The 72,089-nt window shown below is 40.5% G+C and overlaps 1 long non-coding RNA gene across 2 annotated transcripts; it reads right to left on the bottom strand.

Moving 5' to 3' along the window:
* Nucleotides 1-42,904: 42,904 nt before the first annotated feature.
* Nucleotides 42,905-56,035, bottom strand: LOC137475280 (uncharacterized). 2 transcript variants are annotated; one of them, XR_010999814.1, is made up of 4 exons: nucleotides 55,882-56,035; nucleotides 46,786-46,836; nucleotides 45,352-45,523; nucleotides 42,905-43,555 (listed from the first exon to the last, which is right to left on the bottom strand). It is a non-coding gene; the product is annotated as an uncharacterized lncRNA (long non-coding RNA). The 2 variants fall into 2 exon arrangements; XR_010999802.1 differs by lacking the exon at nucleotides 42,905-43,555 and having other exon boundaries at nucleotides 45,128-45,523; nucleotides 55,882-56,028.
* Nucleotides 56,036-72,089: the final 16,054 nt, after the last annotated feature.

Genomic DNA, 72,089 nt, shown 5'->3' with positions numbered 1-72,089 from the left:
ATCTGTTCTGGGACAGCACTGGATGATGGGAGGGATGCCTTAGCTCTTGGCAGGGAACAAATTTGTCTATAAATCCAGGTCTTAGTCTCCAAGGTTTTCTGGTTCTTATTCATTCAGAAATTACCTACCATTTATTTACAACTTCCTATTTGAAGACAGAGGCCAGAGCATATTTCTCATGGAATGATCCCATGTAGTTTAATTGGTTTAAAACAAGGAATTTTGCTGCTTTGGAAGAATATTTTTGTTCAGATAATTCTTGAAATTTATTTAGTAGACAAAAAGACTTTTCAGACTACCTACTGCCTTGAGTGTTGCTGGAATCATCTTCACCTGAAAATCTCTGATATGCAGGTGGAGCAGACTGTTTCTATTCTTGTTTCACTAGACCAAGCTTTCTTTGCAGTCAGGCATGAAGTCACTGGTAGCATTAAGAAAACATGTCTTACCTGGTTCCTAGTCCTGAGATTTGTCTTTCCTTTTCCTCTTCATACTCATATTCTCTAGGCCTTTATAACTCTCAAATGCAGGTTGTATTAAATTCATTGTGCTACTAGGTGAAAGAAATCTAGAATGTAAAAAAAAATTTACAAGGTTTCACAACTATGATAAAACAAGGCAATCAATTATGTCCTTCAAAACAGCTCTTCCCACGTTCAGATATGGATTGTTGATATATATCAGGAACTGTGTGGCACCATGAAGGAATGCTGTGGTTCGTGTCCTACGCCTGCACCTAGGATTGATTCAAATGGCTATTATTATCTTTCAGAATGTGGTGGCAGTAAACACAAGGAAGATGTGCTGTGTCTAAGAGCCTCCCTTGTCAAAATACACAACAACTTTGATTGAGATGTACTGACTCATGGCCATACAAGAAACATGTGAGATTTGTCAACCAGGATTACAGCGGTAAAATTATTTACCCTCCCAAAATGTTCAGAGTGGTAGAGTGTTTATGTGAAGTATCATGTTAATGGAGCTACTAGAAAATCAATACCAGGATTTGGAGCAGATGTTATTTAATTTTTTTTTCTGGTTATACATCATAGTACATTGTTTTTCATTCTGCATACTCACTGAAGTCCATTTTGTGTCAAGTTCATTGCAATAATTACAATTGTGCTGGTGACTACAGACAGCATCATGCATTCACTTCTATTGTTTGATATGCCCTTATATTCACTTATTCTTTGATATGCCCTCATCTCTGGTATTTTGTTCATCTTCAGCATATTTTAATCTACCAGACCAAATTTTGCTAATCTCCTTTTTACAGAAATCAGAACTGGAAAGTAGTTAAGGTAGTGACTGAAGTGGGCTGAATTTCTTGTCCTACCTCAGAAACCTTGGGTTTTTTACCATTTGCTAAAAGAGATAAGTAATGATTTCTGTTGTGATCTGTATATTTCCATTGAAGTGTTTCATATCTCAACTGCTATGCAGTCTTACACTCTTTTGTCTCTGGCAGCCCAAGTCTGCGTGGGGTTGGGAGCTTTAAGATATTTGTACATAATAAACAGACACTGTAGGATTCGGTCCACGGTTAAAACACTATGTCAACCACTTGTGCAAATACATTCCACTACCATATCTTTTCATGTCCATGGTAGGAGGATTTGTCCACTAACCTCTATATTCACCAAGGCTGGAGTCCTTTTGTTTGGCTGGCAAATCTGATTGATTATTAAGTTCCTACACAAAAGCAATAGTCCTCTATAAATCAGCCTGAATAATATTAATAACAACAATTACAGTAATGATTGATACATGAGCATTTATTTGTGCTCCTCTCAGTCACATTAATGGAATTTTGATGCATAAATTTCTTCTCATTGTAACAAGATTACATGGTTTAGAATGCAAAAATGCTTTTCATTTAATCTAAAGAAGAAAAAGTCTTCTTTACATAGAACTGTGTAATGATATTGATCATGTTAGACTAGAGATCTTATGGAAATTCTCAGCATTGATCTGATAAAAATGCTATGGGGATTATAGATAAATACTATTATGCATACAAACATTCCCTTGGGAACTGCTGTGATACTGCCTACAAAACCAAGATCATGTGTTCATGAAGAAGCTGCACAAAGTAAACAGTGTGGGTTTCTATTCTTCACACAGAGCAAAACACAGATAGCATATAATCAGGGAGAAAAGCTGGGAAAATTTTGCACGTTAATTTAAATGGCAGAAACTAGCAAATCAGCAATTTAAATACAGTCTATGCTTAATGCTGTTGTCACAGATGACTTATTTTTGTTTTGTGTCTGTAGGGCAATGAGCTGCCTATGTTTCTATGGTAGTAGTGAAACATGGGTAAGGTGTAAACCATAGTAGTGAAGGTGCTGATCCAGCAAACAGTTAAATCCCATGCCTGTCTACTGAATTCAAAGATAATAATCATGTAAGTGTGCATGCAAACATGTTTGTGTTGGTAAGTTCTTGATTCAAGTGACTGCTGCTTAAGTTTTCACTGGAAGCCAGGAAAAACAAACACAGGTTGCCTGGTATTTAGTCCAGCGCTTCAGAGGTGAACTCTCTCATCCCAGGCTGGATTTGTAAATCTACCATTTTATATCTAGGTCATTCATACCAGAGTCTTTTTCCTTCAGTTTCTAACAGTTCTACATTTTGAAGCTGCTTTAAAGCAGCTAAAAAAATAAACAGAAGCATCAAATTTAAATGAAATCTGTATCTGTACTGAAGCACTTTTCAAGTCCAGTAATATACACTTATACTATGAGATTATCATGAAACTCATAAGAAAGAATTAGTGATGAGATATTAGACTCAGCAGATGAGCTCTGAATTCCACATAAGTTTCTGGCTGCAACAAGCTTATATTTGACCACAGGTGTATACAGACTCTTTCCAGATGATGTATGTGGCTTTTGGAAGGAAAACATGAGGCTGCAATGGAGTGTTAACTTTCTATTTCACTCTTCACCCATTGGGACACTTAGTGCACAATCTCTACTTGCCAAATTAACTCCCAACATATCTGTATTCTACATCCTGCTAAACTGTTACTCAGAAAGCTGCTCATGCATACCCACACACACACTTATTCGGGAAGTCTTAAACCACACTCTAAGGGCAATCTTCAAAGCAATTGCTCTTGAAATCCTGACTGTTCCCAAAGCTAGGTTAAAGACATTAGAAATTTAATCACCTTTTTAATTTCCATTTTCAATTAGTGACATGCTTTATGGTGTAAGGAACACAGAATAAAAAAAAAAGAGGGTTTTTTCACTGTATTGTTTTTACTGAAGGATGTGTCACTACTAGAAAAAAAATCAACTAAACTATGAAACAGTCTTTTTTAATATCCCCTATAAATAAAAACATCCTTTTCCCTGGTCCAAACATTTTCTGTGTTCCACAAATGGCCCTGTTGTGGGCAGGGATGCATGGTACACAGTGAGCAGAGGTAAGCTAGTTTTGCCTGTGCTCTAAGTAGAGCAACGAAAAGCTGGATACACACAATTATAGCAGTGCTGGACCTAAGCTGATTTGTTCTCCTGAAAAGTGGAGTGCATTGAGTAAGGCCCAGAGCTGGGATAACCAGGTTTGAATGGCTTCTGGTTGGCTCAGAATGTATGCATACCTTTTGTGTGTCTCTTGAGTAATACACAATACAGACATATCCACATATGACATGTTGCATCATTTTTAATCATCAAGTACCATGAATCTATAAAAGTACTTCTAGGGAAGAAATGAATATTAAATATTTCGTTCTGGACACTATTTTCAAGCTCTCTTTCACTGTGACCTGGTTGCACACTATGATCCTCTCTTGTAGCTGGAGGTTGACTCAGTAGGTTGAGAAGAAGGGAAAACAGACAATAGAAACTGCTCAGAAAAAGCTTCCTGCTTTCAAGTTTCTATTCTAAGGTAGGCTGAAGTATTACCTTTGCCTCCCTGGATAACAGCATTGCATGAAATGTCTTTACTCATGTGCCTGTGTACAATGCACACATATGATGCATATGTACCCTTAGTGAACTGGCCCTGATCACAGAAGACACGAGTGCAAATCTGGGCAGTCTGAGCATCTTTGCAGTCTCTTGCTTACAAGACAGTCCTTTGTGCCTTTCCAGACTGCTCATTGCAAGAGGTATGAAAGAGGAATCCTGTCTGCACAAGATTTATGACTGGGAGAAATCACACTCTGTCTCTTCCTGTCCACCCAAGTCTTTTGGGAAGCACCCACATAGAGTAAGTGGGGCTCTTTTCCAGTCATCTATTTAGATTGGAAGGCCTCATGATTTTCTTGGAAAGCAATCACTTATCAAGTCCCCCTGCAGAATGTTGTTGAGACCTGTGCTGTGGAAATTATTGATATAATCATATACAACCAATTTGTAAAGGCCTAGTGGGGGAAGGCATAAAGAGCCTTAGTCTGACATTTAGAATTAATGCCAGGAAAGATATCTCTCCTCCAGAGATATATGAGAAGCCAATGTTACACACTTGCAGCCATAGTAAATGTACAGGACCTGAACAGCTAAAAGAATTGTCTAATCAAAAGCTCATTGAATGCTGTGGGAAACTTCCTACTGGTTTCAGAGTTAAAATATTGAATTTATTTCTCATCCAAAACAATGGAAGGAATTAATGACTAGAGAAGGTTTTGTAGCCTCTGCACAGAAATGTAATGGAGTCTGCCTCCCCATGTCTTTTGATACTCAATTTATACATTTTTATTCAGGAGATCAATCCTCAGAGTGTCTATGCAACTTAATTTTTCAAGAGACTTAAAAAAAAAGCATTTTCAATAAATCTGCCACTTTATGACATTGGACTAATGACCACCAACTTCCATCCCAGCCATATTTCCCTTTCCTGTTCATTATTGAACATGCACTGATAAACTCAGGAAGGCCCAGAGAATTCCTGAAGCTTGGCATGGTTTGGCCTCTGCCCATTTTTATATGGTCCATCCTGTGGTGACCAGTAGCAGAATAAGAACTGCAGGCTACTGTTAAATAAAGCAGGTCAAGTTGTGTTCTCTGGCCCTAAGGGCAAGCAGAACAGCATTCACATGGCTAAACCCTTCTTCCCACCATCCCCAGGTAATGCAGCAACTATTAATCTGCATGAACCACACTGTGCAGTATTTAAGTCCATGGTATGGATGTGCTTGGGTTACTAACGTAGCCAGAGCTGCAGATAAGTGGAGGAACACCAGGACTGCCATTTCCACTAGAACTGGATTTGCAATGTGATCTTAGTCCATGAACATGCCCACCACAGGGAACTGACAGCACAGTGACAGTGTGTTTGTTTAGAATGATCTTAATTGATGCTGAAGCTATACATTGCTTCCTGTTTATACAACCTCCAATAACGTTGAAAGATCAAATGCAAAAAATTAGCCTGGCAATTTTCAAAAGCTGCCAGAGAATATAACAGAAATGACTTAGATGAATGTGCTTTCAGCTTCCATGAAAAATAAATGTATATGTAACACATCACTCTACCATGTATGGAAAGCTGTCCATGGATGCCTTTAGTTCTATGGGAATGTGACCTCCTCTTAAATTGTCATGAAGCCTGGCAACCTCAAACAATTATCAAAATATAAATCAAAGTATTTGAGTTTCTTTCTTTCTCCGTGGCATCTTTTATTTGGACTTAGAGTTTAGGATGTCTTCTCTTGATGTCTGTGGTAGGGGTCTGAAAATTAGTTGACCTACTTCAGTGTCATAAAAGGTGCTTAAGAAATGTATGTCCTATAAAGTCTTATACATTTAGTTAATAGTGAATTTAATAGGATTACTATAAATTAACAGAGGTTTACCCCAGGATTATATTACAATTATTATGTGTTTATTTGTGTTTTGGTAGTTCTTGGTGACTTAGTGCCTGTGTACTGGATCATGTGCATTGTGTGGTTTTTAATCTTGGGAACTGGCCTTGTTTTTCCAGAGTAGATGAGTTCAGCCCATGGACTCAGCAAAAAACTTTTAGATACCTTTATAGGTGCTGTAGTTTAGGAATGGTGTGCTCCAATTTAGAGTTGTCCCTGAAACCACTCCAAACCATGCACCACTTGCTCACTCCCTCTTCCCCATCTCCTGTGGTGGGATGGAGAACAGAATTGTAGTCACAAAAGTTAAAGATCACAGGTTGTGATAAGAACAATTTACTGGAAACAATGAGATAAGAAAACAAACAGATTTCTGTTAGCAACAATATTAATCTGACAGCAACAATATTAATAACAAATGTGTGCAAGAGAGGTACGGGATTCATATGCTCACCATTCTGCCAAAAGAAGCCAAATAATACCTGACTACCTCCCTTGACCTGGAAGGGACCCCTTCCCCACTCCTGGAAAATGAGGTGAGGTGGAGTAGAATAACCTCCAGGTCCTGGCCATGCCCTTCCTGACTACTGCAAACATCAACACTGTCCTGAAACAAGATAACATGTAAACACAAGGTATGTTAGTGCATGTTGGAAAGGGCAAGAAACTGCCTGTGGAGATGTAACTGCTGCCTCTGCATCAGCTCTATAAACTTTAAAGACCAGAAAATTGGTGTTGTTTTTGCAAAAAGTTACTACAACTTGTAACTGGCTATTTTAACAACAATCCTTGGGGGAAAAGAGAAGGGTTTGGCCTTTCAATCAGACATCAATGTACCTGCTCAGTATGGGTGAGGTGGGGACTGCTAATGCTTTTCCCCCTACTTCATTGCAAAGTCATGGAGCTTCTCTAGCCCATGAACAGCTGGTGTCCATTCATCTTCTAGCAATCAAAGTATTTGTGACACATAATAGTTTTATTTGTCAACAGTGATAGTTTTCCAGCAAAGCATAATTTCATTCTCAGGTTTGGTGTTGGAATATGAGTGATTATAATCAACAAATTATACCATGTTGTCTGGCTGTAGACTTTTTCCACAAGGCTGTATGTCACTGTACAGGTGCTGAACCAAGATTCATATACCTCTTTTTCAGTGGTTCTGTCTTCTCCAGATAACTTTTCTTTTTCATAGTCCTGTGCTTTACGTTCTCTTCTTGGAAAATGATGATTATAAGGTTGTAACACATTCTGAGATTTAAATATGAAAAGAAGGACAGTTTAGCAGTGACTTCTGCTGAAGAATTTAGATCTACTAGGAGTGATGGGTAGTTTTCTTACAGGCAAAAAAAACATGTTAAAGCAAGGGCCATATATTGGGATTACTTACCTCTTCATATGGCAATTCATTATTTTGCCTTTCATTTGAATTCACTTTAAATGGTCACAATGCAGGATAAAGAAAAGGCTTTTCTGCCATCTGTGAGCATGATAAAAATTATCCTGAGAAAATGTTCAAGCACATTAAAGAGAAAAACATTTGGATCTCCAGACTCAAATACCTTTTGATTTTCAGGGGCCCTTGCCTAAATCAAGTGACTACAAAGAGAGTCATGAGAGGTGATGATCAGGCCAGAGTTCTGCAAAAACTAAAGTCAGCATGGAATCAGTCCTATTGTTGGAGACACTCTGCAGCTTTCTGTTTGCATATTGTGGATCTCTGACTTTTAGAAGAGATTATTATATTTGGATAACCTATGGATCCTCAAATCAAACATTTTGTAGTCTTGGGGGAGATATTAAAAACTTTCAAGTGATTTTGTGCTCAGACATTGTAAAATAGATTTGTGCATATGTATTTGTGATAATGTAGGTTATTTTCAGCTGCCTAACATATCCCCAGTATTATGTCTTGAGAGGGACTGAAATTTTATTTTGATTTCTGTGTCCCCAGTTGAATGCAAACTGTAATGCTGCCATATATGTCTCAGATCTACCACTGCCAGACACTTCCATGCATGTTGATGTTTTTGGCTTAGAAAAAGGAAATGGGGAGTACCTTCTAGATGTAAAGGAATCAGAGCTTCTCATTCCAGAGGGGAGAAAACCTGAAATATTTATAGTGTTCACACTGCACCTAGCTAACAAGGACTGGTGGGAGATGCTTGATATCATCTTCCTCAGCATCTGAGGCTGAATTATAATAATATACCCTCTTTTCCTCTAATTTACCCTTAAAAAAACCCAAAAAAAAAACAATAATAAAGGAAGCACTTTTCATGTAATCCGTGTGAGGTAAGTTATAGTGTATCTTCTTAAAAGCCAGGGAACAAAAATAGCAGATGGGCCAAACATAATCTGTTGTTATCCCTTTGCAGTGCTGGATACTAATACACCTTTGCAAAATTACAATTTTGAAAAACAACTGGAAGCTGACAAATTGCTCATGTTTTCCTCCCTCCTTTCTCCCCTCCTCATGCATTCAGTGCTTCTACTTTTGATGGATGCCCAGGTTTCTAATTTTGTCCCTTCATTTCTTCTCCTTACAGGATTTTCTCTGTGTTTCTTCACATTCTTGTATTAACTCCAAAAATTGCCATGCTTCACCTTTAACTCCTGCCCCTTATCCCTTTTCCTAATGCTTCCCATTGATTCTACTTCTCATTTGCCTCTTTTCTGACTTGGCCAAGCACTTTTAAGTCAGCTGCTTTTTCCACATCCCAAAGCCTGAGCACGGGAGACTGACTTCAGCCAGCCTGACTGAAACCCTCAGTGAGCTCTAGGCACACACAGTTGCAGCCCCTTTCAAAATGAGCAGCAGGTTTTGAGTTGATGACAGTCATTGGTTCTCCATTGTCTTGGGGAGTCTGACACTAATTTACACCATTTGAAGATCTGTTGCACATCCTGCATTATTCATTGGAAAAAAATTACAGTGAAACCCTCAACATTCAAATGACTTAGAATACAGATTGACTCACTGAAGTCTCACCTTTGGATGTGTTTTACTGCTGTCTTCTACTTTCTGTTTGTGCCCTTCTCTTGTAATCTAGACTTTGTTATTTGAACATCTGGTCCAGGTGTCCTTGATTTTTTTCTTCTCATCTGAGTTATTTTGGCTAATATTGTTGTTGGTTGATTTCAGACCATTTTAGAAGTGACACTGAGGAGGAAGGACCTTGAATATAGTTTTCAGACACCTCTGCAGTACCATGGGCTTACTAAGATCACCAGGAACATATACCTTCAGTAAGAAGGAAAAGGAGGAACAGAAGTTCAGAGAATGAGAAAACAATTTGACTTTAAATGAGAGAGGGAGAGGGAGAAAGCCTGCACATTACCATGGCTTGTAGATGCTGGTGCTATCCAGGAGGAAGGAGGGTAGTAGAGGGTGAAGACAGTCAATTGCACCTCTACCTTTCATTTCTGAAATATGTGTATGAACGAAACAATTATCTGGGTTGGTGAAGAGTACAAGACTAGGTTACCTGGTTCTCATACTCGTATCCAACAACAGCCCTGTTTCACTTGATAGGGTGAAAATTGGCATTACATCAGGGTGGAACACTGGGCTTCCCCCATGTTGACTGTTTCCCCACTGAAGGCATTTCTGCCTGTTTACAAACCACTACTTTATCTCTTAGTGTTGAATTCCTCTTGGGAAAGGGATGGGTCCAGGGTGGCTGGATTTCAAGTACTTGCTCTGGCTTATGTTTTGAGCCTTCCTGGACAACCACAGCATGTTGTTCTCAATGATACTAACTACAAATGAGGTAATGAGTGCTTTCATGCAAAACAGCTGTTTCCAGCTCCCTATCTGCACAGCAAATAAGCCTTCACTTTTACATTTTAAATTGTCACTTCTGATGCTAACCTGTGTTTAGACCAGCTGTATCCCTTTACACTAATAAAAATAATGTTTCAATGGCTTGGAAATTCACAGGGCAAAAAAGTACAAAAGAACAGTTGAAGTTGTCATTTGGTGAGTATTAGTTCCACAAGCAGGACTTTCCCAAACTCCTAGAGGTCTTTCAGGCCTCTGTGGGCCTATTATGAGCTCAGTGTATTTCTGCTTTCCTGTCAAAAAAAAGGTTGTAGAGCTACACCTACACATACATCTGGACACAGGCATCTCTGAGAAATATTCCTGTTACTTTTAGGGAGAAGAGTCATCAGTTAGTCAAGTCTTGAGAGGAAAAGTTTTAAAAATAAAAAGTAATGATAAAGTAAAAAAAAATAGTAAGAAATATCTCTTTGAAATAAAAAAATAAAGCACTTCATTCTGAAAATTTGACAGAAGCCTTTAACTATTTTCACTGTTTTTTAATTTTCTTTTTTGGCTGAAAATATTTCAATGTAAATTTATAATTTTTTTGCAGCTGCTGCATTTCTACTTCTTGGATGGAATGAGGCTCTAAATAACAAGATATTAAAACGTGGCTTCTGGAAGGAACAAAACTGTCATAAGCATGTTTGCATCTGACTTTCAGAGAAGATTTCTGGCATTTGGCAGATGGAAGTTGTCAAGGTGCAGTAGGGGCTGAGCCCTCCTTGGGGTCTGTGGCACCTGCAGGGTTCTGGCAGCACAGGGGTCTCCCAGCCATGGCCCTTGGCCAGGGAGCAGGGCAGGCAAGGGGGCATCCCCAGGCACTGGGCATGTCCAAGGGGTTGGAGACAGGCTGAGCTCACAGCAGAGCATCGGCCTGGTGCTGGGGTCAGAATCAGGCCCATTGAGGGGAGCCAGGCTCAGACACACCCCAGGGTGGCTGAGCAGGTCCATGAGGAGTGAATTAACAGGAGATCAAATACCAGTGTTTGTACTGTGAAAAAAGGTCGCTAATACTCCATCTCATGAAACAGGAATGTTGCTCTAGTCCTGGTCTAATAAATCATTGACATATTTAAATGTTCTTGAAAGACTCAGATTTAGTTGTTGACCTAAATGGGATTATATCACTATGCAGCAAGCTTTAATTTCAGTGTTGCCTATAGGCAGAAGAGAGTCCATGAGATTTAAACAAAGGCTGACCACAATTAGAGGCAGTGTTAAACAGAAGAATGTACAAGCTCACCTGAGATTCAGAGGTAAAACTCAGGCAGATAAACTACTACATGACTCTGCTTCTAATTAGTATGAAAAAGATGTGTTCTTGGCAATTTCTCCTTTATGCTGATGTGAGAAAGAAGAGTTAATTTAACTACAGTTAATTTCATGCCCTCTATAATGTACCCAATTATATCATCCTAATTATTTCAAGCCCTCATATGCTTTGGTTGAGTGCCTTTTTTGGAAGAGGATATTAAATAACGATTATCCTCCTCATTAATACAATGCACGATAAAGAGAAAACAAACAAGACATGGATGAAAGGCATAAATATAATTTATATTTTTTATTCATTTTCCCCCTGATCTTTCCACAACAGCAGTAACATTAGTCATGGAGATATGAGGAGGCTTGGAAATTTTTTGTCTTGACTTGTCATTTCACTTTTGTCTTTACACTTGGTTAATGTTTAAGGGTGGGGGTATTTTAGAAGCTTTAAGGGCTTTTCTGAGAGCTCAGCTATTATTAACCTATAGCACTAGGCTGGAGCTGCAGAAGTTGAGACTTCAATTCGTTCTAATTCATGCTTGTTTTATTAATTTGGACAATGAAGGATAAAAAGGTGTAAGTCATAGTAAAGAATAAGGTAGGAGAGTAATATCCATTTCTTCTGCATGAAGACTAAAATGAGGCAAAGCTAGTGTTGTCTCATAGTTATGAAGATAGACAGTACTTGGAGACAGTGTATGAGGCAGTCTTCCCACACTTTTCACCAAGTTAAGATGTCAACCTTCAACGATTGTGATTAAGTAACATGCCATGGTCTTCTTCATTATGTGAGAGGTGGGAGTGAGGGTGACAAGCACTGTGATCAGAAGAGACACTTTAGTCTGGACTCTGCTGCACCAATGGTAGAACAGTCCCCCCAGTGAGATCAGATAAAGGATAATTATAAAGAATAACAATCATAGAAACTATGAATCAAAAAAGAGGTTTGTATTGGAAGAGATCTTTAAAGATCATCTGGTTCTATTCTCTTGCCATGGACAGTGACACCTTCTGCTATACTATGTCGCCCAAAGGCCCATCCAACTTTCCTGGGATAGGGCATCCACTGCTTCTTTGGGCAACTTTTTCTGGTGCCTGACCACCCTCATTGTAAAAAATTTCTTCCTTATATAAAATCTAAATCTACTCTCTCAGTTTAAAACTGTTGCCCCTTGTCCTGTAGGCCCCACTAAAAAGTCTGCCCCCATCTTTCTTATAAGTTGCCTTTATGTGCTGGAAGGCGCTCTGAGGTTTCCCCAGAACCTTCACTTCTCCGGACTGAACCTCAACCTTCTCAGCCTGTCCTCATAGGAGAGGTGCTCCAGCTCTTTGATGATCTTCATGGTCCTCCTCTGCACTTGCTCCAGCAGGTCCATGTCCTTCTTATGTTGGGGGCCCAGAGCTGGATGTGACACTGCAGGTGGAGTCTCATCACAGCAGAGCAGAGGAGCAGAATCACTTCCCTCCGTCTACTGCCCACACTGCTGAAGAAGCAGCCCAGGATAGGGTTGTCTTTCTGGGCTGCCAGTGCATGTTGCTGGCTCATGTCCAATTTTTCATCCACCAATATCCCTGAGTTCTTCTCTTCAGGGCTGAATTTATATAATGTAAAGGTCTAGCTAGGATAAAGTACAGTGTCAGTTCATATCATGTTTATTTATGCAAACTTTGTGAAGTGCAGGAGTGCATGTGCTGTACATGAAGCAATCACTGACATAATTTCTTAATTTTGTTGTATTAAGACAAGAAGAAATGTAAAAAAAAAATATCCACTGCCTATGTTTAATTCTCAAATTTCAAGCAAATGGATAACAGTGTTCTGTATGGAATAGAAATGTGTAGCTGGCCTTTAGTAGCCTCCTTCTTCCCACCTGTTCTCTATATTCTTTAACTGGGAAGATGAATAATGATTCAGCTGTTTCATGCTCTTTCAGATTCTTACTCATCAGGGAGTGAAACTGCAAGTCTCATCTAGCATGGGGTTATAAAGATGTGCAGACAGAAATACCCTGAGTCTGTATAAGCTGAGGTTGCTTCTGCCATTTGGCCCATGTAAAGATTCTTTAAATCCTCTTACAGTAAAGGGCTGTAGGGCTGATCAAAATGTGCCTGTCTGTTTTATAACAAGCAGCAAAGAAGCGTTGCTGAGTCACCTTCAGTGTGAGTTCACTCTTTTTTTAATTCCTCAGAGCAGGTGTCACATGCCTTTTCTGATGCAACTGTTGGTAACTGCTCTGCTGTCAGCCATTGTGTCACTTGGCATCATGGGCAGAGTCAGCTGATGATGTGAAGGAGAGAGGGTCATCATCTGATACTAAAGTGCAAACAAATTCAGATAAACATTACCTCATTGAGGAGTAAGGGGGGATGGGCATAGCCCAAATAAAAAGTGGAGAGCATACAGAAAACAAAGAGAGACAGGGAAATGTCTGCTGCAGGAACATTACTTTACCCTGGGCAGAGTTTTCAGCAGGTTTTGCATCAGCCAAGCACATTCTGTACAGCTAAGCAAAGGCAGAGACAAAAATAGAGTACCCTACCAGGTGTATATTTGTACAAGCCCTTCTTGGATGAAATGCACCTGAAAAGCATCCTGGAGCTGGGCTCAGACCCAAATTAGGCTATGATTCCATGTGCAGATATTCAGCATGATTCACAAGCTCCAGCCACTTTTCAGCAGATCAATGCATTTCTCCTCTGCTGGCTCAAACTTCTGGCAATCAATATAGTCTGGATAAGCCTGGTGGATCAGTATCCACATAAATGCATCTATCCCAGCCTTTTCAGGTGTATGTTCATTCAAACCATTTGGAAAATATGTAGATTACCCCCTCTTTTATTTTTTCTGTCCTTGGTTAAATGTAGTCTAGATGCTCATGGAGAGCATGTTCTTTTCTAGTTCACTGGCTTCAGTGGGAGAATTGCCCTGGTCATGAATAGTAAATGACTGGCAAAGCACCAAAAAATTTGGGCCAAAGTGAACACTATGTGATTTTGTGAGTTTCTTCTTTCTGCAGTTATTCAATCAGGGACCACATCTTTTATTAGGTCAGCATTTGTTGGGAATGCTCCCTTTTACCTAGAGGCATTTGCTGAAGAAGAGTTAAAATAAAAAGCCTTTGTCTCATATAAAGATGACTGCGTGTGCACATGTAGACACCAGTGGTTCAAACTCTGGACCTCTGTGGGACCCACCCCAATTTGCTTTGTCATCAGAGACCACTTTCAGTAGCCTGGTAAGGTCCAGTGACCACCTTGTCTGTGCAGTGTTGTACCATAAGGCGAACACTGCAGTTCAGGACGCAGCTTACAGGGAGATTATGTGCTTAGGGTGGGGTTCAAAGCAGGTTGTAGGCTAAGCAGGCAACTACAGTGTGTAGCTAAGAGAGAGCAAGGAGAGAGAGAACTGCAGGGCCTGGGTGGGCAGGGGCAAGATGCATGTCTCCAGGGTCCTCACTCCCAATCTGAAGCTGGGACACCACCCCAAAGGTAAATACTTGCATTCATTTTTTTGAGACCCTAACAAGTCCTGGGAGTTTCCTCTGAAATGGTGGCCAATTTCTTATTGTTACTCCACAACCTTCTTTCCTCAGCCACACTTTGCAAAATAGTCAGTGGCTGAAACACTCACCCAGGATGTCAGTGGTCCAGGTTCAAAGTCCCTCCTCTGACTGTGGAAATGCTGTTAAGTATCCCCAATTATCAAGCTGGGTTTAGGCTATCCTCCAGAGCTCCTACTGAAGCTGTGCAGCTGTAGCATAGGACTCAAGAGTTTCTGGGACAAAAGAGAACACCAGCAAGACTGACTATAATCTCCTTGGAAGGGGGAGATTTGGTTATTTGTCACTGTCAGTTTAATAGATTTTCCTTGACACAGTCACTGGATATAGCACACATACTCTGCTGATGGGGCCAGATAGTAGCTTAGGTAGAGTCTGACTTCTCTGGCTGTCCTTGGAGAAAAAACATAGCAGACAGTGAACGCTTGCTAGGCTGCACACTTATTCATATGGTTATTTGCATTATATTATATAACCTTAATTTTCTGTTGTGAAAATTAGCTTGCTGAGTCTGAAGAGGAGAAAACTCTTCAACCTCTTCTACAGGGTGTCTCAAACCAGAAGTTCTTCATGTAAATATTTTTTGCACATGCCTAACTTGCAAAGTACTTCATAACTATTTTTTCTTAGATAAGAGATTTTGAAGACCAAAAAGGGTTGTGGGATTCTTATGCCTGACCTACACAAATGGATTCTCTATCTTCTCCAAAAAATCAGGTGTTCTATCACTGCCAAACACCAGAATGTTTATGATCTACCAGTTTTATGCTTCCCTATCAGTTTTTTGCTTCTTCTTGAACTGGCTGTTTGCCTTGAATCCAGCACACCAAGTCAGGCCAGAACCATAAGACAGTGCAGATTGCCATGTTATCTGCTGTCCATCCTTCATACAGCTCAAGGGATGTTTATCTCCTTCTTCTGCCTGTGTTCATCTTTGCAGGGGTACCAACTCCATTAATCTGCTCCTGAAAGATGGTTTAAAATGCCAGCAGTTGTCAAAAAATGCGGGAAAATAATATAAACGCTTTGTGAAGATACGGCTGGTTTACTGTTACCTGGAGAGATTCCCTGCCTGTATTACTGTACTTTGAATTATTCTGAATATCACTGCAGAACTTCTTTTAGCAGCTCTCCTGTTATTCTTGCTCACATCTGTTCACTGTAGTAATGGATATTTTTTGGCTGTAAGCAGTTATGCAGCATGACACTTGGCGAATGGATGTCTCTGTGTGCAATAGCTACTGTTTTTTGAAGACTCATTTGGCTCTTGTCCCCTCTGGGTGAAACAAACATAAAAATATATTGCTATAAACCTCTCCCCAGACTTCCATTGCAACTACTACCTTTTTGACTGACATTTTTTATGCTTGAGCTCTCCTCTGAACTGAACTCTTTTGGGGAAATCTAAAGGATTTGATTTTAAGCTCCAAATTTATTGTGTGTATGTTTGCTCAGTGACAAGCTGTGCTTCTGCTACCTAGTCAATGGCATATCTGTTCTTTGTAAGAAACATGCTGTTTATGTGATATAATTATTTCCACTAACTGCTCAGAACCCAACTGATCACTCTCACAGCCATAAATGAATCTGTTTGACAACCTGTTCTCTACACAGTAGGTTGTCTTCCACCTGCCAGCCAATTTATCATTGCATCTGCCAGGCTCTGCCAAGGAATATGTTCTAGTGCATTTATTCTTGTCTCTAAAAGCTCGTGACTGGTCACTGTCTTGGGAGGAGACATTCATAGAACAAAAAGTTTATGGTGTATATTTCTGTCTTTGTGAAACTCTTGTTTGCAGTGACTCAAAGAGATCTCCTCCTTTAGTTGTTTTCATTCTCTTTTACAGTTGATACTTCCCAATGATTGCAGAGACCCCCAGCAGCCTGGCTGGTTGGCCCAGGCTGGATGAGAATGTTTCTCAGTGTTGGTGAGAAGTGCTTAATTGATGTTAACATGGATGGAAATTATCTGTTCTGCCATAGGACAGACGTCATTTGGTACACTCTCCTTCCCTCTAATGCTATAGTGCTCATGCAACCTGAAAGGACCATCTGTAGATCTTTGAGATTAGCACAGGCCTGTTTATTATTTGGCTTTTCTGTTCAAACTATTTGGCCCTATCTGTCTGGATCTGCTGAGCTAATTGCCTTGATATATGAATGTCCATGTTGCCTAGGTATCCCAGCAATCAGCAGATTTTTTTCATCTCACATTTATTCCTAATTCAAAGTAAGTGTAAGAACCTGCTGAACTGAGAAGCCACCAAAATGGGAAAACCTTCATCAAGCCTGATCAAGCCTGAATCAAGCTCTTCTGCCATGCTGCTAAACAGCATTTTCATCGTGTAAACTCTTCATTACAGTTTGCATTTTTTTTCTCAGGGTTCAGTTTCAACACCTTCTCCATGTCTCCCTCTACCAATTAAAGCCAAAGTTCTGCCTTTGAATTACACAGAGGCAGCAAAGTTCACAGATGCTGGGAAAAGGTCAAAATAGTAGGTGGGACCTGCAAGTTGAGGCTATCTTTTTGATCCCCCGTAAAATATGTGTCTTTATTCTTCAGTAGAAGAATCTCCTGTGTTTTAGCCTTGCCTTTTCACATGCAGAGGAGGATTAACACTACCAGAAGGAAAATTGAAGATGTCTCAGAAGAATGGACAGGGCAGTAACTTATCGATAAGAGTATCATCCTTTCACCTAACTGACTCCAACACAGAGACATGTCTTGTTTCTATTAATATTTCATAGAACCAGCTGGTACTACTAGATCCAGCCAGTCCCAATGAACTTCATTTTAGCTGTTTTATTAGCTTATAAATGTGATAGGGTTGATGCATACCATTTAATGGAACACTTTACACCCTGCTCCTCCCTCCCTTCCCACCCTGAAAAATCTGACATTCATAAATGGAGGAGGTCAGTAATTTGCATCCAGCTGAGTGGCTGTCTGGCTTTAATGAGATGATTTGTAATCATAAGCACTGCACTGCAGTGGTGTCTGGTACAGGGGAAGAGGAACACGTATGCATACTCCAGCTGAGATGAGGGAGAGGTGATGGGAGGGAGGGAAAGCACACGGATCAGAAAAAGGAAGCAAGGCTGGAATGACATAAGGAGCTCCATTAAATGTAATACAATAATGCTGGCCTGGTTAGCATAAGAAGAGCCAGAGGCTGGCTGATGCAAGCCAGTGAAACTCCTGTTACTTAAGGCAGGCAGGCAGCTTGCAGGATTGCACTTATCCAGAGCTCTTTAAAGTAGCTGAAAATAATGGGTTTGTTTTTGCCAGCTGTAAGCCCTCAGTGCCCTTAATGCACAGCTCTGTCCTTCCTCTCCCACTCCTTATATAACAAAAAAATCTTCCAGACCAGGAAGAAAATTCAGGAGCTAAGAGGTGATATGTTGTGGAGATGGCATGCTCTACATCAGCTGTATTTTCAGCATGTTTTCCTAAACAAGTGGATCACGTTCTGTCTTTGTGTGTATTCTTCCTCAATCTGATACATTTTTAACCCACTTACTCTTTTCATTTCAGTCTACTACTCAAAACAGTAGCAAATTCCTGCAAGTCTCAGGCAGGCAGGTAGGAGAGAAATGGAGACTATGAATCCAGTCACTGGGGAAAGACTCAGAAAAGAATCCTCTGGGAGAAAGAAATTTTTAATTCCCTGTCTTTGATAAAAGCTTCGCTTGGCATCTGTTTCAGATCAGACAGCCACGAATCCACTACAGGCAAATCCATAGGAAGCCAGGCTGAGCTGGCTCTCCTGCGCACACAGCTACTTTCTCTGGCTGACTGTGAGAATTTTACACCTCTCAAAAACTATCTTTCCCTTGTCTCCAGGGTTTCTCTTCTCTGTAGTAGCAATTCTCTGAGATCGTCACACAATACTTTTTCGTTAGGCAACTCAGCTGTGGAGGACTAGATTCCTTTAACCATGTCTCCAGCTGTCTGGAGTTATTCTGCAGCAGGCCAGCTGGACCAGTGTAGTTTTTCTTACAGCTGCAATGGAGTAGCTTGGATCAGCTTTAAGACTGTTATTTTAAAATTCATTAACTACTTTATGTTATTTTAAAAAAAGGCCAAAAAAAAAAAAAAAAGGCAGCAATTGTGCGAACGGATTAGTTTGTCTACAATCTGCATCCAAGGAGAAGACACCGACTTGAGGCAGGAGGGCTGCTGGTTTGACCTTGGTCACAGTGTCTCCCAGTGCAGGGTAATGATGTTCAGCTCACAGCCCTTTTTGAGGGGTGGAATCTCCAGGACAGTCTGCAGTCACATATCAGGAGACTTTCAGCCCTTATTCGTCTCATCTTTCTCAGTCACCACCTTTCATCCCCTTCCTCACATGCCCTGGAGCATGAAGATCCATCCTTCCAGGCAACAAAGAGCTTTTCTTTCCCCCTCTCCTGTACTCCTTCTGTAAAACATACATGCTTCATGTGCTTCCTTCTCTGCAGAAGTTTGTAACTCTGCAACATAGTCCTTCCCCCCTCTTCCCTGGGGAGATGTTTACCCCTATGCTAAGTACAGAGGTTTAAGTTACAGGGATGTGTGGGTGGCCTTCAGAAATCGTGCCATTAAGACATATCTCAACCAGATTTTCAGTTCTGATAGAAAAAGAAGAAGCAACACAACTCTACCCAGCATGCAGAAAACAATAGTTGACCTTCCTTTGAGACAGAAGGTGTCTTCAGTGACCTCAGGGAAAAAAATTTCCTCTAGGGAAGATGGACCCCAGTAGATGATTCCTTTTGAGAAGAGCCCCTCTCCTGGAAGCAGGTCTCCCAACTTCTCTGCACTTTCCAAGCTATCTGACTCCATCAGCAGGTCTGTGAGCTGGCAGTATCTCCCACAGCTTTTTCACAGGCACACCAACTGCTTTGCCAGGTCCTTACAAAGTACCAGTCTACTGTGCTATGTAAGCAATGCATCATCTGTCAGAAAGGAATTAGTTGTGTATAGTCTTAATGTTAAGAACATAAATAAACTGTAGATTGGAAAAAGGGGTCGTGAGGAGGGAAATTCATTTTTACTGTCCCTCTAATACACCATGTCTCCTCTTTGTCTAGGGAGTATCCCACAGATGATCACCTCTCAGCCAGCAGTGCACTTTAGTGCCATCGTTCAAGCTAAGAAAAACCTTGAAACATTCACTGGGGCTGTTTTATTATTTTCCCAATCATGTTTCCTTGACTTGACTTGTCCTGTCCCTTTGATCAATAGCAGACATCACCCAGCATGAGACATGTTTTGGATTGATTTAGAGTGCTTGTTAGTACCAACTCCTAAATCACTTTGCTGAGCTTCCTCTCTTTGATGTTGTTGGCAATGGATAAGGTCTTAGGCTGTGATTTTCAAAGGACACAACAACTAAAGAATCCAGAATACTTAAAGGTCTCCAGCCCCTGTAGAAAACCACAGGTAAAGAGTGCAAGAAATTTACTTGCTTTCAATGATAAGATTTTCAAGCACTTTAAGGTGCACATAACTGCTTTATGGAGTTTTCAGAGGTGCCTTTCAGAAATTGTGTGCTTAGGCATATTTGGAAATCCTATTAGAAGCCATTCAGCATCTTTATTTGCCTAAATTCCTTTAAAGCCTGACTCAGCATACTGTGATACTCTTCTGTGTGTGTGAGAGCAAAAGCATAAAGAGAAGGCTCTCAGTAAATGACTGATACTGTATAAATGTGTGGAATACAAGCCAAATCCCAAATGCAAGGGCTCATATGTTACAGTCATATAACCCAGCCACTTGTTTCTTCAGCAGTTGTCACAGCAAAGCTGTCATTTCCTAGTTCAAGAGTGTTTTATCACATCCTTGTCCTTGATACACACTCCAGGAGGAGGAAGTATTCATGAAGCAAGTGGAAGTGTGATTCAGAAACTTCATCAAACTGAGCAATGAAAATGCTCCCAGCAGTGGCCTCTGTCTGTTTGGGTTTGTGGAATGTATAGCTGGAGTTCCTCACATAATTTAGGTTACATCACCATTTTTCAAGAAAAATCCACAGTCTGGATTCAGTTTGGATAAATAGGAGCTTCAAAACCAAAGCCTAAAACATCTCATTCCATTCTTACCAGCTTCCAGCTGAAGGATATTTCTGATCATGAATTGTAATGGTGGAAAGTATTGACTGATTCAATGGGAGCAAGAGTGAGACACAGACAGACACATAGACCATTTCCGAGGAGATAGATCCTGTTTCCTATGAGCTTTCTTATTAAAATTATCCCAGTATATACATTCTCTACTCAAGCATGAAGTGCTCATTACAAGTCTCTACATGAATAATGTACACTTAAAATGATTCCCTGTGCCATAAATATTGACTTTGGTTAATAAATTGACTATGGGTTTCTCTCTCTGGTCCTCTGAGCACTACCGACTGAGGGTCTGGACCCTTCCAATGCTGTTTCTTTCCTTTTACTCCTGTAATTTTCCAAAAAGATACTATACTGATAATATCAGTATAATGATGACACAAGTTTGGACTGGAGTATACAGCAACTCCTCTTCCCATCCTAGTTCCAGCTTAGTGTCCCCTGTGATTCAATTGGAAAGTGTGGAAAAAAATATTCCCTTTTTAATTTAATCTACAATTTCTCTGCTGGTGCTTGCTATGGTCATTGTCCATTTTTGCTTTAACATATAGTTAACATTTTTACAGTAAAATACATCTATCAGTCACTTTGTGAGACTGGTTCATGAAAAGAGCTTCAAAAACTAGTATATGGACCAAATTTGCTGTTCAAACTGCAGCAGATCCAAGACATTCCTTGTATTTAAAGCTTCCGAGCCTTGTGCTTGATAAATGTGTACTGCCTGTACTGAGCATTTGGAAGAATCTACAGATTCGTGGAGGAAGAAAAGCTGAATGATTGTAAAATGTTGCCTGACAGAGTTTAGGTTTATAATGTCAACTTCAGCCAAGACTCCAGAGCTGTGTCTCTGCAGGCCCTCATTCTGCAGCTTTTAGGCTGGGCATGCAGGAAAAATTACTCTTAACTTATACACCACCATACTTTATACATCTAGAATGAGTTTTCCATAGAGCTTTGCCTGGGCTTCATACATTAAATGAAAATTGCAAGCAAAGATAAAATGTGCTGAATATCCTTGTCTGTACTATTCAGGTACCAGAGAGAAATTAGGAAAGGCTTTGACAGCAACACTATGAAAAGATTTCATCAGAGTGTTTTATCCTCTAAGATCTGACAGAATTTTTCTCTTTTGGACATTCTGCAAATATGTGTTACTAAAAATGCTGTGGTTGTTCCTATAGTTCCCAGCTTTTCCCCTGGTGACAGAGTTATAGCCACTCCATGTGGAGTTGAGAAAACTTGTCTCTTCTTTCACTCTCAACCTTTGCAATTCTTAGCCCAATGGCTCCTTGTCTTGAGAGAGAGAGATATGGAGGATGCTGTCCAACAAGCAATATCTATTTATGGAGACAGTGAATACACAATGAGTTAGGAGACGGTGACCAAAATGTGCAGCATTGTTTGTGGGTCCTTGAGGACCAATAAAAATAATAGAACTGCAACTGTAAATAGGTTATTGCAAACATCCAATTTCTATGCTTGGAAATCAGGACTCTGTCCAGACCATAAAATTAATCCTCATTGCCTGCTGAACCTTGGAAGCTGGGCTCCTCTGCCAAAGGTCACTCAGTTCTCAGTGGTGGCATCAGCGCTGATTTGTTTCGGCTGTGTGCATAAACATTTGCTCTTCTCGGTTACAGGCTGGAATTGCATGAAGATCATTGGAAAACTGGGTGAAGTCCCAAGCCCCTTCATAGCTAAGGATTTCACCTCAAGGGAAGGCACGTCAAAGGACCTAGGTACTAAAATTGACATATTCTGTTATAGGTAATAAAAGGAAAATGCCAAAAAGGTTTTGCCTTGGACTAATACTTGAGATTATTGGTGAAGGAATGATGAGAATTCGTAATCATAATTAATGTTAGATGTGGAAAATATACTTTATGTTCAATGCTGGTTTTAATTTTTACTATGCCAAAAATGACAATGTTTGTAATGCATTTCCAAGTATTTAAGATTTTCAATTATTATGTATTAATTGAGAATATTTAGAAATGCCTAAAGGGGCCAAGCTGTGTTGCAGGTTTCTTTGCATAGATTTGCACTGAAGTAACATGCACGGATAAAAATTCAGTTTTTAAATCATCATTTTAATTTTATTTTCAAGTGTGTTCCTTCCTCTGTAGAATGAATCATACAGCCTATAAACTGCTTTAATATTTCTGGGGGTGGTACCCTGATCCACAAGAGAAATGAACCAGTAACCCCCTCTTACCCCTCTCTTATAGATCATTATGTAATTGTATTCACAAACTTTTAATTTAAAGTTGTACTGGAAGCAGTGTTTAGCATAGTTTTGTGGACCTTTTCTGGATCTTTCACATTAGAATACAACATAGTCCCTAAGGAGGGAATAAAAGGGATGTGGATACACCCTCCTGAATTAAAGACTTGTGTCACTACCACTGCAGTTTATTGATAAGACATTTTGCTCCCCATCATGGTCTTGTCTAAGGAATCAAAAAAAAAAAAAAAAACAAAAAACAACAAAAAAAAAAAAACCACAAAAAAGAGTTGCAGAATCTCAGGGCTGAGCTACAATGCTCTGCTGTTATAGCAAAGATGATGATTCTCATCCTATACCCCCATCCTCTCCCTTAAAGCACAAAACCAGCCAAAGACTCACTCAAAATTCAGTGGTGGCCACGAGGTCTTCAGAGATGATACTGAAGGTATGGACATGCCTCCTGGCCTGTGAGTGGGATGCTCTAATACAAGTCCTCTCCCCAAATGGCACTTATCTCCAGGTTTCTGGGACATTTCACATCTGCCTGTGTCCAAATAGGCTGGTATTGGTAAAATTGTCACTGGTCAAAAAAGGTAGAAATCCACACAGGACTGTTGTGCTGCCTGAGTGTTAGCAGGCTGCCTCAGGGCTGGTGACTACCAGTAAGAGTTTGGCAGGGACACAGAAGGTACATGGAAGTCTTCATGTTCCACTTAACCTACACCATCAACACCACCACATGGGACATAGGTGAAAAACTCAAAGATGTTCTCATTAGTTAATTATATGAACTGCAGTTTTGCACCAGAAATCAGTGGCCCCTGTTGCCTGACAGACACTTGGTAGTATTTCCAGCTGTCCCTGTACAAGGGGCCAGGTGCAGCCCATCCTGGTTGGTAAAATCCCAGCCACACTGTAAGTGACCTCTTCTGACACCCCTAGGCTCCAAGCCAGCAAACAGGGCTGCCCATTAAGGCCTCCTTTTGTAACTGGAACCTGAAACATCCATCTGAGCTGCAGTTGGTACTTGTGGGAAGTACTTCCCACTCTGCTGGGATGTGAGTGAGAAGGCAGAGCTGGGCTTTGCTCCTGCCAAGCTGGGCATGGAGACAAGTCCCTGTCCCTCATCCTCACCCTTCTCCCTCCTTCTCTCGTGGTCTGTGAGCAGAGGAAAGCCTATCTCATCCTGCTTGTACGTGCAGTGCCCTGCAAAAGATGGTCTTGATCGCATCTGTGGTTTACAGGCTTTATTCTAGGACATAGAAACAATGGGAGTTTTATTACCCTGAATGTATCATTTCTGTTTGAATGCTCCCTCAGCGTGGTGTTCTGACTCCAGGCTTGCCAAAAGAGGCTCGCATAGTAATTGAAAGATTGCTAATATTGCTAATGCTGTTCAGAGCATAATTCCACATCAAAACTCTGCTTGGCTTTTGGGGCCTTTTAAACATCCAAGTTTTATCCCACTTCAATTCAGCTTCTGAGCCTCCTCTCCACAGTGGATCAAACCAAAGGCCTGAATCCAGCTATACTCTGAATGAAGCTCCAGATTGTATAGCTTCGAGTCATCTTCCTATGTATGAAATTGCATGCTCTACTGCTTTGTAGAGCAGAAGTCCTTGGTCAAGTGCTTTTGTGCTCTATTATGTAGAACTGCAATAAAACCAACTTTTCCAGTTGGTTTAAAATCCATGTTTATTACAGCCCCAAAAATTCACACCCTGGAGATAAAGCTGGTAAGTCTCACTTCCCAAAAGAAGTTTATCCCAAGCAGAGCTAACTAAACCAACTAAAATATGGTGGTCACCAGAGAATTCCATCCCAGTCTACAGTGAGGGTACCACTTCGCTTTTTTCCTTCTTTCAGAGAGTGGAAATACAGCCTGCAGGTCTCAAAGTCAAGTTAAAATCAATCTGCCCACCTCTTGCAGATTAAAAAAAAACAAAACAAAACAAAACAAAAAAACAACCCTGCTAATTATCACAGTGTGGAACTGATTTTCATAAAAGCTCAGTTCCTATTTTGGCACAGAGCTAATTGGTTAGAAGTCCTAAGAACTGTGCACATTAATTACTGGTCTCTTTCAAAATATGTCACAGTGGGAGCTGCTAGTTTGTGAACAATTGTGAAAATCTCCCCTCACATTAACAATATTAGCAAAAGGTTTTGCATCTGGTGCTTAACTCTGGTGAGGGTCAGAATATGGCCATTTATTGTCAAAATCAGAGGTTTCTCAGTGGAAAACTGTGGCTGAACTCTGTGGTTTGACTCAGATGTTGCAGTCTTTGAAGGTTGTAGTGGGCTGACCCTGTCTAGATACCAGGCAGCCACCAAAGCATCTCTATCACTCCCCTCTGCAACTGGACAGGGGTGAGAAAATATAACAGAGTTCAAGGGTTAAGATGAGAGATCACTAACTAAACACCATCACAGGCAAACCAGGCTCAAACTGGAGATATTAATTGAAATTATTACTAACAAAATCAAAGCAGGAAAATGAGAAGTAAAATAAGGCTTTAAAAACACCTTTCCCCCTTCCCTCCTTCCTTCCCACCCTGACCTCCTGCTCCAGCAGCAGAGGGAGATGGGAATGGAATTTACAGTCACTTCATCACAGGTTGTTCCTGCTGATGCTTAGGGAGAAGAGTCCTTCCCCTGCTCCAGCGTGAGGCTCCTCCCATGTGAGACAGTTCTCCACACATTTCTGCAATGTGGGTCACTCTTCCATTGGTTGCAGTCCTGCAGGAATAGGCTGCTCCACTCGGGGCCCCCACAAGGTCACAAGTCCTACCAGGAAACCTGCTCCAGCATGGGCTCCTCTCTCCATTTGTCTGCAGGTCCCTGCCATGGACATCCCATGGTATCACAGCCTCCTCTCAGGCATTCACCTGCTCTGGTGTGGGTCTCCTCCATGGGCTGCAGGTGGATCTCTGCATCCCCATGGATCTCCATGGTCTCAGGGGCACAGCTGCCTTACCATGGTCTTCACCATGGGCTGCAGGAGAATCTCAACTTTGCTTTCTGGAGCACCTCCTGCCCCTCCCTCTCCACTTACCTGGGTGTCTGCAGGGCTGTTCTTGTCACATGTTCTCACCCCAGTGCTCTCTGGCTGCAATTACATTTGCACAATGCCTTTTTTCTTATGTGTGTGTGACAGAGGTGTTTTCATAATTTCTAACTGGCCCAGTCTTGACCAGCAGCACATCTGTCTTGGAGCTGCCAGGGATTGGCCAGACATGGGGGAAGTTTCTGGCCACTTCTCACAAAAGCCACCCCTGTAGCCCTTCACTACCAGAACCTGGCCACACAAACCCAATTTGCCATTTCACATCACTGCTCTGACAGTAGGATACTGTCTATTTCTTTCTTCTCTGTTCTCTCAACCCATTTTCTTTTTAACATGGGAAAAATTTCCTTGGCACTCCATCTACTCATGATCAGCTAGGAAGTGTTGACTCTGTTACACTTTCACTGCATTAAATCTGTCAGCCTAATATGAGAACTCAAATTTGCTGGTAAACACACCTAGGGCTCACAGAAAGCAGTTTTACCAAGCTACAAGCATATAATTTCTAATGAGTCTTTTGACTATGCATACTGTGTGTGTCCTCTCCATCTCATAAACCAAGAATAAGAGCTGCCTTTTCCACTAGGAAACTGGCATTTCATTTGTGGGAGCAAGAGTCTGTTTCCAAAGAGTGTTAAAAAAGCAGTTTATCTGAGCTGTGGTCAATGTGTCATCCATCTCTCATTTTTTGAGCCATTTTTTTGAGAATGATGAATTGTAGTCATCACTGCATTCAATTAATTTTTCCTCAGCTGGTTCTTCTAGTGTGTTTGTACTAAGTGTCCTCTAACAGCTGATAAATCATCCCAGAGTGGCTGCAGATGCAGCAGCAGTGACATACACTGGACTGACGACAGGAATGTGCCACACCATGTCTCTTGTCCCCTTTTCCCGGAAAGAATTTTGTGACCTTTGTTGGCATTTGCAAGAAGCCATTTTATACTGATGTTCCATGGCTCTATTGATCTCTGTGTAATATTAATCTTAAACAAACAGGCCATATAATTTATGTAAACTCCATAGGTAATTAAATTCCTTCCAGCAAAGGTCAGGGCAGAATATTTAAGATTTCATTTGAATAGAAATTACAGTTAGAAATGAAGGGGGAAAAAAGAAGAGGGAAAGGGAGAAATTTGGAGCTTGTCATATCAATTATTACAGTATAACTAAGAGGTATCAAGTTACTTCTCAAAGGCTCATCTGCACACACAGTTTGGAAATGTTTGCCTAGAAAGACATAAATATCTGTGAGAAGTGTTCAAATAGTTCTAATGGATGATGAATGAAAACATCACTTTTTTTTTTTCAAAGAGAACTGAGACTCTCCTTAAATGAACAAAGCACATCTTTGTAACTGACCATGACTGTAGTATCCATTCTTCCTTCACCACGATCTCAAGGCCATGGAGAGTATTATTTTTCTGTTTACCTTCCAATTTCAAACATTTTGAAGCTTTCCTTCTACCAGAATAATATGTGTTCATTGGGCAAGTCCAGATGCTCACATTGAATGCATAGCTTCTGAGAAAAGACATTGAACAAAAACTACTTCATGACAAAATTTCATACTTTGAATATTGTCTTTTTTTGCTTCATATGTCCCAAACTATCAGAATGTTGTACCATGTTTGGGAAAGGCTTACATAATTTCTACTGCTTAGCTGATGAAATATTTTCTCTCTGGACTCAACAGAGGTCTGTCACAAGGCTGAGAGAGGACCTAAGCTGGCATGGAGACATTCAGCTGGTGAAAACCTGGGAGAAATCCAATCCATGGAGAAAATTTCAGCAATTGTCACAGTCCCTTTTTCCCATCTGAGAAGAGTCTACATTCACAGAGAAGGCTAGGGTATAAAATACTCTCAGATACAGAACAGCATGAGAGGTAGAGGTAGGATTTTTCAGAGTAACTCTTTATTGTATTTTTTGCCCCACTGAATGGCCTGTAAATTCTGCTGTGAAGTGGGGGAGCAGCTGATCATCACTGAGAAATGTAATCCTGGTCTCAGTGCCATGCATTGCCATGCCCCAATAATTTGCAGAAATTATTGTGAAAAAGTAAAAGCATGTGTCCCTATTCAGCAAGTGGTGACCGCTAGGAATTCAGAAGCAAAGAGCACCTGCAGCTGCATCTTAAATGCTGGCTGCCCACTGCTCTGAGGCAGCTGCAACATCTGCTGCAGGTCTTGCTGCTGCAGGCCTTGCTGCTGCAGTTCTTGCTGCAGTCCTACTCCCATCACAGTAGCATCTGTCTCATCAGCTTTGCAGCAGCATCTTCTATCTTGCACCTGGCTGCCTTTGCTCGGTCAGAGGCCCATCTGCCTCCACACTGCCTGTCTCTGTTACCGATATGATTGAAATCACATCTGCTCCTCCACTGACTGCTGCTCTCACTATGGCTGTAATGTCATACACTCTTGTGCTTTCTGCTGCGGTTACTGCCATAATGTCCAGGCATCTGACTCGAGTTTTGACACAGTTACTTAGAACCTCTTCTCTTGTGCTAACTTGAGGACACAAGTGTAGCTGGGCTGATGTGAACTAAAGATTCATCTAATCCCATGTTTCTCTCCACTGGCCATTTCTACTCACTAAGGGGAAAGATGTAGGCTCTCTACAATAAATAGATGTGGGAAGATTGATGCTGATCTTTCCTTGCTCCTGCAGTTGGTGCAGCAGCTATAGAATTAGCTGGGGTTTGGGAGAACTAGGTTCAGATTCTGCTTCAGAACCAATTTGTTCTATATTACTTAGGCATAAATTTATTGTGGAGTTTTACACTTCATGTCACCAGCCTCCATTTTCCAGTGGCTGGTTTTCACTATGAAAGGAAACCTAAGTGTCTTTGTCTTAAAGTTCCCCATGCAATGGATGAGGAAAGTTACAAGAACCTCAGGAATTTTCTCAAAAGTTGCAGCACTGAGAAAAGACTTCCTCACAGGAAATGGAAATTACATGGACACTTTCTTTCATGCAAGGTAAAACCATCCCCTGGAGGGATGTGCCTGTTTCTTTTCAAAATGAAAGAGGACTCAGTCCTTCTTTCTCAAAAAACAGCTGACATGCAAGTCCTCACTTTCCCCTCTGGATGAAATGGCAACTCTGAAAAAAAGTAACAGAAGGATGAAATTTCAGTGAGTTTTAAGGCTGCCAGTTTGAAATAATGCCTTCCCATCCTCCCTCCACCAGAAGATTGCCTCAAAATTAATAAAGAGGTAGGTGTATGTACATCTACAAGCTCTGCATACAGTGCTTAAAAATTCAGCAGGTGACAGGGGAAAGGGATGAACCACCCTTAGGGAGTGAAGAAGAAATCTGAGCTGTGATGATGATCTGAGCCATCTGCTATGGCTCCCACAAGTAGCAATGGTGATAGTTATGTAAAACACCTTCAGGTTAAAGAATAAAGAAAAGAGAGAGAGAAAGGAAAGAACTAGCCTTGTAGCTCTGCTCTGAAGGACCATTGTTACAGGACAGGGAAGAGCATTAGCTGGTGAAGTCCCATTGCTGGTTATTCAATGGTTTCCCCAGTAAATCTCTGTCATGCAGTAAAACTCACCTTGTTACTCACAGAAATACAGAAACAAATTGAACTTTCTCATTTTCTTGTAAATAATCATGCTTCCTGGCAAAAAGCTTGGCTCCTCACACATGCCCCCCTCAGGCCTATCTTCACTGATGTATGCCGGCACACCCAGTATTCTTTATTGCAAGCTTCAACCCAAAAGACATATAGTCATGTTGGCATGCTCTGCTAGAGTAAAAAGGCACCCCGTTTGAGCCAATAAGTCCTGAGAAGAGGCTGGACTTCTCAGCTCAAATACAGCCCTTGCAAATATATTGATTTATGTTTAGGCTTATGGGTTTGTGACTCCTAATGTGTCATTCAGCTTATACAAATCTATACAGGTCTGTCCTAGAATATTTGTAAGACTTCTCTGGCTCATTAGTAGTATACCTCAGCATTTCATAGTATGTCTCCTCTCCTCTCCTCTCCTCTCCTCTCCTCTCCTCTCCTCTCCTCTCCTCTCCTCTCCTCTCCTCTCCTCTCCTCTCCTCTCCTCTCCTCTCCTCTCCTCTCCTCTCCTCTCCTCTCCTCTCCTCTCCTCTCCTCTCCTCTCCTCTCCTCTCCTCTCCTCTCCTCTCCTCTCCTCTCCTCTTTATAGTTCTAGTCCCAACTCCCTGTAGATGTTTTATTATGGAGCACTTCTATTACGGTGCACTCTGTCACACCCAGTGCAGTGGGTGCTGTGGGAAGTTGTGAGGGTGCAGTCTGACAATGATGAATCAGGCAGCCCCATGCTTGCTGAGCTCAAGACACTCCAATATCCTCCTAGAAGGCAGCAGGCTCTGTCTGGGTGCTTACAATGCAATAACTGTGTAACATTTGCAGAATCAGGAGTCCAATCTGCCATCAAAATGATCACACAAGCTGCTGGTCTCATGCCTGTCTGGTTAAACTAGACCAAACCTCTAAACCCAAGGTTCGCCCATCACTAATAATTAACGTTTGACTTTGATAAAGCTGACATTTGGTTTGTAAAGGCAGACTAATAAGCTCCAAGAAGGCTCAGAAATCCTATCAAGTAATGTGTTGCATTACAAATCTTAAAAATTACTCTAAAAATTAACATAATCTACTTCTGGGCACGTCAGTATATTAATGTGATTGGAAGCGTGACCTCCTTCTGCTAACTTTCCAGGTGACCCCAGTAAATCTGTGACATTTCTACTTATGTTAGAGATAACTATTTTTACAGACCTGTAAAAATATAAGATACAGAGAATGTAGGTACAAAAAATACTGTATTTTCAGGGCTTTAAAAATTTCTGTCACAGGCTTTTGTCTTACATGAATACTTTTTTGTATTTGATGAGTAGCCAAAAGTTTACATGTTTTATGCAACTGGTTTTGTCTGGGCTTTTTTCTTTGGCTTTCCATTTCTGAGGCTGATGTTATCTTTATGGTTAAAGAGGTTTGGGCCTCCCTCTGTGACATTTAAAGGGATCCAAAGCTTACTAATTTTAATTTCGGTGGCTGCAGCTAGCAAGTAGTGGGAGTTACTGACCTTGAGATAACATGTGTGGAAGGACAAAGCGTAATGGGGACTTTGTCACATCTCTCTTGTCTTTGTTGGACAGTAGCTGTAATGTGCATCTATGTCGCTTAGATGTGTCATTTCCCACCCCTGCCTTGTGAATGGACATCATCTGTATGACATGGATGATGCAGTAGAGGACAACATACTTAGTCACTTACACAAGGGGAAGAAAACAAGGAAGAGGAAGTAAATAAGATGAAATGAAAAGTAGGAAGAGATGTGTTTTCTGATATCTTCATGTTCCTTCAGCCTGACTCAGAGTAAAGGTTTTGCTTGCAATTCTTAATCTATTGGGAGCACAGAGCTAAAGCCAGATACAATATTCATGATAAACATCAGCCCTCACAAATTGCTATATCTTTTTCCGGCTTTTGGTGTTCCCTCTTTAATGCAGTGTTGTTTCTTCCTGTTCCATATCTACTCCTTGCCTTCTGTGAGCATGGGAGCCCATCTTTCTTTGAATTATGGGTCTTCATCAGCATATGGTGATTGTTGCCCTCTTCACCAGATATCCTGGGTGTCTCAGTATGCCTTAAATATATCAAAGCAAATTTTCCTCATTCTCCATCTTCTGAAATGGCTGTTGAGTACTGTACAGTTTGTTCCAGCTCCTTCTGATCCAACAACAATTAACATACCAAGAAACATGGCACACAGACCCTAGAGAATCTGTGTGAAATCTGAAAAAAAATATGGACTAAGGGGTAGAGCAAGTAAAGGGAGTAATGAAGAATGATAAATTTGCAATAGAATGGAGTAATTAAGCTTCTTGTGAATATAAATTGAATTCACTAGGTGATATTGGGTGCAAATAATTGGGGAGAATTTTTAAAATGTTTACAGTCTCATCACACACACAGACACAGACACACAGACACACACACAGACATTTTGGCAGGAGAAAGTCTGTTCAGCCTTAACTGCATTTTTCCCAATGCACTTTTCCCCCAGATGAGCTACTGGGGAAAAAAGATAAATTTCTTCCTGCAGGTCTAGGCTACTCGAGCTGCAGGGAGTTGTAGGTGTGCATCTCCTTTTTAACATCTTGGATGTTCCCCAGATGTGCCAGGCTGACTTAGTGGCCATCTGTCTGAATTGACTGTGTTGTCCCTGGCTCAAATGACCACCCAGCCTGAGCTCTGCAAGGGGGGCTGCCTGCCTGTGGTTGGTTTCTTCCACAAATAGCTCTGAAGTGTGGCTTGGTGTGTGCTTTAAGTAAAATTATGCTACTGTTCAGTTCTCCTCTTGATTAAAATGTATCTTTCAGCATTTAAGGGTGGGCAGTGGCTTCCTGGGATTAGAAAGGGAAGTGAACTGGCTGGAAAGCAGCAAGGAAAGAAGTTGTTTACGAGTAGTGTGAGGGCAGAGTAGCATGTGTTGCTGAAATCTGGGGCTTGGCTGCATTACTCAACTCCAGTTACAAATCTGCTAAATGCGTTCCGAGTCCCGTTTTCTTTCTTAATAGTACACACAAGGACACTTTTACCAGAAGAGTGATTCATCTGCTGTGGTATCCCAGATAAATTTCAGGAGAGCGGGCTCCCTTGGGCTGACAGTGTATCATTTGCCTCAGGACAAATGCCCTCGCAGCCTGTCTAGTTGGCTGAACACAGGCTTCTGAAGAATTGGACTTTTTCAACATGTAAGATTTCACTCAGCATAACAATTTTTATTCCCATAATAAATGTTTTGAACAGCTTTGGAAATCCTTTCATGGCTGTTGCAGGAGAGGCACCACCATCCACAGGAACTACAAGTATTATAAACTCACAAGTACAATAACTCCTTAACAGGTGTGTGTGAAACATGAGTGAGCCCACTGAGGTGCCTCTTCACTAATTTATAGAAACTGAAAACTTGGTTGTTTTGAAGGCATGAATGTTGCAGTGACTGTCAACTTAATGAACAAGAATTGTTCTCATCTCTGTTTCTGTTTCAAAAAGAAAGAAGTTGATAAAAGAAACCTATTGTAAGTATTTTAATGACCAATTTTTAAAGCAGTCAAAACATTGGCTTCCTGAGGAAGACAATAGCCAATTTTAAAAGTTGGTGGGTTTTTTGTTTGTTTATTTTGGGTTTGTTTGTTTGTTTATTTGTTTGTTTTGTTTTTAATAGATATATGTGCATGCTTAGAATATGAAAATAAAGTATTTTCAACCTCCAGAGTCATTGGAGTGGACTGTGACATTCCCTTACAAGTAGAGGCCAAGATTTCGAAGGTTTGGCCCAGGATTTGATACCGACTTCTTTTCTACCATTAATTTCTGCCTATTAATATCATTCTCTTTTCTCTGTCAGATGAGTTGGATAACATTCTCAGTTGCACTGGAATCTAGTCAATTTTTCTAAACATGTAAAGATCCTTGGCATGGGAAACAGTATCTGATTCAGATACTGAATCTATAGTCTTTCTGCCTCAATATATTTGAATCTTAGCAGAAATAAAAGCAAGAACATCAAAAGAACATCAAAAAGGAAAGGCGAAGGCGAAGGCGAAGGCGAAGGCGAAGGCGAAAGGAAAGGGAAAGGGAAGGGAAAAGGAAAAGGAAAGGAAAAGGAAAAGGAAAAGGAAAAGGAAAAGGAAAAGGGGAAGGGAAGGGAAGGGAAGGAAGGGAAGGGAAGGGAAGGGAAGGGAAGGGAAGGAAGGGAAGGGAAGGGAGAAGGGAAGGGAAGGGAAGGGAAGGGGAAGGGAAGGGAAGGGAAGGGAAGGGAAGGGAAGGGAAGGGAAGGGAAGGGAAGGGAAGGGATAGGGAAGGGAAGGGAAGGGAAGGAAGGGAAGGGAAGGAAGGGAAGGGAAGGGAAGGGAAGGGAAGGGAAGGGAAGGGAAGGGAAGGGAAGGGAAGGAAAGGAAAGGAAAGGAAAGGAAAGGAAAGGAAAGGAAAGGAAAGGAAGGAAAAGGAAAGGAAAGGAAAAGGAAAGGAAAGGAAAGGAAAAGGAAAGGAAAGGAAAGGAAAGGAAAGGAAAGGAAAGGAAAGGAAAGGAAAGGAAAGGAAAGGAAAGGGAAGGGAAGGGAGAAAGGGAAAGGGAAGGGAAAGGAAAGGAAAAGGAAAGAAAAAAGAAAATATTGAGTTTGAGCTTGAACTAGCTTTCCTTCTGTCTTATTTGATCCTCACTAGTGCTGTGCCACACCTTCTGGCTTTTCTCCTTTTTTTTCCCCCTGGATATTAAGAAAATGCCCAGTTTATTTTAATGGTTATAGAATGAGAAAATGAAATATCACTTTTTTGATGTAAATTAGTTATTTTCTTATGCTGAAGAAGCAGCTTTTTTGATGGCCGTGGCTTCTGTTGTATTTATGTTCCTCGACTGATCTCATCAGGGTGCCAGATGAGCCATCCTTACAGGGCCTGAACCAGCTGGGTCCAATATTAATGAGGAAAGGGACCTGTTAATTGTAGCAAGTAGTTCAGAGACCAGTGCTTCAAAGCCAATTCAACCAGACCAGACTGAACCTCCCTATGCACTTTTTTTCACATGATCTTTTATAATCTTTTGAAGAAAAATTCTATATAGAGACACAGAATTTTCAATGAAGAAGTTATTTTTGGCATTAAGGACGAGCACTGTGAGCTGCCATCTTCCTCTTGTGAGAGAAGACTGAATGATTTGAATGATTAACCAGAGTTATCCTATCAAATGATTTATTTTCCAGCAATAAGGTGAATTGAATCTAGACCAGAGCATGGGGGATTTTCAATTATTTGCTGTGAGCCAGTCTCCTTCAGCTTGGACTTGTTGGTTTTTACCTCTCTAAGGGAAATATCTCTCTGCTAAAAGTCTATTTTGCTGTAAGTTGCAGGGCTTAAACTGACATTCTGGTGGATATTGCCGGAACTTCTTGGTCTCTTGGGCTTGCTTTTTGGTACTTCCCATTTTGCTTCTTTTATTCTGAGAAATATATGATGGTCATGTGAACTTTTAAACTTTTGCTCAGGCACAGTGTAGAAACTCATGGTTCTCAGATGTGCAAGCCATTTCTCCTCTCTAATGTCTGGTAGAGCACTCACTAGCTACTGGTTTTGAGGGAAAGATCTTTGGCACTAGGTAGGTCCTAGGAAAGAATTTTGGCATAAAGTCTTTTTGTTGTAAGCTAGAAAGTAACTCACTAGAAACTGTTATCAGCAATGCCTGTTGCAGCCCACCAAAGGGAGGTTTCTGTGAAGAAGGTCTCTGTCATCCTGGACCTCTCCTTTAACAGTTCCAGCTATGAAGACAGCAGGACACACTGCTATGAAGACAGCAGGGTGCTACACACTGTGGGGGTATGAAAAAGGGAATATCTTCTGAGCAATTTCCAGTCTTTGTTCAAAAGTTGACCAAGTATTTTCTTCTCAGACATTATTTCACAGAGAAGAAAGTAATGGATCAAATATTTCTAAAAGTAGGATGCAAGCGCACTTAAAATCTTTTTGAATCTTTTTCAAGTTAATCAGTAATTTGGTTTACTCTCTGGGGCTTATAAAACATAAGATAGGAAAGGAAACAATAACTTCAAAAGGTGCTTATTTTGTATGTGTTTTATTTAAGCATGTAAATTTGGTTATCCTTTTCACAAATGAAAACATTATGTGAAGGATGTTGTGATCTCAGAAGAGATTGTAAGATACCATTAGAAGTTATTTGGACAGTTACATTTTCTGAGGTTTCTTAAAATCCACAACTATGATTAACCTCAGTAACAGTCCTTTCCTTTCCATCTGTAGTAGTGCTCACTTTATAGCTTATGTTTACTGATTGTGTCAATTCACTGGCAGTTTTCTTTGTGTAGAGTGCACATTAAATATTAGCTAAGAATAAAAAACTTTAATGATTTTATAGTTTTTGTTAGAAACTCATGGTTGTGAGCTAATAATATCCTAGTTCACAACTGTCATTTCTGTCTCTGTCATCACTTGCCCTCTGGAGTTTATATCTGTGTTTTATAAGTCAGTGTTCAGGATCTTTATTTTTATGTAGCCTTTTGCCCATTCTAGCCAGGATTTTTTTTGTATAAAAATAAAGATTGTTTGACATTATGTACCCACTTCCACTCATCTTTGGACAGGAACACTTAGAACATTATCAATATTACATTTCACATCTAATCATCAGCTAGTTGAAACTGGCAGATGAAAATGTTTGGTTCCATTATGTCATCCCATTCTTGCTTCATTGGTCAACATGTCATTTATAGCTGTGGTAAAATTAGTTCAAAGCATGAAGAACTTCAACAACCCATGTTCAGTGGTTATCAAGTATTGATAAAGGAATCAAAATGGACACAGCTTTCAGCTGAAAATCTGTCACATGATGGAAGCTTGTATAGGTTTCCTGAGGTTTTCAACTTTGTGATTCCTGTTGTAGGCAGGAGCTGGGACTTACCAAAGAATTTGTGGACACAGCAACTGCATCAAAGATTCTGCAATATTTGCATCAGGGTGGCATGCTTTTTCTTCACATCTATGATGAAATTTCCGTGAAAGACATTGTGATTAATGACTACAAATCTGAAAGAGATCCTGAATTACACCAACGTCCGAGGTTTGGTGTAATTCAGATTCATGGACAAGGTGACATGAGACAGAAGTATTAAAATAAATGGAATCTTTCCTGTGTGGTGGCTTCCCAGTTGTTTCACAGCTTTTGGCATCAACCACATTACACCTCCCATAGCAGATTTGCATCTGCAAAAGATCACTTTCTGTCAAGTGACTGTGCTCTTATACAAAGTGGCCATTTCAAACTTGTTCCTTCAGTTTGTCTGCTCTGTGATCAATATCACAGTCTAGACCTGGATGACTGCAGAATCTGATTGCAGCTTAATTTCCCACAAGAGTAGCTAGACCTGCTGAAACAGCTTGAATATGCAGCACTGAATAAGCAGGCTGAGTGACAAATGTCCTCACACCATATTGGGAAGCCCAATTAGCAGAGTGCATCTTGCTGTGTTATTTTTCCCCCCTATTGCATTTTGGAAGGATTAAGCTTTGGGACAGTCATTGTTAAGTAAAGGAAAATAACATTGGAATCCAATAGTGAATAAATAAAAATCCACTACTGAATAAAGGAAATGGTAAAAGTGCATGTGGTTTTTAAAAAATTCTTCAGTTTATATAAGCGTATATAAGATTTGCCTTAAATACTTGAGGATAAACAGGCAGTATGTTAAACTTTTAGCATCCACTAAGGACTTTTACCCAATTCTTTGCTAGGTTTAAGTGGGGCAGTGGAAAAAATTACTTTCCCTACCAATCCTTTTCACAGTCACTATCAGATGACACTGTCCCCACAGTGTGGTTGGAGGTGCATCTGATCTACGAAGTTTAGAGCCTGCAGGCAAAAGCACTGATGAGAACAGCAAGCTCATTATTAGGTTTGACTGCATGCACTGGCTAATGAGGATGGGTAACTTCATTTCGGGTGGCATCTGCTTTTCCTAATGCCAGCAGGGTCCCTGTCTGCTCTGCCTGTGAACTGTCTCCTGCAAGGCTTCACTTTGAGGCTCATCTTAGGTCAAGCCTCAGTCAACACCAGTTGACATTAAAATGCTGGGCTATAATTTGCAGTGCTTTAAAGATGCTTCATTGTTATGTCTGTCCTTGCTGCACAAGTGCTGACTCTGGTAGAGAGTCAGAAGGGAAAACCTGGGGCCAGTGATTGCATACCCTGTCAAAACTTAAGCCACTGGCATATGTGAGTCAGTGAGAGAGCTCTTCTACTGGTTTGCCAGATGAAGTGATCTTGTCCATCCAGAGAGGTTTTGATGGATGAAGGGGAAGGTAACAGAAGCTTCTTTTCCCTGGACAGGCAGCCAGGAAGGAAAGGGGAGAACAGAAGTGTGCCAGGGGACATGCTCAAATGACTCACCTCAGTTAGGTAATGCCTTAGCTCCCTTCAGCAGCAAATACAGGCCAAAGTAACCTCAGGGTACATTTACGCAGAAGATTGGGCTGCACAGCTTATTCCACTATGGGCACTCTTGGCTGAACTAATTTCTAGGACTCAGCTTTCAGTTCTTGTGCCAGCTACCACTGTTGAAGGTAACAAAGAACCTCCGTGTTACTTTACTTTTTATGCTGAGACCTAACTAATTCAGTTGTGGAGGCGTCAGTGAAAACAAGAGCAAATAAAGAAAATGGATGTGGGGAAGGAAGGGAAGTATCAAAGACAAAGGGCTTAGGTACCTCCCAGTTGGGGATCACTCATACAATGGGCCATTAAAATTTAGCTGAGTCGAGTATATTGTTTTTAATTTGTATTCCCATAACATACTCTGTTATGGAGGGTGTATGCAGCAAATGCATATTAATGATGCTACACATTTGCATATTATAGATCCGTAATACCAAGGGTGTAGTAAAAATCTTTATTAAAAGTGGTGACTATGCAGCAGTCAATTTTCTCTGTATCTCAACCATTTTAATGCTTTTTTTTTGCACACCACACACACACACACACACACACACAGAGCCACCCTACAACTGATAGCTATACTACATTAAGGGACTAATGACCTGCAAAATTCCATTTATAAAAGATGGAGAAATGTTAGATTTATATAGGGAATCATCAAATTATCTCTTCTTTTGGAAGATTTCCAGTTCTTTGTTCCTTTGTTCTAAAATGTTTAAACCAATAACCTGACAAATGCAATGTTGTTAAAATATATTTTTTTAAATCCACTACAAATTTAGTGTCAGGGGAAGATTATCCTGAATATAGTTTTCAGGATAGTTTGTATGGCTGGGATACATATTTCTGCAACTCAACATTCTAACATGAAAAGTAGCTTCATCTGGGCTAGCTGTGGATTTAGCTAGCAGTCCTTAACTAAGGAAAGCTTTAGTGGTTACTTCAGCATGTCTGAACAGACATATCCTTTTCTGGATTACACTTTGAACAAAATATGGCAAGTTTGCCTACCATCACTGCTGTTTGTGGATATTGCTACTGATTCAAGAGAACTTAGAAATGTGGTAAAAAAGGGAACATCCTGGTCAGTTATACTACAATATGAGCAAAAATCTTGGTTGCCACATATCAGTCTTGATGAAGGAAGGTTTTTTTATGTAAGAGTTGAAATTGTGGCCCAGATTCATAGAACCATAGAACAGCTTGGGTTGGAAAGGACCTTAAAGATCATTTAGTTCCAAACCCCTGATATGGGATACCTTCCACTAGGCCAGGTTTCTTAAAGCTTCACTAAAAACCTTTGAAGTTCTCTGAAAGGCTAAAGGCCAGGGACAGGCAAATATTTCCACTCCGTTTTGAATGGGTTTTTGTGCACTGAGGAATCACTTGCAGCTGTTTCTCACTAGAATAGAATCATGGCAAAAAACGGGGAATAGTGGACTCCAGCCTCATGGTGAAAGAGGTGGATTTTGGGAGGTGTGGCTGACTGCAAGAGGCTTTTTTCTCAGAGGGCCTCACACAGTTTCCCATCACATGGTTTTTGTATGCACAGGTGATGAGAATTAAATGGTATCTGGGACAATACTGGGCCTGGACATAAAATGTTTAACTCACTCCATCCCATCTTCTCTTTCCTAAAGAAGATGCCACCTCTGATGGACCAGAAGGAGCAGGAGATGTGTGGTTCCACGATGCAGGTTGATCTTTTTCTCACTGTAGCTCCCTGCCCTTATCTCTGCCACAGTGCAGCAGGTACCTCACAGGTCCACTGCCTCTGTGTTTTGCTGCACAGAGATTAAAAGTCCAAGCTGTCTTCCACTGCTGTTCACAGGTCTTACCATTAACTACAGTGTGTGCTGGAGCATATCCTAATTTATAGAAACTAAATGATCTTTACAAATCTAAAAAGGCTAAGGTAATGTGCTGCTCAATGGCTGCATATCCTCAGTGATAATTTCTTTAAGGGCAACAAATCAGACATTTGAGAAAACAATTTTTCATTCTTCAGATACTGTCTGACTTTACAAGTAAGACTTCTATTTTCAGCTTATGCATATATCATCATCTCTTACTTATTAAAGGATAACAAAACAAACACTATAGGCTAAAAGCAGGTAAGGGTCTAAATTTTAAGTTAATATATCTTCCCTACTTTGCATTTATTGTTTTAAAATGTACAGGAGTGTTGCTGTAAAGCTTTCAGATTTAATTTTAATCTGAAAAACAATGAAAATGAAGAAAAACAGTGAAAACCAAAAATTGTATTGTCCTTGGTGAGGAAGGATATCTTCCCTGTGTCCTGTGTGCCTGCAGCAGTTGTCCATGACTTTCCATTCCTTGGGATATCTGCATGTATATTCAATGTACTATAGAGACATCAGAGCAGAATTGTGTCAGTGAATTTTGTCCATCCATCTGCCCTACATAAAGTTTATGTGGGGGTTAAGGTTTAAATGTCAGGGCAGTGACCAAAAAGTCATCCCAGATATATGTGGACTTTTAATTATGTGATGTGAGGACTGAAATAGCAAAATCCACCTTGGTTCAAATTTTATTTTCACCCAAAAATATTCTTCCATTGCTGTAATCCAGCTGATTTTTTGTGAGTGAAACTAATTGGGGCAGAATAAATATTATGAGTGGCTAGAAAAGAAATGGGGAAAATGGGTATAGTTTTCAGGGAAATTTAGAGGACGCAGTATGTTATTAGCCTTCCTGATAATCTGGTGGAGGCACATACTTTACATCCTGCCTTAGTTTTATTCAGTCCCATAAGGATTCTTCATGAACAAAAAGTGGAAGCAAAAAGAGAAGAGTCAAGACGTCACTGTTTTTTCCTTAGTCACTTGAAGGACCAGTTGCCCCATCCTAGTCCCTTTAGACCTGAAGGGAGTTTTACCAGTGACGTTAATGGGAACAGATCTGGCCCAGTAGCTGGCTATTTTGGAATTACTTCTGTCGCCCTCACTGCATTGTTGCTGAGAGTACAGAACATCCTTGCCTTCTGTTTTTCACTCCTTACTATTTCCTTAGAATACTTAGGCAGAGAGTGACTGTAAATGCTTAACCTTTGTCAATGGCAGACGTTCAGCTGAGTTTGGCTGCCTCCCTCTATTTCCTTGTGGACACTGATTTAAGAATCCATCCAAAACATTTGTTCAGAAGGATATGACTAACATGAGAATCTGTCACTGTGTAAACACAGCGACCAAAAACTATTTGGCAGTGTTTTGGATCTGCTGGCTAATAACTGGGTATTTACATTTGATTTAACAGCACCAGTTGTGATGATCTAATGTAGCTTAGGTTTTTTTGTGGATAGCTCATCAGATTTTTTTCATTTTACAATGATTCAGCATAATAATATGAGAGATAAAGAACATATAAAGAAAATTACATATTTCAGTAAGTAATATAAAATTTCAGTTAGGATCACATTAGGAATGATATGCTGAGCTCACACCAGAAGAGCAACGCCTACATTTACTGGAAACATTGCAGAAAGAGTGAGTGAAGTCATTGAAAATAAATTGCCATTCCCTTCCTAAATAGGCTTGGGCTGGAAAATGGTCCTCTGGGTTGTGACCAGATTTAGCCTTAACAGCCAGTTTCCCCTAGAGAAACTGAGTAAATTCCCTTGGGAAACCAATCTGAAAAATATGGATGAGAATTTTTGAAAAGAGGAGTGATACATTAATATAACACAGTCAAAAACATACCAAAAGCCATAAACTGTTTTCCATTGTTTAGGCAGTTTCAGAAGAGCACATTCATCTATTAATGCTTTTATCACTGCAGCAGGTATAAAGTTACACTGATCCAACTGTGTCAAAAGTTATGTGAACAACACCTATATCAGTCCCTGACTGAAATACACATTATTCACTATCAGGAAAACTATAAAGACTGTGAAACCTTAATGATACAGATCCAAGTACATATTGATAAGCTTGAAGGACATATGACTTTATTAACTTGTGTGCCTTCTAGTGACATGGTTTTTCAGAGTGTTGTAAAAGAGTAGGAAAATATTGTGCAATAGTTAGTATGAAAAAATTTGCTTTTGATTCTCCTACTAAAAAACTCCTACTACTAAAGAGGTTATGAACATGTCTGAGGACAAGATCTTTTCCTGCCCACTCAAGCAGTACCCAGTTATTTCTTTTGCAAAAAGAAGAAAAATTCTCATTTCCCCCCACACACATGCCTCAGATCACCCCAGCAGATCTGAGGAGATATGGAAAGTCAAATAATGTGGTCTGAGAACCACAGGAATGACAGACTTTTCCATGAGCTTTCTAAATCTAATAATGGCAAAGATGATTCTGTGCACAGAACCATCACCATGGATAGTCCTCCTGATGCTCAGTACCTTCCGCTTTTCACATTTTTAATCCTTTATTTTGTTCTTTGATAGCTGATGAAAAAAAATTCTGTGAAATATATTTTCAGCTTAGGTTAGATCTCACCCTGGCACTTACACTTCAGTGCAGTACATTTCTTCTTCTAAATCTTTCATTTCACACTGACAAACACTTTAGCTAGAAAGCTGTGAGATGCTATGATAGAATCATAGAAATTAGGTGTCATCAAATCTATCCTTGTGCCTTAGGGGAGAAGAAAGTAAAGAGATCACCAGAAAATAGCAATACTATGCTATACAAATGTTTATCTTTACCAGCCAAGTAACTGCAGCAGTATATAGATTTTGTTTGTTTGTTGATTTTGTTTTTGTTTTTTTTTTTTTTTTTCTTTCTGACAATTCACTCTAAAAATTAAAATCTGCCATGTATTTTTTTTTCTATGATTTTAAAAAAAATATTTTACTTCAGTCTACATTCCTTGCTTCCTGCATGGATCACCAAGAGGACAGCTATAGCTTCTGGGCTCAGCTGCCACTTACAATGTGTAGACCCTTCCATGTCCAAGAAATAATGACAGGCCTGTTTTGAAGACTTCAATATTTCTAAAATTAACATGAGTGGAGTTTGATATCTGTGGAGAAATTTGGTAGGGAGAAAGAGAGGAGAGGAATACAGCACACTCATACCCTAGTGTGAAACATAGTTTTCCTTGAAATCCCTCTCTCGCCATCTTTCCTTGGTGGAGCTGGTCAAATAATCTAGTGACAATGAGTCTTTTTTGCCAATGTCACCTTTTTATTATTTCTCCAAGCACTGTGATGGCAATAAAAGACTACTTCAGAAAGAAAAATATTCTCAAGATCTTGCCCTGCAGTGCTCTGGAGATGTGATTAACTTTCCATAGATATAGACAGCTCCAAACTCATTCAAAGCAAGGGCCTTGAGACTAGCTGGTAGATTTTGGATGTTTTCCAAGGCAAAAATGAAACAGAAGCATCTGGATGTTCTGCATGCACACTGCAGTGGCAGTGGGCTGTCATTCCCAGAGGCTGGACATGCCTTTCATCCTGTCCTTAACAGCACTTCCCAAAGAGGTGGCTTTATCTCTCCCACCTCATTCCTCTTCCCAGCCTGAGCAGTGAATGTTCTTACCCTCACATCTGGAGGCTCTGCTGCTCCCTGGCATTGCAGATAAACAGGCACAGCACTTCCACCGTGGTACTTAACCTGGTTAGAGCAGGCTGGGGACTGCCTGTGAGAGCTTCTCCACCAATAAATCAGACGGGTGGTAAAGATTTCCAGTTTGGATGCAGTGATGAACAGCTGTGGGGAGTAAATGTCTCAGCTGGAACAGCTGGAGCTGAAAGAGGATGTGTGACTACGTCCTGAGACAGCCAGTCAGTCTCAGACAGCTACGTAACAGGAGCAACTGAGCTGTGCTTATACAATTTCCAGGCACTTAAACAAAAGTATTACCCCAAAACCTGCCTCAGTCACCATTAAAATACTAGAGCATCTTGCCATCTGTTCACCAATTAGAAAACAAACATGTCTAATTAACATCTCTTTATTTTCTGGTCTCAAATACCCTGAAAAAGAGTAAAAGAAGTCTTAGAAGCTGATTGTAGAGAGGAGCTCTAAATACACTGTTGCAAATACAAAATTACTCCCTTAAAAAATACATATAAAAAGTAAAATTTCGCAAGACCCAGTCACAATGCCAAGAAGAACAGCTCTAGTAAGTCGTAATGGGGAAAAATAAATCCAGATGAGTCTTTTTCAGAAAAACCCAAGAAACAAAATAATCAAGAACCCCATGTGCAAAAACTACACCTGTAGAGGGTGAAGGGTCCGTAATATACTCTGTTGTCAATTTATCTCAAGCTTTGGATGAAAGTATCTTGAACAAGGGTAACATCTGATAAACATTTACCTCATTTAAGTTATTAATATTTGTGGGGGACTTTTTTTTGTATTACAGGCCATGTGTATGATTTCCAAAAAAAGCAATAGGTTACTATGCTTCCAGTTCTATATTGAAGACTTTCTGTAGTCTGAAACATTTCTCAAACTCCCTCAACTGCTATAGACAGAGGCTGTAAGCCAGCTAGTAACCTCAGTCTGATACATCCTATTAGAGAGGATTGTGTTCCAGCTGCCAATAATTTTTCTTTCATGAATTGGTGTTCAATACTCTGCATTATGTGCCTGTTTCAAATGTTTGTTTGTTTGTTTTTTCCTGAAGAGAAGCTAATTTCAATAATGAAGTTGGGGGGGAAAAAGCAACAAGACAAACTACCAGAGGTAGTTTGGTTTTGTTGTAGTTAAAGAAAAAAAGAAAAGAATAAAGGTAGAGAAGTTGTTTATTGAAATTGCTAATGCTTCATGCTTCAGAGTAAAGGTTTTGACTTTTAGAAACACTTAACACTTGTTTCATGGCCAGGTTTTGGCAGTGCCCACAAGAGTAGCCCACATTTTCACTCAATGCATTTGTTTATGTCAGTCTGCTATAAAGCAAATCTCTGCAAAACCCTCTGAAAAAGCTTCTGGTTCTCCTTCTGAGCTCTTTATAGAAAGGATGACAATCATCTAGCACTATCAGTTTCTGCTTTAGGCCTAGTGGCAGAGGCAGATCTCAGGTTTCCAACCCCCCAGTGATTTGTGTGGGTGTCAGCATTTCTCTGTGCAATAGAAAGACTACAAAGTCTATCCTTTTTCCTCATTTGATAATGTAAAATCTTGGCAAATTACATTTTTAGGAAATACACAAATGGAATATAGATGCAATTTCAAAGCATGTATTAAAAATTCAGATTAAAGGCTGTCTTAGTGATCTTAATTCAGCTCTAATATGCATATTGATACAATAATAAAAAAAAGTCTTTACACCTCATTTTTTTTCATGCCAAAGATTGTGTCATATTCATTACATAAAATGTATATGCTCAGGACCATATAGCAAAAGAAGAATCCTTAGAAGAGATACAGGTCAAAGGACTGGGACATGGAATAAAGAGGAGACATACAAAGTATTAACCACCTGATTGGGGTAGACGTTTCAAGAAATTGAAATATATAAAATAGAAGGGAAATAGGCATTGTGTGCTAAAGACACATACCACTGTGCACAGACATATCTCTCTGCTGCTCTTCTTGAGTCTCTCTGCATGGGAGGTGTTTTTACAGCAGATATAATTGCTGTTTCCTGGTCACTCAGGCACTGGCTCTCCCACACCACATTTGCAGACACAAGCCCTTCAATTCAGCATTCACTTTCTGTTTCAGAAGGCACTTCAAATGAAGATTTACATTCAGAAGCATGATGAAACAAATTGGGACAGTTTTCTTTAGCATTATTTGTGTAAAATATTGCCACAGGGACAGAAAAATTACCTTGATCATGAAATAATGTCTGAGATGGATTATATCACACAGTTCTCTCCCTTTGGCAATGTTTTACTGATACTCCCTTGAAAACCAGTCAGGATTTACATCTTCTATATGCATTCATGTACACATATTATATTCAATTGTCTGTCTTTAACACAAAATATATTTTTAAACCTATAAAATTATGGATACAATTTTGCATCTGCACTTAGCTGGTGTAATTTAGGTCCCTGGAACAGGTAGCAAGATTGCACCCTAAATTACTAAGATATAAGATATATTAGGTGAAAAAATACCTCACTGATGTAATAGCATATATTTAATAAATTTTGGAAAGCAGAGCTTGCTCTCCTGTATTGTTTGATACCAGGAGAAAGAAAAATATAATTTCTTGCTAATAAAATTTCAGTGATGCTACATTCTCTGTGTCCCAGACCTACAATGTCACAAAATTGATACCTCTTGCCTCTTATGGTTCTTACTAAAAATTAAATCTCTTCATGACACAAAGCAGGAACTTCCAAAAATCACACTGTGCTTTGTGTTCCCCTAATGGAAAGGAGATATCAGGAGCAAAAGAAACTTAACTGAAGCACTCTGCTTTCCTGATTTTTCTTGGGCACCAGAGTAGCCCTTTGTGTGTGTGGATACCCAGGCAGAACATTCCTGAGGCTGCTGTAATTTATGCAAGGCATTGGACTGACATCTGGCTGTCTCCAGACTCCAGGGGAAGATATAAGTGGCTTAAAGCCAGTTTTGCCTGTTCTACTGATGAGAGCAGCTCAGAAAAATCAGAAAATCTGGCACTTAAGAATACAAATTATAATAATAATATTTTGGGGCAGAGGAAAAAATAGATGCCAGGCTGAGCAAATGTGGCCCAGTAGTGATGCACAAAAAAACCCCATCTGCTGGAGACTTTGCAAGCCTTTAAGGCTTACACTTTTGGGTTCAAAGGTTTTTAATAAAATACATAGGTCATCAGGGCAAGATCAGGGACTGATAACTCAACTGAGACTTGTATTTCGATTTTTTTTAAAGCCTGCCATTTCCAAATACTAACAGTAAGGTTTCTGTTTTCCTTCACAAATCTGCTTTACTTTACTGTTTGGATAATAAAACAGGAATGAAAAGGGACTGGTGGGATAGTTCTGTACTTCTACTTCCATCTTTCTGTGTGCTGACATTTCAGGATAAACTGTCTTTCCAGGAAACTGAAACAAGAAACATTGCAGTTAGAATATGCTGATTTTTGATGTTCACTAAATGCACAGAAGGTATGTTGTACGGAATTCCTTCCATCTCAAAACCTCTCTTTTTGGCCATTGACACATGCCACTAACATAACTTACACATATTTTGTGGTTTTGCTCTGTGAAGGAAGTATTAAGCTTTGAAACACTGCAATAAATTTGTTTGGTTTTGATAGAGATTGGCTGCCTGAATGCTACCATTTTTATCAGCTATAAATCACTCCACCAGCTGTGGGACGAACAACCTTTCATAGTCAATTTTGACTTAAACTGCATAAATCATTTGCAATGACTCCTTCAAGAGGTGTCAGTTCTTTCTCCTGTTAAATTCATCTGAAAACTCATTTTCTAATGAATTGTATCATTCTCACTCTGGAGAATGTTCACAAATAATGCCCTGCAAATGCTTGAAATTTTAAGCAGGCTGGTTATCAACTTACTCCTGTGGTGTTTTTCGTGGTGGCTATAGGATGGCCAGATGCAGCAGTACAAAGCAAGTCTATGTTTGAAATGCAATATTGATGTCACTGTCAGAGCTTTTTGGACCGGCCCAAAATGTGGATTCTGGTTATCCTGTGCTAACAAACCACTCACAAACAGAGACAAGTGAGTGGTCACTTGTCCAACAAGGGGACAGTGACAAAACTTTGTGATTTCAGCTTGGGGCTCATCAACCCTTTCTGGGGACAGAGGGAACCACACTGGGCTTCTGCCTTGTGGGAAACTATACAGTCACTGAGAAAGCAGTGTGAACTCCATTTTTCTGAAAAGGACCCAACTGCACAATGATTGAGTGGTCAAGACTACAACAAGGTCATGATAAAGGCTAGACTTAATCCTAAATTGTAATCCAGTATTCTGATCCAGTATTGGAAAACCGTGCTCTCCTTTAACTTAAACAAAGGTTATTGGAAATATCCTTTCAATTAATACTGGTGAGACTGAGCCAGTTTTTGCTGCCATTCAGTTTAATATTTCCTAATCTTTCTATTTTCTCCTTTCTGTAGTGTCTGTCATAGACTTTTCCTATCCTGGGGTGAAAATAATTGAGCAGTCAGCAGAACTATCAATATCAGAGTTAACCTCTTTTTTGTGGTAAAATGGCATTGTGTTAATCTCCCTAAAAGAGAGTCACCTCCCTCAGAGTGTCTGAGGATGGCATTTAGTTAGATATATTCTCAGTGACCCTCTGAGGATCTTTGAGGCATACTGGCCATATCACTTAGAGGAGAAATAGAGAAATGTTTTCAGATAGAAAAAAGAGGGAAGGAAATTTCTCTTAATTAATTTTCTTAATTCTTTCTGAAACTAAAAGGAAACCAAAGCTGTTCCCAGAAATTAAATTCTGAAAAAATTCTATGTTCTAACCCAGACACTGTGAGTTATCAGGTACCAACCTGAGAAATGCCATTGGTGAGTGGTACCTGCCCTACTGAGAGCTAACCCCAGAAAGCAGTTTTCTTCTCTGTGCAAGAGGCACAGATAAGTCTCTTAAGGTAGATAAAGTAGATAAAATACTTGAATCCAATCATCCACCTCCCTGTTGTGCTACTGGTAGGTTTAATCTCAATCTCCTGACTCCTGGATCAGTACAGTTCACTTTTCTGTCTGCAGTGACTCTCCCTGATTGACTTGTTCTGAGACTGTACTGTCCTCACAATTTGTGGAGATGATAAAGCCTGATTTTGACAATTCTGCTCTGCCCTTCCACACCTCTGAGTGGCACAGACAGTTACTGATCCTGGCCTGCTTCCAAAGAACTGACACTCTTGGGTCTGGGATTGGGCTTTTTGTATGACATTAGAAAAGGAGCCCCTTGTATCTGCTCTGTTGAGAGGTGTAAAAACATCATCATCATTCTTAGAACAAATACTTTTTTTTCCCCTGAGCCTGCTTGGATAACCTTGTACTGAGTAGTTTACCACAGCTTTTCATGTGGATGTCACTTTCACAAACACAAGGGTCGAATAGGAAAATGATTATTTACGCACCTCTTTACATCAATCTCTCCCCATGAGAAGACAGGACTTTTCCTGCCCAGTATCTCAGTCAGTGCTTAGAAGACTGGCATTATGCCTGCCATTGTTGAAGGGTTAACCTGACTATGAGAATCATCCTTCATGTCACACAGCACTGCTAAATATATCTGTTATTTGAGTTCATTAGATTTGCCAAATGTCTAGATGTTTCCCTGACTCCTAGCTCTACAACATGCCTTTGTCAGGATGACTCATTGATTCATGAAGTCTTTTCAGCTACGTCAATGTTTTTCATTATTTACTGACCATCAAGCTTTTCTCTTTTTAAAATTTTGCTCCCTTCCTCCCCCTGCATCATTGTCCTAGAGAAAAAAATCCAGTTTTACCCAAAACCAAAATTACAAAGAGATGAATAAAATACCACAACAGTGGCTGGTTGCACAGTTTTTAAGGAGCAGGGTGCTTTACAGACCCGCACAATGGCAGGGTCATAAAGAAAAGCCAAGAGGGTTCCTTTGTGGGTGGTGGGGTGACTTTTTTTGGAATAAGAAAAACAGCTGTGAGGTTTTCCAAAGTCATTGTCAGAACTATGTTTTCACAAAGAGGAAAGAGAGAGAAAAAGAGACTAACAGGAAAAACATGCAAAGACACCACTTAAAGAACAGGTGTTTTATGACAGGTCAGAACAGAGTAACCCAGCAGAAAAAGAACTGTGACAAGGCAAAACATTAGCATAAAAAGTGTTCAATATTTTTCCAATCACAACCAGTGTTCTGCTTAACTGATGCTGGCAAACAACCCTGCAGTAACCTTTTAGGTATAGAGGATCAATGAACAATTAATGGTGCCACTGGATACACTGTGATGCACAAAATAACTTATATTATATTCCCAGAATGGCTGTAACTCCTGCTTCCCTTAGTGCTGGAATCAGGAGTTCCCTATTCTGCTTATCTCTGTAAAGCAGAATAAAAACTTGGATCAAATCTAGATGTCAGCACTTGAGGTCATTGTGAACTGAAAGAACCAAGGGCACACCCAGTGTTAAAAGAAACATATTGATTTGGTCTCTGAATATTTTTTTTTGGTCCAGCATGATGCACATGCTAAGCAAATCAGGAATGACTAATGGGGTTAAATGTGATCATCACCATATCAAATATCGGCTCAGAGTTGCCCTTTCTGCACTAATCAGATTTCACAGTATTAGGAGTAGAATTTATTTTAATTTTGTCTTTTTCCCTTGAGATACCTACCTGAGTTAGACATGACAGTTGGAGCCATGAGGTTGAATCCTGTGTCTCACAATCAAAATTTGGTGCTTTAGCCACAGCTTAAGCTAATATGAGGTAGCTGTAAGTACCAGCCACTTAATGTCTATGAATCTATCATTATAGCAGAGAAATCAGAAGCTAAATACTTCCTAATTTCTTGTTGACAAGATTGATCAGTTAGAAACTAACTAGATGCACCAAGCAACATACAGCCAAGAGAGAAATAGACCTGAGCTATAAACCAGTTCACAGCTCTGGCTTTTGGACTGACCCAAGAATAGAGCAAAAATTTAAGCAGACAAGCATGCCATAATAATTACCATTTTCTAGGCATGGTCTATTAGCAGCTCACAGTCAGCAACAGCCCAGTGTCTCCCTGCTGGTCTGTACTTAACAGAGGTTTCCCCCACTGCCATCCCAGCCAGCACATAGGAGGAGGACAGGATAAGGAAATAGGGGTCAGCTTAGGAGGCAAGGGTCTTTGCAAGCATATGCCAGATTTCTAAAGATGGAGGCCATGATGTGTACTAGGCACACGTTTTCATCCCTGCCTCCTACTGATCCCAACTGCTGATGCAGTTGTTCCTTAATGCTGAAAACTAGGATGTGAAAGGATAGCTCAAATTCACTGCTGTTTTGACCATGCAGTTTTGAGCACTAACAAAGAGAGGAGAATACTGTGCTGCAGCAAGTTTGGGAGGGCAATAGTTAATCCTATGGTCAAAATTTCTCTAAAATCAGTTGACTTCTGCTATGCCTGAAATGCTATTTTAGTGCTTTAAACTTCAGGCGAACTTCCAGCACAGACACTCCTATATCCCAGAAGGCTGATTTAAGTGCATATGTGTTTAAAGCCTGGAGAAATGGCATTTAGTTCACAGTGCCCTGGATCTACTGCATAAAGGATTAGGAATTTTATCCTCAAAACTGCTACTGCTCTTCACCCATAAGCAAACTTTTTTGACATTGGTGAGTTTATCTTGGTCTAACAAATTTCTTACTTTCTGGAGAAATGACCAAACTGCACAATATTTAGCACAGACTATAGACGTATGAAGTTCTACTCAGTCTTCCCTCAGCCCATTCTCAGGATCTCATCCAATTTAAAAAATAACTAGAGTATCTTGAAAAAAGCATAGGTGACCCTGAGACCTAAATTAAATTAACTCCCAAGAGCCATCTAGGTTCATGGCTGGCTCAGACTTTCACTGTGATGTAAATTCTTAAATATTTTAATTACAACTGAGAAGGAGGATCCTAAGTCACTCAGTTTCTTATAAAAATTGTATCTGGGAACTGATGAACAACATCTAAATTATCAGTCTGCACATACATCCTTAAATGGGATCACACTTAAACAACTTTTTTTTTCCATAAAAAGGAAAAGAACTGACAGATCAATTTCAACAAGGGAAACAAGGGAAAAAACCCAACTACATCTCATCTGGGTGGTGAATAAAAACTGGCATCAAGGATCCCTAAGGATTCCCAAATCTGCTGGCATGATACAGAAGGATGGAGTGTCTGGTGTCACAGTCTCTGGAATCCAGCTGCCTTTTCGCAAGATTGGTTTAAAATTGCTATTGGAATTTTTTTCTCTGTGACCAATATCTCTGCTGCTCACTTGCATCCTGGCACTTTGAGCTTAGCTTGCTAATACTCAAAGAAACTTCTTGTCGTGCAGGGGGGAATTCTGTGTTGTGCCTTTATGAGAATGACACAGCACTTGGGTGAATGAAGTTTCTCCCCAGTGTCAGAATCATAAATCTCTGGGAAAAAGCAGCATGAGGCTGTCAGCTCTCCTGAAAAATATTTTATCACTGGCCAAACTTGATAGTAGAAACAAAAGTACTTTATTCCTTTTAATCTTGATTAGAGTGTAACATGCATTTTATATCTCTCCCTCTCTGTAGGACTTCTTTAGCATAAATCAGCATAAGACTGCTGAAGATAAAGGGATGCAGCCTCCCACTACTACATATTAATCTCACAGAATAACAAATTAACACATTGGCATACTACAGTGTTTTTAGAGATGTAATTCCTATCTACAGGAGCTTGGAAATTAGGTACCTTCTGACAGCTGGGATATAGGAGAAACTTCTGAATTTCCCATTCATTGCATGTCTGTGCTCTAGTTCTGGGTTGTAATTAACCAAAAGCACTTATGTCATATTTAGAAGGGTTTATGCATCTGTTTCTCTAATGTACACCAAAGATGGTTCTTTCCATGATACTCTGGTTTTAAATGCAAATAAAGAAATAGTGGAACCACCAAAGGACAACATACAATTTATTTTCCTAAAGAATCTATGGTGTTTGACATATGGGATAAATTATATTTTCTTATCCTGGAGAGCTATAGGGCCTAACTGGAAAGGAAAACATAATTTTCTTCATGGTGCAGTGACATACAGAAAATGTGACTCTTCCAGTGTCACCAACAAAAAATCTGGGACAGAGACAAGCACTGCCCCGACCTCAAGGAGAGTCCTTCTCCTTGTGAGTTTCTTTTGTGTGTCATTTCTTTCCAACTAGTTTTCAGGAGATGTATTTTGACTTTTTCACCTCTTTTTTCATCATCTGTTTCTAGAAAAACTCCATCTTGCTGTCTATTTCTTTAGCAAGAGCATAAGGATGGCCACATTGGGACAAGGCTGAGGCCCACCCACAGGGAATGCAGGTAGAGGAGTGGCTCTTTATCAGATGTATCAGATGTATCAGATGTATCAGATGTACTATGCTCTTTTATGAAATGTGATGGATTTCAATGAGGAGTAGCTGTTCTGTGCATGGAACACCAACCGTAATCTGCAGAATTTTTTGGGGACTAGATAGAAAAAAGGTACTGCTGGGATGTTCTATGCAGAAATAAATGTCAGGGTGACTAAAAAGGGGAGGGAAGTGAGGAAAGAAGAGAAGAAGAAAAAAAAAAAGCATTTTTGAAAAGAGCTATTTTGGGAACCATTTTGGCACATTTCCCAGTTTCCTGTCCTGGGTCCGTGGCAGTCAGTTTAATTAGTTTTTCTCTGTACAACTTCTAAAACACTGCAATTGTGATATGTGCTTGATAGGTCATTAATTTTCTTCCTGCCCATTTTAATGCAGAGCCTCCTCTGAGCTGGCCAATACAAGCTCTGGTACATGATTCATACTGATTGATGGTCGTCTTTCATCTGACGTAACAGGTCAGGAAAAAAAGGACATGGACACAGGAAATGCTATAGAATTTCTGAGTGAAAGACAATTAAAATTATAGTGAAAAGATTATCCTTCAGTACTGCATTAACCATCAGCGAAGGCTCATTGCCTCGTTGCGGCAGATGTTCTACACTGTCATATTTTGTCTGAAAAAGAGCTTAGCTGCCATCATCATCAGAATTTGGATGCTATTTCCCACTCAAATCAATTTTCAAAAATCACATCAGTAGGTGTGATGTGTATGAATGACTCTGAGAATTTGAGTCATACAGCTTAAAAGATCAAGGCAGGCAAAGGGCTGGGTGGGCAGCCCTGAGAAGTGGACTGGTTTATTCCTCATAAAGGTGACCTGTGGGCTAGAGTAAACAGCTTTTCAAGTCCTACTACAGAATTTTTTTTTTTATTTTTCCTTTGGAGAGAGGGAAATAGCCATATCTTTACTGGATGCTCAAGCCATCCCCGTGGTGAGTGAAATTACCTCTCTAAGGTTCCCAGCTGATGGTTCCCTGCCTGGCTGGATTTTGCACCAAGACTTAAGGTTCATGCACTGCATATGACACAACACCAGCACTGTAAGAGGGCACCTCATAAGTTCATGAGACACATCTTTCTTTCTAAATGTCTTAGAAATGACACATCAGTGGTGAAGCTTAGTCAAGTTATTAGTTACCATTTCTGACCCAAACAAATCCATCTGTTTTCCCAGTTCATCCTTCCTTGGATCTGTGCAGCTGGGTGTTCTATTGCAGGCTGTTATTGCCAATACAATGTGTGCTGATTTTCAGGTTGCCCTTATTTTCCCTTCTTTCAGTTTATTCCTGTGAGATCTTGCTTATCTAGAGTCATTTACTGCAGGCAGATGTGAGCCATCCAAGTCCGGCTAATGGCAAGCAAGAAGTTGCATTCCTTGGTCATATAAAACCAATGAAAAATGTAAAATAATTAAATTTATCCCTAGACACCAACATATTTATTCTTCTAGCTGAGGTCTGCTTTATCAGAACAGCATGGAAACAAATTCTCATTATGCTGATGGAAGGCAGATTCTGTTTCCCATGTAAGCCATGTGGAAGCCCCTTGCTTTTGATGCCATATGTTTTCATGATCACATTGATTTGCTTTGGTTTACTTTCATTTACCTCCTAGAAATATGAGAGCCAGAGGAAATGGTAGGTGCTGTATTTGCTTCTGCTTTGTTGATAGCTCTGTATATTATTCAAATCCATGTATTTATTCCCAGAGGAGAAATATCATTAAGGTATTGTTAATGCTGACAATATATCACTCCTTAGAGTTAGGTGATTTATTTATTTATTTATTTATTATTTTAATATAAGGAGCCAGTCCTTTGGATTATTATATGCTTGGGAGACTCTCAGTTACGTGTTTAAATTCAAATTTGTCAGTAGGTTAATATAGTTGTGCACTTTTTATCTCTGAAACAGAGACTCCTTTAGCTTTCCCATACCATTGTCTGCGGAGGACATGGATCACACCAGGATATTCAGTCTTCCTGGGGTGGTAAAGAAGGAAAAAATCTGACTGCTTTCAAGGATCCAAGAATAAAACTTAGCTGGATGAATCATAATTTCTTCCAGGTATATGTATCAGTTCCACAAACAAAACTCTTTGTGATTTATTTGAAAGAAAATTATACCAATGGAACATATTTATTTAATAGCCTAAGTCTGGGCAACAAAAAGACCTCAAGTGCATCTCAGCTCATTACTTTAGTGTCTGAACAATGGGCATTTTGATACCTTTACAACACCCTTGGAGAAAGGAAAGAGCTCTTTGCTCTTTTTATAGGCAAAAAAAACTGAGGCAGAAAAAGCAACGGGGATCATGTTCATGGTCACCAACAGAAAAAGGTTCAGCAGAACCCAGAGTGGAAGCCAAATCCTAGCACCATAGCAAGGGTGCTGTCTTACCCATCTGAGCAGCTGACCTTTGAAATACCCTTCAGATTAGGAGTTGCCCATGCTCAGCTGCAAGTCTGTGCCCTGGGTTTCGAGCTATCTGCATAACTAAAATTTCCTCGTATCCAGGTTTTTATTTGAGTTTGCCCATTCACTGTCCAAACCCTATCAGTTTCAAGAGAAACCTCTCCGCCTAAACTATTCTCTCCTTGACTTTAAGTGAACACTTTGCCTGCAAGACATTGATCTTTGATTGGTATTTCCTTGCCAGCCCTTCAAAACCATTGCTGTCACCATGGCATCTTATTTCCATATTGTGTCTGGGAGCGACAGCAATTATTTCCCACTGGAACTGACTTCAATGTCACTACACTGATTATTCAGCAAAGGTTACTATAAGGGAAAGTATTGGTCTTCCTTTTCCATTGCAGCAGGAAAATGCCAGATCTTAGCAGCACAGCGCCTTGGGGATGGCTGCATTAGTTTTCCAATGAAAGGCTCTGCACAAGTCGAACCTCCCATCCCCCATGCCTCCTTCCCACCCCTCTCTTCCTAAAACACACACTGAGGTTTAGTATAAAGTTAATTCTATAACCCAGGGTGCTTTTTTTTTTTTTTTTTAATGCTACTGACCTTCCATTTCCTTGTCAGTCGACACCAAGCAATTCCCCAGATGGAGAGAAAGATTTCCACTTTGAATATCTCTGAAACACATTTAGAGCCAAAGGCTTTATCATGGGAATAAAAGCACTGAGGTTCTCACAGCTGGGAAGATTTATACAGCTGAGCCTTACCAGCTTAAATGCCTACAGACAGAAACAGCTGAGCTATGTATTATTTCTTTTCCTCCAACTTGCAAGGGAGATGAAAAGCGCAGAGGCAGCCGGCAGATAGCAGTGACTGACAAGGGAGGGGCAGAGCTGTCTGCCCATAGCTGCTGCAGTGGCATTTTTATCAAATCATTTCAGCTCCAGAGGTGAGGGCGCTGGGGTTGACACAACTGCCCCAGCCAAGAGGAGCTGCCCTTTCAGTTACAGCACTCCAGACCGTGCCAGGGGGTCTTAAGCATCAGTCAGGGATGCAGGGAGCTGATGCCTGCCAATGAGCCCCAGGGGAAAGGTGATCAGAGGAAAATGCACTGAGCTGAGTGCTCTGCACAGCAGAATTGCTGTTTGCAGTCTGTGTAAAAACAAGCCAAGCTGTCTCTGCTCTTCTCACCATAACAGCAGCAGTATTTTGTTCTTCAAAAAGTGAGGGCAGACCTTAAAGAGTTTAGTCTGACTCCCACAAAACAGTCATTCAGTGGCCATGCTTCTCCTGGAGAAAAACAGGAAGGGAGATTCCCAGAGGCTCAGCTTGCTGTCCATCCACACATGCTTACCTGACTGAAGTGACCTGCAGCCCTGAGTTCAGCAGCCACAACAACATGATCAGGTCTGTGCCCCTGAGCATCCATCTCCTGCCTCTAACACGATTCTGTGGCCCTGCATCTGCACTGCTTCTGCTGTCAGTTGTCCTTCATGTCACCTAAACCCTGGAGATGTGGGCTCCACTCTCTGGTGTTCGTGGCACCATCGCATCTCTCACAGCCCTCAGCCTCGACTCTAATTGGTGCCTTCCTGCCAGAGAGGGGGAAGAGGTGTAAGAACAGGTAGAGCTCAATCTGTATGGGATCCTGTGTCTACCCCACAGGGAAGATAAGAGACCTTCCGAGTCCATGTACCCATGCTGTGCTCCTCATCACTCCTGATTTTCCCACCTGGACACCCTGTGGTCCAGCAGTGCATTATGTCTCTCTGAGTTCCCAGGCAGGCTTGACATCCAGCATCCCTTCAAGAAAATGTTGACTGTGAGCCTGGGGCCATCTTTTCCTTATTATAAAATTACTTAGATTTTAGCAATGCCAGTGAGCTGCTTTCAAAATGGTGAGAATGGTCCCTATACTTGTAAATCATTGGAAGAAGAGAGCTGCATTTTCAAAATGCTGCTAGCAAATCATCATGGGAGGGGGAAAAGAATTCAGCAAACCTGGATATTGATTAGAAATGTCTTTTAGCAATAGGGAAGAAAACGGAATATCCTAAAATTAAGGGGTCTGTAAACCAATTTAAAAGATTGTATTGTCAGTAATAATGTATCTAGTGAGTGAAGTGCTCAGAAATAATCAGTGTCTGTGCTTGTCCAGCCTGAGGGACCTGATAGGGGGTCTAATTTACAATACCAGTGAAAAATCTACCCTTTGAACAGCAGGTTACTGTGAATACTCAAAAATCACTCATTCTGCAAAACTTATGTCATCACGCCTGCCCGTCAATATCCAATTGTTGTCTTATTCTTAAGTGTAATTTTTCTTGGGTTTTGGACTTTGAACAAATGTCTAACAGCTGTTACTCATGTTACTTAACACAAGAGCCACCCCTCAGGGTCAAAACAAAAGTCCATTTACCTTAATAACCCATTGCTCACAATGACTGTAAATAAGAAAAGAATGAGGTCATCGGGACTAGACAATTCATGTAAAGGCTTTTCAGCAGCTCATATCTTGTGAATTTATATGGAGCATAGAGATATATGCTTTATGTTTGCCTGTACCCTTCTGCTAGCTCTCTGCCTAAATTTGGACTGCCCTTGAGCATTGGAGGGATGTTTTATTGGGCATTGCACTCAGCATTTCCCAGATCTTTACCATGACTGAGTAAAGCTAAAGTACAATCCTTGGCTGTGCAGATGTGATTTCTACCAATACTGTTTGGCATTTGTACTGGATCTGCCATTTTTTTCCTCTCATTCAGTCTTATGAGAATTTCCTTTAACTTCCCAGTTGTTTCTAGGTCTCATTATGTTACTTCATTTGCAGTCTTTGCCATAGAGCTCTTCACCCTCTTTTTCTGCTGCTTTTTATGTGCATTAAGAATATGGATCTCTGTGGATTTCCACTGTCAGCTCCTTTCAGTTGTAAAAATTAAACATTTATCCATAAGTTTTCCTTTCCATCTTTTAAGTTTATTCCAGTTGTGATGATGATTTGTTCCTTTGTCCTGTGAAAATTTACTTTTTTTCTAAGAATGTACTGAAGAGCTTCATGAAAAGCTGTCTAAAATAAACTTAATTATTTTAGCTGACACATCTTTTCCACTATAAGCTTGGTGTCTCTGTCCTACCCACATCTACTAATTCAACTCTTCTTGTTGCTTCTACTGATTTGACTGTGAATCATGACAAAATTTATCCCTGAACCCTTTTTAAAGGTGACTGTCATATTTCCCATCTTTCTTAACTTTGACAACAAAGCTTATTTATGCAAGATGAAACATACTGCAGCTCGGCAATTTCACAACTGAATTCCTGAAAACTCGTGAATGAATGAATGAATGCTGTCAAGACCCAGGGTCTCGTCTCTTCTATTTTATTCAGTTGTCCTAAAAATTCTTTCAGCAAAGCTTCAATATCAGACTGTCCCTCAGATTTACATTCAGCAAAATATCTCATATAAGAGAGAACCTTTTATACACAGGGCAGCAGTACAATTATCTGCAGTGGACATAACTTCAAGTGCTCATTCTGTGAGTCATTGGTAGCATCCAGATATTTTGGAGGGCAATATGGATTTAAGTTAGTAAAAACCACAGAATATTGCAGAGTAGTTGTCAAGTGTGTGTGATGGTCTAGAGAAGACTCTTGTCCTTCCTTTTTCCCCTCAGTCATGACATCTGACTAATGTTTTCATTCACAAACTGTTCTCAGGGCTCTCAGACTCTGTGACCTCCATCTCACTGCAAGGACAAGCCCTGTCCTTGACCTTTCCTGCAGTCACCAGGAGGCAGATTTTACACCACGGAGGCACAGCCAGAGTGCAGATAACTGGTGGTTATCCAGCAATCCCAGTTTTGGAAATTGGCACACTCCAAATTGTGATAGCCAGGAAAATGAGAGCAACTGTCCTCTCCCTTTAATATTTTTATATGTTCCAATATTTATATGATGTTCCAATAGAATTGAGATGCATCTGAAGGGGACCATAAGAGAGACTGTTTAGGGATGGGGAAGAAGCACAGCCCTCTCTCAGTGCAGCAATGTGGGCAAGGCAAAATGGTGACTCACTTTAGGGACTGGGAGTGGAAAGAGCCAACAATGCAGTGAAAAGAGGGAGGGAAAGGGAAAGCTACAGATTTATAATCTCTCCTTTCAGTGAAAAATTGGAAAACTCAACTCTGCTGTATGTTATTCTGCATTTTTTAATGCCTCGTGAGTGACTGAACCTCCCAGTGCAACACAGCCTCACTCCTGAAAACATTTCCCTCTGTCTTCAGAAATTCCAGCCCCAGACAGACAAGATCTCTTCACCTGAAGAATACCATCATGTAGGTGCCAGGTGTATTTTGTACTCTGTTTGGAGAGTTTTGCTGCCTTGCAAACTCCAGCTCCATATCCTTGGCTAGTCAAGCTTTGCTGACTTGCATAAGCCCAGAGTCTAGCCTGAGACTCAAAAATGCTCTGTGCTAATCCTGTGTGACCCCCAGTGGTCTCTTTGGCTTTGTGGATGCCTTTCCCTGCCTCTGCAGACACTAAATAAGGAGGCAGAAAAACGAAAAAAACTAAACTAAGTAGAAGTATGAATGCTTGTAAAAAAAAATCAGAAACTTGCTGTCTCAGCTATAGACTTCAAAGGGTAATGACACTTTTAGGGATCATAAAACATGTGATTTCTATTAAGCATTTGGAAAGTCTTTGTAAAGACAAGTGAATTAAGTTCTGGAAGCATTGAAAATTATAAGGCATCTTAGTTAATATTCACAGGATTTGGGAAATGTAGTTTTGTTAATGAATAATGAACAATATCTATCATTTTATGGTGTTCATAAATGATGCAGATACAAGGAAAAACTTTGAGGTTCTGAGTCTTTGGCCCCTGAATGAAATTAACTTAACTTAAAAGATCATTGACTGCTTATAGTTGAGAATTTGCTCAGGAAAATACACAACTCTGGAATACTCTAGCACTTTGTGTCTATGGATGCAGCAGTAACTATATATACACACCCTGTTGTTGTTTCTGTGTGATGTCTCATCTCTGGGTTTGCTCTAATTGTAGATATAGTAGAGATCCTCACTTGGGCTTCCTGCCTGCCTCCTATTTCTCAAAGAGAGAATCTTCTCCAGAGATAAATGGCATTTTATCTCACACTTCTCTTTAGGGAGTTGAGGATGAGTGGGTGGAAGAAGGAAGTCATGACTTCAGGTTACCTGTAATTCCAAGAGGGTTTCTCCTTCACTTTGTAGTAAGGATACAGTTAACAAAAGTTCTTAGGGTCCTTCAATACCTTCACAAACCTTCAGCAGGGTCAGAAGCCAAACTTTGACTCCACTAGCAGAATCCACTGCCGTATGGAGGACCAGCAGGGTGAGAACGGAGGTCAGCACTAGCTACTGCTAACTTGGGAGGGGACTGCAGTGTGATCACTCAGCTCCAAAGCTGGGTGCACTGGCTCTGCTCTAAGGGTATTTTATGTACCATATTCTGCCCATTCTGACTATGGGCAGGCGTCATGGACATCCAGAGATCAGCTGAGATTTATCAGATGTATTACCTGTGCTGGTGATGTTAATGTGAGAACCTCAAGCATCATTCCTTGACATCATGGAGATAATGAGGATCACCCTGTGGTAGTCTGGAGCTGAACATTTCAGCAATAGTAAGATTACAGATAGAACAAGGAGTGGGAAAACATGCAGAAATGTTTTCTCAGATTGAGACTATAGGAAATAAGTGCTTGCGATTTTTTTAATATTAAATTGTTGGCAGCTGCACATTTTGATTTTACTTAGTGCTGCAAAGGCATTCTGTCTGAATCCCTTATAGGTCTGAAGCTTAATGTTAAAGTCTATTGACTCCAGGACATAAGACAAAGAATGTCATTGTTTATTCTTTGATGTTCTAAAGCATCTTATTCTTCAGGGATCTCAACATGCTGTACACATATTAATTAAAGTCCATAGTACTCCTAAATCAGTTGCTAATCTTCCCAGTTGATTGATGGAGAAGCTGAGATGAAGAGAGATTATACAGTGCATTTTCTAATGTGGGAGTATGTGAAATTAGACCCATGAAATTCATGGTTCAGCAATTAAAGGGAAGCAATATGATATTTTCCACATATACTGAAAAACCTCTATGTTCCACTGAAACAACATTAAAAATTTGGTTTTTGAGACCTTGGTTTCACAGTACTTAGAAAACTGCAAGGACTTTTTAGGTGCAGGAAAGCTAGTCTGTGTGGCCATCTTCAGCAGGTGCCCCCATGACACCTCAAGCTCAGCTCTAAATCCAAATATGCCCATGATGCATAGTTATTTGTATTTCCTTTTTTCAGTTGAAGATATTTAAAAAGTAAAACAAACCCCAAAGCGACACAGTCAAAGCCGAACCTGTGAAGCCATCAGGCAAAGCATGAACTCAAACCAGCTACTACAAGAAGAATCAAAAATGGCACTGGTGAGCATGGTAAACAGAGTCGCATATCTTCATATTTTATAGTGGAAAAAATTAACACGATAGGCTTTGGTCTCACTCCATCTGTAATACCTCAGAAGCATTTTTAAAAGCTTCAGTGAAGATTGATGACCAGTTTTTGTCTATTTATTTTTACACGGGATAAATTTTCTTAAATGAGCAAGACACAACCTTCTCAAAGGCAGATTCATCAGTTCTCTGATGAAACAGGCTTTAGGAACTCCATCTTCCTCTCCATCAGATGTATGCACAGATGCAACCTCCTCCTTTTCTCTGGTTCCCTTCTCAGGTGAGAGAGATACCTGGCTGATGGATCACAGTGTAACTCAGACCATCTGAAATCAAAGTAAAATTTGAAATAAACTATATTTGAGCTAATTGTTATTTTGCACTTTGCTTTCTCATTGTACTCCAGCATTCCTGCCTTGCAGCATCCCAGCCTTGGGCCCTTCAGAATGGTCCTGGAGCCCTGGCTCAATCTGAGTCTTTGCAAGGGAGTTGGATCAACACAGAATGAAGTTGCTCCAGCTCTCAGCTAAAAGATTCACAGGTTTTGCTCAATTAGTTTGGGAAGACGCAACAGCCCCATCTCCCAAAGCAAGCTGTATGCTGCAGACCATGGAGCCAGTGGATCTCTACATGCAACCAGGGCACTTTGATGGCTCAGAGGCAGCAGAATGGGATGTCTTACTGGCTGCTTTCTGATTTTGAAAACACAGCTCCCACTATAAGTGGGAATATTTAGAATAAGATGATAATTTAGAATAAGCTGGCTCAAAGAAACATTCAGGATCTGAAAAGAAACCTGACTCATATTTACAGTTGCTATTGCAGTCAGCTGAACAAATAAAAAAATCTGTTTAAACTTAATAAACAGGATATAACTTGTTAAGCCTTAAAAAAATACCTAAGCAAGCCACTCTTTTGAATTCTATTTCTGTCTTAGCTACTGTCTTGATCTGTGACCTTGGCATGCAATTTCCCTCCCTTGTCTCTCTGTTCTGCCTCCCACCACTTTTCTCTCTTGCCTATTTATGTTTTCTTTTGCTCTCAGTATTCAAGTTTATTTGTTCTGTCAATTGAATCCATTCCATTATTCAGGGAAGACTGTACTCTAAAGCATTTTGTCATCCAAAACATTCCCTAGAATATCAAAATTGAAAGTAATGGAAAGTAAATAAACATTCACAAGCCATTATTTCCACATGGAGCTAGAACCTTATTATACCTGGCTGCCTGACAAGTCTGTCAGTCAGTAACACTTATTTCTCCTCACAGTTGGCTGTGCCACAATGCTCCTCTGAGTTCATTTTTCCAAAACCCTAAACAGATGTATATCCTCTGCAGTGCCTCATACTCACATTAAAGTTTCACTTTTTAAATGACCAGAAGGTCCTCAGATGGTCCCAGTGTGCATCCTGTGTGCAGCAGTCTGGGATATTTGTGTCTGTAAAGCCAGAAATCCCAGCACCTAAACAAATTGTTCCTACAGGACACGTTTGAGAGGGGAGTCTGAAATGTTACCTCTGCAGCTCAGACTTTTCACCTCTAATATTTTGTGATTCACAGTCCAAAGTTGTTTCCTAAACATGTAGTATTAAGTGATCAGGCTGAGTACCAAGGAAATGAATAACTTTCCCCCTTTGAAAAGCAGCTGCCCTATGAGGGGAAGAAGAGGTCATGGCTGTCGTCTACATTGTTCAGTGCTCACACAGAGGGAGATCTGCATTCAGCGCACTTCAGCCTGACATTTTTAGGGTTAGGTCCTGAGCACCAGGATATTCCTACTCACCATCCTTGTGAAAATATCAGTGTGCAGAAAAAAAGGGCAAGATTCAAAGGGCCAGAAGCAAAGAGACAATGACAGAGGATATCCCTGTGACTTAGAGCTGAGTGCTTTTTGTTGGGCAAAAGTAGTGCATTCTGGTCTGCATTGCTAAAACATCTCAAGTGCTGTGTAGGAGGAGATATTAGACACAATTAATGAACAGACCTGAATTATCTCTCTTTCCTTAAAGGGCTTTTAACTGCTAAAGCCTAAACAGTACTTTTTACTATTATTTCTAGTTTTGTTTGTTTTCAGGACAGGGAGGGGAAGGCTACTTGGTTTTGGGCTTTTTTAAACAAGTAGTTCTAAAATCAAAGCTTATGTTTTGGTTTCAGTACCAGGTTCTCAATATGTCTGAGCAGCATCTGGTCCCTCATCAGGGACCCCTTTAGATCTCAGTTCCTGAATTCATGCAAAACTTACACTTTCAACAGAGCACTCATCCAGAGCAAGACAGAAGAATCCCAGGTTATCTTAAGGTTTCTACTGACAAAAACGTTTCCATGGTGCCTCATGTAAAGAAGTGATCAGCCAGAGCTTTATGGTGTCAGCACCATAAATCTATCTGCAATGTACTTTAGGTTCCTTATTCTTTTTACAGTCTCTGATAACCTAGTATATTCAGCTATTGCTTCTGCAAGTGGCCGTGGCAGATCAGGATAGTGAGTTTTGTCACGACATAGAACACAGTCAATCAGGCACAGGAGATGAAAGGCTCTAGATATGCCCAAAAAATTCTCATTCCCATGTGAGATTGTCGGAACCCAGAATGTCCCTTGGACACTCTTGGATGCTCCGGGCCCAGGTCAAAAGCATTTGAGACCCTGGAATGCAGCCACAGACCCCTGTGGCTTTGAACCTGATCCATGGAACAATTTACCAACTTTGCAGGAAGAACAAGAAATCACAAAATTTAGATATTATAGTAGAAGTAGTCACAAAGTGAAAGGAAGAATTTTTGAGTGCTGTACAGGGGGGTTTTAGGCCATGTACAGAGGGGTCTGAGTTTTGTACATGGGGGTCAGAAGTTCTAAGATGGAGGGATTTGGGTGTGCCCTGTCCTTCTTCTTTCTCCTTCCTAACCTCCATGTTCATGGTGATGTTGGCACTCACAGATTGGTTTAGAGTAGAAAGTCACTGTTCAGTATAGGTGATAGGCATTGGGGAAAAACCATAAACATTTAACACGTAATGTATGATATAAAAGAAGGCACCGTGTGTGCCTTTGTCTGACCTGCTGAACAGACTGCAGCAGTTCAGGAAGAAAATATTTTAGATAACATACAATAAACTACCTTGAGACCAGACGATTGAAGACTACCAAGTCTTTCTTTGAAGGCACAGGTTGGAGGAGAGACTTTTCCACCTTTCTGGGTCACTCCAATCAGGGAGTGAGGCCGGACATGAGATCTTTAGAATTTAAGGATTTTAGATGCCTGATGGAGTATGGTCAGTATGAGAGGACCCAGCCGAGCTTTCTTATGCTCTAACAACAGACTTGGCTTGTTTCAAGCTAACCTAGATGGAGAGCACACCAGATAGCCTGGTTGCCATTCTGTTTAGAATGAGGTAAATAAATTAGCTATAGCTCGTATCTCAGTTAAGACTATTTTTGTTTGTTTGTTTGTTTTTTTAATATATAAAAGTTAAGGATTTCACTGTTGTGAGTTTGTGATATGAGGAGAGGCAGGGGTACCATTGATGGATGAAAAATACTTGTCAGCTTGGCAAGGATAATGGGAAAAATATTCAGAGTACAGTGCTTCTGCAGTCATGTTCCCCAAACCATTCTCTGCCTTTGTGAAATCTCCTGACACCTTTCCATTAACCTGAAATGTGTTTCTGTCGGGTGGATAGAGCAAAAATGAAGGACTTTTATTTCAGGGAGATTTCTTTGCAATTGTTACTCTCAAGCTGTTGTGGACTGGACCACTAAGATAGAAGGAACATCCACAAGTGTCTGCAATGAAAACTTCATCCACCAAAAACTAATTCATTATTTAGTTACTCTAGTTTTGTCCATAGCTCCATCAGAGCTGGTAATCAAGCTCACTACCCTTGTTTGTTACCATAGAGGGGCAGGAGAAATCCATTCACCTAGTGTAAGCTTTTACTCTCCTATCTTAGCTTATTTTATCAAATATTTTCCTGTGCAGAGGAATGAAGTCTGCAATATTTTATACAGTGGAGCAGTTCTTTACAAGAATGATTTAGGTTTGACGAATAGGACACCTCTAGCTCTCAGCTCAGTGACATGATCTGCATTAATCCATCATGACACAGATATAAATCTTCAGAGTTACAATGTTAATAGTGAGGACTAAATCCTCTGCAACAAATCTGGAGAGGAGAATCAATATCAAGAACAGATTCTGAAAAAAAGGCTCAGGGGAGACCTTATTGCTTTCTACAACTACCTGAAGGAGATAGCCAGGAGATAGCCAGGTGGGAGTTCATGTTTTTCCCAAAGGAATGAGTAATAGGACAAAAGGAAATGGCCTCAAGTTGCACCAGGGGAGGTTTATATCAGGGAAAATTTCTTCATTAAAAGGGTTTTCAAGAATTGGAATAGGCTGCCCAGGGATGTGGTGGAGATACCTCACTGCAGGTGTTTAAAAGATGTGTAGATGTGGCACTTGGGGACGTGGTATAATGCTGGTTTAATGGTTTGACTTGATGACATTAAGAGTCTTTCCCAGCCTGTGGTGTTTCTGTGATTTTAGCCATGTCAAATTACGCCAGCTGTGGATGCACCTCTGTATTGCTTTCTTGTACCTTGTAACCTGCATTCCTGAAAATCCTTGCCCATGCACTGGTTAGGCTGGTGGGATGGATGTGGCTGATAGCTGTTAGTTCCTGCCATATGGATCACAACCGGAGGTTCTACAACTTGCTAATGACCTGTCTTAGCAGCAGTCTGCCTGAAAAGATGAAGAAATGGAATCTCTCTGTATTTGCCATGCTCAGCTTTGTGTTGGCAAACACTTGCTAACATATGTCACCAGCTTTGAAAAGACATGGTTTATTTATATGTTAATTACTGCAACACTTTGGGGAAAATACTTGTTGATACAAGAGCTGTGTAAATAGTCAAGTGTTGAGAGGCATTGCCATTCAAAACCTAGTGATTTATAGCCACTACAAATCAAGAAAAGTCTACAGTATGAAGGACCTCTCCTTGCTTATGGCTCAGTCCAGTCCCACAGAGATCTCAATTGATTTTACAGAATCACAAAATTGCTGGGGTTGGAAGGGACCTCTGGGAATCACCCAGTGCAACCCCTCTGCCCAGGCAGGGTCACCTAGAGCAGGTTGCACAGGAATGCATCCAGATGGAATTTGAAAGTATCCAGAGAGGGATACTCTATGACCTCTGTGAGCAGCCTGTTCCAGGACTCTGTTACCCTCAACGTAAAGAAGCTTTTTCACATATTGGGATGGATCTTCTTGTGTTTTAGTTTATGGTTATTTCTCCTCATCCTGTCTGTGGGTACCACTACGAAAGGTGCCACCACCCTCTTGGCACCTGTCTTTGAGACATTTATACGCATTAATGAGATCTCCTCTCAGTCTTCAGACTCAACAGTCTCAGGTCCTGCAGTCTCTCTTTGTAAGAAAGAAGGTCCATTTCCTTAATCATCTTTGTGGCCTCCACTGAACCCTCTCCAGTAACTCCTTGTCTTTCTAGTACTGAGGGGCCCACAGCTGGACACAGCATCCCAGATGCGCCTCACTAGGGCCGAGTAGAGGGGCAGGATCTCCTCCCTTGACCTGCTGGTCCCTCTCTTCTCGATGCATCCCAGGACACCATTGGCCCTCCTGGCTGCAAGGGCACAGTGCTGGCTGGCAGCTAACTTGTCACCCACCAGGGCTCCCTGTCATTCTTTGCAGAGCTGCTCTCTAGTGAGTCATCCCCCAGCCTGCACTGATACTTGGGGTTATCCCTCCCTGGGTGCAGGACCCAGTATAGGTCCCTGGAGAACACCACTGGCCACCAGCTGGATCCTACTCTTCTGATCACAACTCTCTGAGCTCTGCCATTCAGCCAGGTCTTCATCCACCTCACGGTCCCTTCATCTAACCCACATTTCCTGAGCTTATCTACAAGGATGTTACGGGAGACAGTATCAAAAACCTGGCTGAAGTTGAGGTAGACAACACTCCTTACAATATTTCAAGACAATTTCTGTGAGTTGTGAGTCAGCCTTCAACTGTTTCTCATGCAAATTTTCATAAAATCACACATTCCCTTCCCTGAATTGGACTCCTGCTTCGAGACACTGCACTACATTTGAACTCAGAAGACAGAGGTCATTTCTGGGTGACAGCAGAGAGTGGAGGGTGTGCAAGTGTCGCTGGGAGCAATGTCAGTAGTAAAGCACATCTCATCCTTCCTCAGACCCAGGGCCTCATCTGGACAGAGAGAGGGGCTGGTTTGAAGGTGTCATGCCTTCTGTGAAACAGGAGCCTGAGGCTTTCACAGCTATGATCATTAATACTACCTCAACACTGTTTGGAAGGAAAGTCTGGCATTTCTGCTGTCTGAAAAAGTCTTTGGGCAACTTGTGAAACTTGCTGCTCTGAAGTCTCCTTATTAGCTGTCAATAGTAACTTTTCCCTTCAGACCAGCCATATCACACACTCCTTGTAGAAACGTTGGTAATGACATATCAGACTCTCCACAGCCAAAATTCTAGGTCATAAAGTACTTCACAGGGAAAATTGTTCTGTCAATGTATTGAATTTTCATAGCATTGCCATTAGCAATACTATTTACCTTGAGGCCAAACAACAAAAGAAACAATTCTCTGGAATCCACTTGGCTGCAACAAACACCAGGTTGTTTGTAAAGTAGTTTACAAACTCCTGGTTTTTTGTGTGAATAGTATTACAGGGCTGTGATGATCAAAAAGGAGACATGCATTTTTTCTGCATTGATGGCCCAGAAGCTGCTGAGCACCACACCCTTTCTGTGGGCAGAAAGTTGTTTCTTATGCAATCAACTTTGTTATCCAGTTCTTCAAAACTACAAAATATTGAGACCTGAGAATCCCAGAGATTCCCAGCTACCAAAAATACATATTTTGTTATATGTCCTATTCACTCTAGAGATTAGAGTAAAACGTGGGCAAGATAAGAAATAACAATACAATCTTTAGCAGGTATCGCCTATATCTGTGCATGTGAAGAAATGGAGATGAGCCAACATGAATGGGAAAAATATCACATGATACCATCTGATAAATGTTTCAGGTATCAGTTATGTTTATTATATCTTCTAGAGAATATATAAGAGGAGGTGGGTGGCATGAAGGGACAAAGGATGAACTTTCAAAGCCCTTTTAGCCACTTCTCTCTCCATTCTCAATAAAAACACTATAAAAGCTACTATTAAGTATTCCTTTCAAGTCAGAGACACAGTGGCTCAGATGTTCTAGAAGGGATGTCATTGCTCCACTGAGCTCAGATTAAGGGCAGAAAAGTACACAGCTCAAGGCTGATACGTTTGGCTTCATTCCCTGCTGTAGAGTATCAAAAGCTCAGTGGCTTTTGTTTTTATGGCAGTGATTTCTGCACAACAGTCAAATAATTTTAAACCACAACCACTAGTAAACTAAAATAATAAACTTTGTCATTCAGAGACTGCTCCTTCCTGGTAACAGTGGATGATCCTGTGAATAGAAAGATCATCATGGATTTTCATTTACATTACTACTACAATCTTGTTAGAGATTTTGCAGTGCCTGAATTGTGGGGAGGAGGAGGAAGATTATGTTTAATATACAATTCACAGTGAAAAAAAGGAAACTGAAGTTCTGAAACCCTAACTGAGAGAGATAAGGTGCCTGGACTTGGAAATATATCCAACCTTCAGATCAGCACCCCTGTCAAGAAAAATAAGCTACTCAGCTCTGGAAACAGCAGTCGGAGAAGGACTCTGCCTTGATGTGGTTTAGCCCCTGATCATTATCTGTGCAGTTTAAACAGAGAACAATCCTGTGTTCATAAACAAAACTATCCTATGACCTGTACACTCTTCTCAGAAGTCACAGAAAAGCAGTCTTAAGGAAACCACACAGATTTAATAGACAAGTCACTAAGTGTCAATATTTTTAGCTCCACCCAAAAAATAAGCCTTTTATGATGATGTTTGCAACTTACCCCACATCCTGTTTTAAGACAGAACACCTGTGCAAAATAGGTGGTTTTTATTTTTAACCAGCTAGCTCTGATTAACCTGTTACTGCTATTATTTCTGCCACCTGCAGCGCCTTGGTTGTTGCCTAAAAAAAGCATCTAGAACTGAGCAAAGCTTCAGTTGTCTGTGTGTCAGGTACTTGAAATATGTTGGGTTTCTGGGTTGGGTACTGCCCTTGGTGTTGCACGTACAGCTGTTGCACGATGCATTCCTACTTTCAGGAGCAGCCCTTTCTGTATCCCTGTTCAGCAATGAACCTCCAAAGGCACCACATGCCAGTACAGTGACTGATTTTCCTTCTAGGAAAGTAGAGGGAAATAAAAGTTTAGCAGCCCTAGGTACAACTTCATAATATGCCACCTCCCTTATCGCAGCTGTCGATAGTTGAAAACTGAGGAGATCCTGTAGAAGATGAAAACTACAGCTGCTGAATACATTCCCTATACACATTCCATTGCCCCAAGAAAAGAAATTTTTTTTTTGACTGGTCACAAAACTCTCAAGGGTCCCACAATCAAACAGTTCCCAGACGTTTCCCTTGGACAGTTTAATTCAAATTTTCAACAAATTAAATGGCTGGGCTCTACAGGGTCCCACATGGCAAATTCATTTTTCAAGAGTTGGCTCTATCAATTCCACATGAATGATTTCTCATCTTTTCCTTACATTAGCAAGGAAGTAACATCTTCCTCCAGTCTGCCTCTCCTGTTCATGAGTTGAGACTGATAAAGCAAAGTTTCACACCAGCACTACATGATGATATTTTCTCTCTTTCTTTTACCTGCTGATATTGTTTCCAAAAATCCTTGAGAAGAAATAACTGGGGAAAAAAGCACTGTACTTCAGCCTTTCTAATATTCCAGACAGACTCTCATGAATCATCACCATCATGAGCTCCATCAAGATTTGTGTATCTAGAGCTGAACTTCTTATTTTGACAGATTCAAAGCAGAAGGGTTGATGTCTATGAGTTGAGAAGTATTTGAAGAAAGATCAGCATAGCATCTGTGGGAGTGCTGATGCCCCCTGTGCAGTGGTGCTTGGACTGGATATAAAAGCTCTGGGAACAAGGACAGAGGACTCTTTAGCCTTTTATTTTCTTATCCACTGTAATAATACCTTTTCCTGGCTTGCTTTACAAGGCTCTTTTGTCCATCAAAATTCCCAGAGAGCATGTACTTCATGTTTGTCTACATTTGGTGTTTGAGGAGTAATGGGAAGGCAATATGTGCAGGCACAGTTGGCACACATACAGAAACAGCTTTTTTGTACCAGTTGCTTCACAAGGAAGGTGGCCTTGGTCATCAAATGAACCAGTCTGAACAGCACTGAAGTGACACTGCTGGTCAGTTATGAAAATGCAGAGAGTGAGAAAAGAGCAACGGGATGTGAAAAACTGAACTTCACTTATGGTACAGCTGAGGTTTTTCAGCTGATTGGGATGTTAAACCAAGTTACTTCCTCAGTCAAAATGAGGACACACCCATGCTGAGAGGAAAACAAACTTGTTTTGATTACTGCTCTGTTCCTTTCACTTTTCAGACACTCCAGCCTGTCTCCATTGTCCCAGTTAGGATTGTGTCCTTGCCTGGAGAGACAGGACTTTTTTTTGGCAGTTGTTTCCACTATCTGGCTGGCTTCATCAGGAGCAAAGATGATATCAGTGAACGGCAATAAGGTCTCTGCATCAGTTCCCTCACGTTATATAAGGTGGCAGTGTACAGAGTTCTTCTCAGTTTTCTTTTTTTAATTGGCAAAAGTTATTACCTATATGAAACCAACTTTTTTTTTTAAAGCTTGCTCAGTGAAAGGCACAGGAACAAACACCAGACAATGCCCTATGATGACCGTTCTAGTTGCTATTGTATAACTACGTCCTGAAAATATTTCTCTGGCAAATATCTTTTTCTCTCTCCAGATAATTTGGAAGCAGATGTGCCCAAGCTCACACACAATGTTGGAAAAGATATTTTTCAAGCAGCTTATCCTCCTTTGTGCCCCTGGGCACAGCCTGAAGAATCTCCCACCTTAAGATAGGTGATTCACCTAGAGAATCTGGATTCTCAACTCCAACTCATGTGTTAGATACTTTTGAAAATGTGACCAGAATCTGCACAGCATGAGTCTTGGTGCACGTTGTGCCCTGCGGACGTTGTAATGCACACCTGGGAGGAAGTCATTGGACCATTTTAAAGTCCAATGACACCATAGAACAGGGATGAATGAGTGAAGGCTTCCCTCTGTGTCTGAGCCTTACAAATATTTCTGTGGATTATTCTGGAATATTCTGGAATATTTGGGAG

This window comes from Anomalospiza imberbis, chromosome 1 (assembly GCF_031753505.1).
Source record: "Anomalospiza imberbis isolate Cuckoo-Finch-1a 21T00152 chromosome 1, ASM3175350v1, whole genome shotgun sequence".
Taxonomy (NCBI): domain Eukaryota; kingdom Metazoa; phylum Chordata; class Aves; order Passeriformes; family Viduidae; genus Anomalospiza; species Anomalospiza imberbis.
The sequence above is the reverse complement of the archived record's forward strand: the minus strand, read 5'-3'. Positions and strand labels throughout refer to the sequence as shown.